At 53.7% G+C, this 60671-nt stretch overlaps 1 protein-coding gene across 1 annotated transcript; it reads right to left on the bottom strand.

The window, feature by feature from the left end:
• Positions 1-21839: 21839 nt before the first annotated feature.
• On the bottom strand, positions 21840-50570 carry IGFN1 (immunoglobulin like and fibronectin type III domain containing 1). Its single transcript, XM_071207302.1, is given in 25 exon segments — positions 21840-22341; positions 23176-23502; positions 24281-24580; positions 25672-25867; positions 27264-27352; positions 28255-28557; positions 30604-30732; positions 31817-31990; positions 32490-32534; positions 32537-32768; positions 33306-33595; positions 33970-34111; positions 34824-34948; positions 35432-35560; positions 39878-39916; positions 40641-40913; positions 42030-42198; positions 43689-43802; positions 44814-45099; positions 45802-45847; positions 46106-46150; positions 47547-47646; positions 48546-48685; positions 49920-50042; positions 50564-50570. Coding segments are annotated over 25 exon segments (3837 nt in total). The 3' UTR covers positions 21840-22327.
• Between the last annotated feature and the right edge of the window lie 10101 nt (positions 50571-60671).

The raw sequence follows: 60671 nt of genomic DNA, 5'->3' as shown, positions 1-60671 counted from the left end.
ACCCAAGAACCTCACTGGGGCCAGCTGCGGCTACTGCGGGTGGGGTCCTGGGCCCCGCACGCCCAATTCTTTCTAAATGGCTCCACTTTTACCTATTTTATGTATTAGCATTCCAAATACCAAATTTTGTTTGAAATAAAATTTTCGATGCCCCCAAAGTTTGAAAAGTCACGACTTTAACGTCCTCATTTTATAGTTTGGAGAAATGGTGGCCCAAGATTACAGAGCAAATGAGGGGCAGAGCCTAGAACTGGATCCCAAGCAGTTAGCCCTACAACTGGGCGAGCTTCAACCCTGGAGCAGGAGGCCGCCAATAGGGGGGTCAGAGCCCCACAGCCCCTCCCAGGGCCAGAGTGGACTGGCCATACGGGACAGTTTACACTGAAGCCTCAGCTGTCAACACCCCAGGCCTGGGGCTCCCCACCTGCCAAATGCAGTGAGCCCAGAGGGGCACCCACAGGGAGCTCGGAGGTAGGGATGCACAGAGACGAGGGGAGTGGACTCAGCCTGGACCCCAAGAACGCCATGGGGCTACCCTAGCCCATGAACGTCTCTGCACGCAAGCCTAGGCACCCAGACACCCACCCTACCAGGGAGCGAGTGGGAGAGATCCCTGTGGAGAGGAAAGGCGATTCCACCAGAAGAAGCAGGGAGGACATTCCATGCACCTGTCACATGCCAGGTGCTGGAGGGATGAGAAGGGGACCACGACCCAGGCCCACCCACAGGTTAACAGCCACAGGGTGCTGGGAATGTGCCAGATCTTGATTTGCACACATTTATCAAAACTCATCACAAGGCTGTGCCTTTACATCAAAACCACAACGAGATGTCACTTCACACCCACTAGAAGGGCTAATATTTTAAAAATGGAAATTAAGTTTGGCAAGGATGCAGAGAAGTAGGATACTTAGTACATTGTTGGTGGGAAGGTAAAATGGTGCAGCTGCTGTGGAAAACAGTTTGGTCGTTTCCTTAAAAAGTTAAACTTATGGGTGCAGATGTAGCGTAGTGGTTGAGCACCTGCTTCCCATGTACAAGGTCCCAAGTCCAATCCCCAGTGGCTCAAAAAAAAAAAAAGTGAAAATTAGAGTCACCATCTGACCTGGAAATTCCACTTTTTTTTTCTTTTTAGGTCCTGGGGCTGGAGATGGAACCCAGAACCTTGTATGTGGGAAGCTGGCACTCAACCACTGAGTCAAATCAGCTCCCACCACTTCTAGGTATATCCCAAAGGAACTGAAAGCGGGGACTTGGGCACATATTTATACACCAACGCTCACAGCAGCATTACTCACAGGAGCAAAGGTGGAAGCAACCCAGGGTGGATGAATGGATAAACCAAATGTGCTACACGCATACAACGCAATATTGTTCAGCAGGAAAAAGGTGCTGATAGATGCTGCTACATGGGTGAGCCTTGAGACCTCACGGAGTGATATAAGCCAGACAAAAGGGCCGATATCGTATGATCTCACTTACATGAAATAACCAAAAGACGTAAATTCATACACGGACAGTAGATCCCAGAGTACCAGGGGTGGGTGAAGGGTAGGGAGAGGGAACAGGGAGCTAAGATTTAATGGGCACCGTCTGTTTGGGATGATGAAAAGTTTTGGTAATGGATGGTGGTGAGGGTAGCACAACACGGTAAATATCATTAACGCCGTTGAATCGTGAGTTTGAAGAAGGTTCAGGTGGGAATGCCATGTTGTATTATTTTACCACAGTGAAAAAAAAAAGGCTGTTCATTTTGCTTTGTGTAAAATACACCTCAATGACTGCAAAATCATCAGGAAACAGGCCTGGAGGGAGGGCAGCTGTGAACTGGGACGACAGGCAGAGCCCCCTTTAGGGGGACGTGAAGGCAGCATGGAGACGGGCGTGGCTCCTTGTTCGAGAGGCATGGGAGCCAGGAGACGTGTCCTCCGCCCAGCGGCTGAACGCACCCTTCGGCGTGTCCATGTTCCTAGCAGAACCTGGCCCCAGTCCAAGGCCACCCGGACCCGCACCTCCCCACGAGCCGACTCTTGTGCCCCTGCCTGGGTCCTCAGCCTCACCCTTGGTTTTTGGTGTGGACGGAGGAGAATTTGCCCCCAAGTTACAGGACGAGGGCCGTGTCCGCCTGTGGCTGCGCCTTCCCGCTCCACTGACTGGTCTGCCTTCTCCAGGGGGCCGCGGTCGGCTGGGGCAGGGAGGGGCGGGCTCGGCCTGCGGAGAGGGGCTCTGGGAGAGCACACCCCGGGCTGCAGCCGCCCCGGCTGACAGCTGACGGCTGACGGGGGTGTGGGACCCGTGGCTCCTGGCTTGGGAAGCGGGTGCAAGCACCGACAGCTCCCCGCGCAGCTGAGGCCGGGCAGGCGCTGCTGCCGGGGCACCAGCAGGGCCTCTCGGGGCTCTGCACTGGTGCCCACCAGCTGGCCTCCCCTAGGCCCGGGAGCGGGGCGAGCCCCATGGCGCGCCTTACAAGCACCGGCGGCACTTTTCCAGGGCCCTGAAACCTGGGCCTGGCCTCCTGGCAGGGAGAAGACAGCCTTCCCTGGCTCCAGAGCAGGAGAACCCCTGGGTGACAGCACCCGAGGAGAGGAGTGGACCCACTAGCAGCAGCCCCAGGAGGCAACAAAACCACACCCCTCTTACCTGTGACAGGGGAGAGCCCCCCACCCCACTCCCTAACCAACCATGACAGACCCCTGCCTTCTGCCAAGCTGTCCTGTGACACTAACAAGATCAGCCTCCCCAGCTTCAGGAGAGCGGCGAGCGTTATCAACCTGCTCGGTAAAGCCCACCAGAGAAGGAAGAGTGGCCCAAGGACGCTCAGCCGGCTGAGCTGGCGCCAGCCCCGGCTCAAGGTGCTGCTTGGGGAGTTTTGGCAGTGCCTGTGATCCTGCCAGGATTAGCCCAAGATGGACCAACTCCCTGATGATTAAATTTTTTTGAATTGCTCTCAAGGAGTTTGGGAAAGCAGTAAGCCCACAAACCACAGCGACAGAGCAGCACACCAGGAAGCAGGGCCGTCTCAGTCCTGTCGAGCCGCGCCGCCACCCACGCGCTGCATCCCCACCTCTTCCAGGTCAGCAAATGCTTCCCCTCCCCTGCACCTCCCCCACAGAACCAAGCCCACCCTGTCTCAAGGTTGTACACACGCTTATTCATTCCAGCTTTTGGACCAAGAACGAGGTTAACATCAGGGGTGGGACAGGACGGCTCAGCGGGGGGCGCTCGGGGCCAGCAGGAGGCTCCTGACATCTGCTGACCTGTGATGAGAGCTGCCCCTCGGCCAGGAGCCAGAGCTAGCCTTGTGTGCAGGTCCACGGCCCGAGGCGGGGGTTCAGGGGTGGGGAGGGGGCTGGTCTCCCCCACAGCTCAGCCCTGAGACCCCAGTACCGGAGAAAAGACCCCTGGCTGTGGGGGGTTGGGGAGCTGGGGTGAAGGGGACAGGGGAGGCAAGACTGGTTTCCTGGGTGGGAGGGAGATGTCTACACCGGCTAGGGGGTACAGAACTGTCAGGGGGGCAGGCTGCAGGCCGGCAGAGTTCACCCTGGCTCTCGGGATCTGGGGGTTTCTCTGGACAGGGAAAGGCAACTCCCTCCCAGGAGGGGCTGCAGCCAGCAGGTCTCAGCCCGGCGGGGGGGGGGGGGGGGGGGGCGCTGGGAAGCTCCCGAGCAGGGCAGAGCCCTCCCCAAGGGCTGACGTCCGTGTGCAGGCAGCTGCCACGGGCCGCTCCAGCCGCTGATGCTGCAGGAAATTGCTGAGGAGCCGATCCCTCCCCCTTCCCTTGGGGGCCCCCTCCCTGAGCCTGTGTCCCACATCACAGGCACCTCACCCAGGACATCACGTCCTCAGGAGTAGGACAGAGCTGTCAGCAGCTGAGGCCGCGCCCCTGGGCTGTGCCTCCTCCCTCCGCCCAGCCCCTCCAGCACCCCGACTGCAGCGGGCAAGGATGGAGAGGAAGGGCCCCGCTCAGGCTTCCAGGGAGGACGTCTTGCCCAGCGCCAGCTCCGGAACTGAGCCCCTGGTGAGGCCTGGCCTCGGTTCCCTCTGCCTCCAGCCCTGTCCACTGCTTCTTGGCCACAGCCACCCCCATCCCCTGATGGGACACTGTGCAGTCCTAAGGGAGCGCCATGAGCTGTCGTGTCCTCCGCCCGCTCCTTGACCATCAGGGGGATGCCTGCTTTGGGCCAGGGAAGAAGAGGGCAGGGTCTGATATAAGGCCCTGGCAGGGCTCAGGGCAAGTTAGGGGCCCCGCCCCGGCGCCACCCCCTTCCCCCTCAGTGTCCAGCTAGGAGGAGGCCAGGCTTCCCGCGCAGGATTCAGGAGGGAAGGGGCTGGAGAGAGGGGCTGCTACGAAGGGGTAAGAAGGCCAGCGCGGGCCCCGGGACAGCAGAGAAGGCACCTGCCAGGTCCGACCAGTTCTGCTCTCCCCACCCAGGGCCCACCCTGCTCTGTCCTCTCTCACATGCCACCTAGGACACCCAGACCTTGAGGGCCCTGCCCTGTTACCTGTCCCCAACCACACACCCCCTGGTCTCCACTCGGAAGTCCCTCTCAGGGATGCCCAGCTCTCCAGAAGACCCCAGGCTGAGGGCCTGGCCAGCCTGAGGACCCCAGAGGGCAGGGTGGGCAGGCGCTGGGGACCCACGGCTCTCCCCAGAGGGAGCTGGGAGAGGGGCAGAGGGGAAGGGAGAAACTGCCGGTGCTGTAGCCTGCCTCCAGGACCACCTGGCCTCCCACCTCGCCTGCTCCCCCACCCCCAGGCTGTCCTCAGGTCTCACAAGCAGCTCCCTCTAGTTCCCCACCTGCCTCCTCCTGCACCCTGGGCTCCTCCAGCCGCGCTGCAAAGCCTGTGGCGCTACCTGGTGGTCACGTCTGGGATAGTAGCAGGACGGACCCTCTTCAGTCCACTCCCTCCTCCCAGTTGTGCTGTGCTCAGGGGCTCCTGGCCCTGACACTGCTGGATGCCACCGCCCCTGCTGCCTCCCACCTGCTCCAGCCACAGCCCCAACACCTGCAGCCGGTCCTCAGTGGTGTCTGAGCCCTGGGCATACTGGCCTCCACCTGGGGCATGAGAGATTTAGAAATAACAGCCGTGCCTGATGCAGAGGTAACATTTAATCCTCACAACAATGCTGAGAGAAGGTTCTATTGTCATCTCCATTTTGCGGATGAGGACCTGGGTTCACGGAACTACAGTAACTTGCCCAAGGCCACATGGCTGGTAAGTTATCCACACCTTCCAGAAAGCCCAGAGCTTCTCCACTGGGCAGAGAGCCTGAGGGAGCACCCATGGAGCCCCCAGACCCCATCTCAGCACAGAAGAAGCCCCTGGAGACCGGGAGTTTGGTTTTAAGCCCAGCTCTGCCACCCGCGTGCTGTGTGGACTTTGGGCGAGGCCCTTTCCCTGTCTGGGCCTTTACCGCCTCCAGGGGTGTCGCAACCTCAAGAGTGCTCTGAGCTCAAAGGGCTGGGGGCCAGGCTGCTCTCCCGGGCTGGCCCAGTGGCGGCACGCCTCCCTGGGGGTCCACAGAAATGCATCAATGAGTCCCTGGGATTCTGACAGGCAGTGATTGAATGGGGCGCTCAGACGCTAGGTCACTTCTTTACCCCAACTTCCCCCAGCCAGGAAGCACTTGCAGCAATTTCCTTAGAGCCCCTGGCCTCCCCTCCTCGCCTGACCTTCCAGCCCTTCCCTCACGTCCCCCGAGGCAGGCGCAGGCTCGCACCACCCCGGGCTTCTTACTGGGGATTAGGAGGTGTTGTCCTCGGTCGCCGGGACTTTGCATGGGCTGTCCCTTCCCTGGGAATGTCCTTCCCTCACCTCTGCCTGGAAAGCTCCTCACCCTTCATTCTCAGTCCAGACCAGCTGGGGTCCCCGTGCTTTACACCCCAGCAGCACCCAGCACCTCAGGAACAGGACTGCTCAACGGGTACAGGGGTCTTCTAGGAGCTGAGAGGCAGGAGGCTGGCTGTCACTGCTGCATCCAGTGCCTGGTGCTGCACGGGACACGTGGTAGACTCTTAAACCTTAAGAACGTCTGTTTATGGGCCAGCATGACCATCATTGCCTCCTGATGTTTACTCAGGAGCAAAGCACTTGGCCTCATGTTTGCTTTTATCCATTTTCCTGTCTCCTGCACCTCCCTTCCACCCAAGAACAAGAGTTAAGCATGCCCACAACAGAGGTTGGGGAGGGACTGCTGCTGGGGTGGGGGTTCCTCAAAGCTTGACTCCAGCCTGACCTGCTGGCTACCAGGAGTCCTGGTCGTGGCTATCCTGGGGAGATGCCCGCATTCCCCTCCCCTGGGCAGGAGAGCACAAGCCTGGGGAGACCTACGCATACAAAGGTGGGAGGTAGGGAAGCCACCATGGCCAGAGAGCAGCAGCCCAAGGAGGGGACCCTTGGGGTCTTCTAATCCAGCCTGTTCACATAAGGAGAAGTAAACTGAGGCTCAGAAAGAGGAGGGGACTTGCCCAAGGTCTCGGAGAGCTGAGATCAGAGGCCAGGTCTCTTAAAGCAGGGCTCTTCCAACGCCTGCGGTACTGGATGCTGCAGAATGAGTCTCCATGGAGACGAGAGCACCTAATCTGGGGACTCCCAGCACAGTCAGCCCCTTTCAGACCCAGGCCTGTTGGCTGGGAGGTGCAGTGGGGAGAGGGGGGCTGTCAGAGGACTGACTGGGGCACTCCCCGACACAGCAGCAGGGTCCCCTGTGGGCTCTGTTCTCCCAGGCCACCTGAGTGCACCGTGGGGGATCTAGACCCCAAGCAAGCTGGCAGCAGAGCATTTATTATTGCTATTATTAACAGCCTAATGTCAGTATACTAACCTCACTTGAGCACACGCTACGTGCTAAACACTTCCAGGCACATTTCCTCAATTAATCCCGACAACCCTGAAACCTAGGCTTTGCTACCCTCACTTGATAGAAGAGGAAAAGCAAGCTTGGAGAGGTGGTGGGTGGTAAGTGATGGGCGCGCGCTCCTGGAGCCCCTCCCTGCAGCCCCTTAAGAGCTCTCTCTCTGCCTGGCTGCGCACCTCCCAGCCCTGCTCCACATCGGAGCCGCTCTCCCTGTCCGGGTCGGGAGGTTGCAGACGGCGGTCAGAGAGGTCTCCAGGTTGGCGGCCTGGCTGCCCAGGTCTGCGCTCTGCTGCCGGAGGCTCCCAGGGCGTGGCGTCTGCTGCTCCTGGGCCTGCAGCCCTCTCGGCAGGAGCCCGGGGCTGGAGGGGCAGGCGGCAGAGGACTCCAAGAGCCGGGCTCGCCCTCCTGGGCTGGGTGGCAGTACCGGAAGTGGGGCCTGGGTTGGGAGTCTGGGCCTCACTCTGCCTTTTCTGGGACTGCTTGCCCCCAAGTCTGCCAGAGGCTACAGTACTCACCTACAAACGGTACCAAACTGCCCACGTGGTGGTGAGGATCAACTGGTGAGATCTGAGGCTGGGAAGGGCCTCTCTCTCTTCTCCCAAATGTGTCTCGTAAAGGGGCCTGAAATTCACCGTTGTGGTGGGCAGTCCTCCCATGGCCCTCTCGGCACGGCTCTCCACGCAGCCTCTCCCAGCCAAACCCCACTCTCCCACTCCTCCATGCCCACCTCTGCGGAGCCCCCAAAACTAACCCACTGGGTTCCTCTGGGGTCCCTGCTCTGCTCCCTCCCCTGCCCCCTTTGCTCCTCCTGCTTTCCAGGCCACATGGAGACCAGACCCCCTGAAGGAGGCCACCCACCCAGCCCCTTCCCACATGTGACCTCACATGACCTCTCAGAGCATCCGGCTCTGCGGACCCGCCCTCCTTCCCACACTCTACTGGTTTCCTCCAACCTCTCTGACCACTCTCTTTTTTTTTTTAAAGATATATTTATTTATTTATCCCCGCCCCCCCCCCCCATTGTCTGTTCTCTGTGTCTATTTGTTGCGTCTTCTTTGTTCACTTCTGCATTTCTTTTTGTTGTGTCAGCTCACCGTGTGTGCGGCATCATTCTTGGGCAGGCCACACTATTTTATTCACGCTGGACGGCTCTCCTTCCGGGGTGCACTCCTTGCGCGTGGGGCTCCCCTATGCGGGGGACACCCCTGTGTGGCACGGCACTCCTTGCGTGCATCAGCACTGTGCATGGGTCAGCTCCACACGGGTCAAGGAGGCCCGGGGTTTGAACCGCAGACCTTCCATGTGGTAGACGGACACCCTAACCACTGGGCCAAGTCCACCGCCCTGGCCACTCTTTCTTAACGAAAGAGATGGTGATGTCTCCCAAATGGGCACCTCCTGGCCTGCTGCACCACTCGACTCCCTGCCAGGTCACTTGGATGCTCCAGATATCCCAACACAGGGAGTCTAAGATGATCCCCACCTCGCCCCAGAGAGTGGCACCCCTACCTGCCCAGGTGCCAGAGATTTAGGTGTCAGCCTTAACTCCTCCCGGCTCATTCTCAGCTGATATCCAATCATGTAGACCCATCAACTTTATCTCCCAAATACGTTCACTTCTCCCTAGCTCCTCTACCCTGGAACTTTGCCTTTATGATTTGCTACTTGCTAATCTGTCCTCTGGGATTCTGCTCAGGTGTCCTCCTTCCTTCCTCATTTCCCCTAAACTGGGAAAGGTGCTTGACCTATGCAATCGCATGGCACCCCATGTTTATCTCTAAGCTAGCATTGACCCAATTATAATGCAGCTGCCTGGGCCACTGTCAATGCCCCTGAAGGACAGGAGCTACTTCGGGGCATGGACCATGTCTTGTTCTCTTAGCACCTGGGTGGTGTGTACCATGCTGTAAGCACTTGGTAACTATTGGGTAAGAGAATCCAGGAATTAATGAGGAAAATACTTGGGAAACCCTGAGGCTTCAGGGCCAGGAAAACATCCACGAGGCTAGAGGTGAGCCAGACCATGAGGTCTCCCCTGCCCCATCAGGGCCCCCTCCCTGGGGCCTGTTGCCATAAGCTGGCATCAACAGGGCAACCGAGGAGTCCAGAGGGAAGCCAGTTAGACCATCGCCAGGTATGAGGCCTGCTCCAAGTGTGCTCACGCTACTAACAGCGCGAAGCAGGCAAGGTGGGAGTACATCCCACGTGAGGAAAGCCCAAGAGCCAGCGAGGTCAGGCAGCGGAGGTGTGGCAGCCTCCTGACCCTCCGCGCAGCCTCACCAGATGTCCTGCAGCTGCTGCATCGTGAGGCCGCCACTGGTCAGCTCCGCCACACTCCCCTTCACCTCTGCCCGCTCCTGCTGGCTCTGGTCCAGCTGTAGCTGCAGAGCCAGGGACAGCTGGCCCAGGGTCTTCTCCACCTCCCAGGTGGGCTGGATGACGACCCCAGCCTCTGCTCCAGCCTCCCGTGGCCTCCTGTCTCCTCTCCCCAGGGGCTGGAGCAGCCCCAAGGTCTTTCGGAGCCTGGTGGCCAGGAACTCAACGAAGCGCTCCAGATGGGAGCCCGATGCCTGGGTCCAGTCCAGCCCCCCGCTGAGCAGCCTCAGGGGACCCTCCTCCAAGCAGGCCGGCCTCGCCCGCAGCACCACCAGCTGGCCCGGCAGCTCCGCCTCGACCCAGAGCACCCGGGCCAGTCGCTCCAGGGGCACTTTGGCCAGCCTTTGAGCGGCCACCCTCGAGGCTTCTTGGACCTTCAGCCCCAACTGGGCCTGTGCTGCCCGAAGCTCGGCCAGCTCTTCCTCCAGAGCAGAGGCTCTGCGATCTAACAGGGCAGGGGTCACTTCACTATTTGAGGGATGACCTGTTCCAATGCTGCCTCTAACCGTCTACAGTTAGAGCAGCCACGCAGAGCTCCTTCTCTGCCCCAGCCCCTATGGCAGGCATTTTGTGCACTTTAATTCTAACAACTCTTTGGAAAAGGAGTTTGTGGTTTTGTGCCCATTTTACTGATAAGAAAGCCAAGGTTTAGAGACATTAGGGAACTTGCCCAACATCAGACAGCTGGTGCGTTTGAGCTGTAAGACTCTAAAGTCTAAGACTTACTTTACCACCCTATTCATTATTTATCAAATATTTGAGTGTCTCTTGTATACCAGGCACCATTTTAGGGGATAGAGCAATGAACAAAACAGACAAACACAAAAAACAGATACAAGGCAAACCAGTAAAATAAATGGCAAATAGTGGTAAGTGCTTCGGAGAAAGATAAAGCAAGGGAAATGGACAGATCGCTAGGGGTGGGGACGTTGTCATTCTAAGTGAGGTGGCCAGGAAAGGTCTCACAAAGTGGTGTTTGAGCACCAGCCTGAAGGAGGTGCAGGAGGGAGCCATGCAGGCATCTGGAGTAAAAGGCTACAGGTGTGGGGTGGGGCGGGAGAGCAGCAAGGACTCCAGTGTGTCTGCAGCAAAGGGAGCGAGGACCAGTCGCTGAGCTCCAGGAGGTAACGGAGGGCCTGAAGCTGCCTCCCTCAGATAGCGCTGCTGGTGGAATAACTGAGCATGATGAAAGGACGGCGATGCTCTGGAATCCCCAGGGGAGATTTAACCAACATTCTGCATCCACCGAATCACGGCAAGTGCTGAGCAGCAGGTGAGGCAGGGATCGCCCAATTTCACAGTAGGAGGAAACAGTTGAAACAATTTGTTCACAATCATTTGGTGAGTTAATGGTAGGACAAAGGCAAAAACTCAACCTTTTTCTCTGAGGACTGGGTTCCCTTCTATTTCTGGACCCCTCAGTCCATCTCCAACCCATGAAATCTCCTGCCTCCATGGAGCAACTTGACCTGAGCAAACAGTGAACTCCCCTATGATCTTTTGTCTGTTTTGGGTCTTTTTTGGAGGGGGAAGGCAGAGGCAGAGATGGAGCCTGATGGCGTCTTGCTTGCACTTGGGCAGGGGTATAAGCTAGTCCACACCCAGCAGCTCTGTCCTCACTCATCAGTGCTCTTTGGGCAAAAGCCCAACAGAGAAATGTCAGCGGATCCCAGGAAACGGCGCCACAGCCAAGTGCCAGGACAGCAAGCAGGGGGGCAGGTGGGGGTGGGAAGCCCCTCTAGGCACAGGGGAGCTCAGTACCTAAAGGAGAGGGCTCGGCCCGTGGAGGACAGGGGCCCAGAACTCATGACCGTCAGAGCCCACCTGTCACTGGGGCTGCAGGGTCTCCGAGCCAACCAGCGTCTTCCTCGGATGTCAGGGCAGTCTGGACTGAGGAAAGGAGAGTTACCAGTGGGGTCCCAGTTGCCTTTCCTCCTGGCATCCGGAGGGGATTTGCCAGAACCTTCAGAAGGTCCAAGGCCCAGGTTCTAGGCACAGCTCTGCCATTCAATCAGCTGTGTGGCTGGGGCTAGGCCCCTTCCCTCTGGGGGCTTCATTCCCTACCTTGTGAGATCAGAGTGGAATACTACGCGGCTATAAGAAGAAATGATGTCAGCGTGCAGATGACAGCATGGATGAACCTAGAGGATATTACATGGAATGAAATAAGCGAGACCCAAAAGGACAAATATTGTATGGGCTCACTAATATGAACTGGCTACGAGGAGTAAACTCTAGAGTATAGGTTACTAGGAAATAGAACATGAGTTGAGAATGGGAGCTGAAGCTTAATATATATAGCATCATTAATAAGGTTAAATGTGGGAAACGGACTTTGGCCCAGTGGTTAGGGCGTCCGTCTACCATATGGGAGGTCCGCGGTTCAAACCCCGGGCCTCCTTGACCCGTGTGGAGCTGGCCATGCGCAGTGCTGATGCGCGCAAGGAGTGCCGCGCCACGCAAGGGTGTCCCCCGCGTGGGGGAGCCCCACGCGCAAGGAGTGCGCCCGTGAGGAGAGCTGCCCAGCGTGAAAAGAAAGAGCAGCCTGCCCAGGAATGGCGCCGCCCACACTTCCCATTTCCCGAGCCGCTGACGACAACAGAAGCGGACAAAGAAACAAGACGCAGCAAATAGACACCGAGAACAGACAACCAGGGGAGGGGGGAAATTAAATAAATAAATAAATCTTTTTAAAAAAAATAAAAAAAAATAAGGTTAAATGTGAAAGTGTGGAAATTAATAGAGTAACACATTATAGAGAGTATAATACTGCTGATTTATAAATGTGATTGGGGCTGAAAGGGGAAGTCTGTGGATGTAAATGTCAATTGAAAGGAACTAGGGAAATGGATGTGGCTTAAGCCATTGAGCTCCCGCCTACCACATGGAGTCCCGGGTTCGGTTCCCAATGCCTCCTGGAGAAGACAAGCAATACAGCAAGCTCGTGCAACAAGCTGATGCAACAAGATGGTGCAACAAGGAGACACAAAGGAAAGACAATGAGACAGAACGAAGCAGGGAGCTGAGGTGTCTCAAATGATTGAGTGCCTCTCTCCCACATGGGAGGTCCTAGGTTCGGTTCCTGGTGCCTCCTAAAAAGACAGATAGACAGAGGGCACACAGTTAATGGACACAGAGAGCAGACAGCAAGCAAAAAACAAAGAAGGGGGGTGGAATAAATAACTAAAAATAAATCTTAAAAAAAAGGAAACTAGAGAACATTCTAGGGAATGTGTAACAGTGATTTCTGTGGTGGATGAAAATTGCGGTTCATAGTATATATATGACTGTTCTTCCTCTATAAATTGCTAATAATATGGTGATAAATGGGAAAATTACAACTAATGTAACTTATGGATGATAGTTAACAGTAATGCAGCAATATTTTACAGCAATGGCAAGAAGATATTTCAATCCTAAGGGACAACAAAAGGGGGTAAAGGATTTTTCTTTTTGGAGTAATGAACACATTCTAAAATTAACTGAGGGAATGATAGCACAATTCTGTGATGAAAATGAGAGCCACTGTGTTTACACTTTGAAAGAACTGTGCAAAGCATGGGACCATATATCACAGGAAATCCAGTGGTGGACGATGGATCGTGGTTAACAGGACAAGTATGAGAACATTCTCTCATAAATGATAACAAATACATAATATTAATAATTGGATGTTTGGTGCCCCACCTCCTGCCCGTGGGCCCCTAAGTGAGACTGCACATTAACTTCTGTAAGGACAGGAGGGATACTGGGAAATGTGAACCACGAGGAAATCAGTGAGTGACGAGGAGAATACGTAAATGCCTTTGTAAACGCCCCCCTCAAAAATGGGTGAATTGGGGGAACATACTCCATATGTAAGCTATATGAACTGTAGTTAGTAGTAATATTTTGAGGAAGCTCTTTCATGGTTTGTAAGAAATGTTTCACAACAATCCAAGGTGTTGGTGGTGGGGAGATGTATGGGAGCCTTGTATGACATGCATGTTTTGTAAATTCACAGATTTTACCATACACTTATTGTTTATGTATGTTCATGTATGAATGATAAACTTCAATTTTAAAAAAGCTGTGGTTTTTTTTTTAAGCCACAGAATGTGGTTCGTTTACTTTTAGGACACTACCAGCTGGCCGCCCTCCCCCCAGTTTTTGGAATAAGAAAATCAACATTAATCCCTTCCCCACACTCAGCTGTTATAATTCTAAGCGCCAGCATTTCTCTCCCTAAGCCAGCATTTCTCTCCCAGGGGCTGTCGAGGTGGTGGCCCAGCCTGACACCCCCTCGCAAGGATGGTAATAGAGAAGAGGAAGGAGCGGAGGGCCTGGGAGAGAGGAAAATGGGGGTGGGGGCGAAGCAGGACCCGGGGTGGGGTGGGCACCTCCCGCCTTCCGCTCGCCCACGCGCCCTGGGCAGCGGCTGCACAGCCCCCGAGCTCGGCCAGGCCGTCCTGAAGCCCCTGCACCGTGGCCGCCAGCGTCCGCTGCCACTCCAGCGGGCCCGCGAGCAGCCAGCCCCGCGGCCCACGCCGCCCGCAGCAGCAGGAGCGCGCCCAGCAGCAGCCGCCCCGGCGCCCGGCCTCCCGGGGGAGCGCGTGCGACTGCCGTCCGCCGGCTCCTGGCGGCCCCCACGGCGCCGCGCCGCCGTGCCCGCGCGCACGAGGCCGGGCCACCGCCACCATCCCCCGGGGGCCGAGGGCGGCGCCCCGCCGAGCTCCAGGAGCCCGCCGCGGACCGGGCGTGGGGCACCCGGGCTCCGCGGGAGCTGGCTGCGTCACATGCGAGGCCTCCGGGAAGGAGGGGCGAAGGTCGTCAGAGAAACCGGCTCCTGCTTGGCTGCCGAGGGGCTCCCTCCGCCAACAGGAAGCAAGGGAGGGAAGTGGCGCTTCCTCTGGGCAGGTGGGGCGAGGGCTGCGGGCGCGCAGGGCGGGGAGTGGCGACACCTGGGCTGGGGCGCAACTGCCCGCCGGGGCCAGGGCTCGCGGCACATCGCGGGAACAAGGCTGTCATTATTTCGTTTCACTTTTCCTTTACTGTCTCACCACAATAGATGGTCCTAGGGAAACGGACTTGGCGTCCATCTACCACATGGGAGGTCCGCGGTTCAAACCCTGGGTCTCCTTGACCGGTGTGGAGCTGGCCCATGCGCAGTGCTGGTGCGCGCAGGGAGTGCCGCACCACGCAGGGGTGTCCCCCGTGAAGGGGAGCCCCACGCGGAGTGCGCCCGTAAGGAGAGCCGCCCAGCGCAAAAGAAAGTGCAGCCTGCCCAGGAATGGCGCTGCACACACTTCCCGTGCAGCTGACGACAACAGAAGCTGACAAAGAAACAAGACGCTGCAAAAAGACAGAAAACAGACAACCGGGGGAGGGGAGGGGAATTAAATAAATAAAAATAAATCTTTAAAAAAAAAATAGATGGTCCTCAACAATTCTATAGTATCTATTATAACTCAGTGTGGGTGCAGGACCTTTTCCCTATTCAGTGTCATTGCACTTGGAAATTTAGGCACAAGTAAAGGTAATATAATTTAGTTCGAAAGGTAGGCATGTGAAACCACTTATCACCCACCTTAAAATTAAGAACAGAGAGCATACTCAGTTGAATAAACCAGTGATGTTTGTAACATAAACTAATGCGTTAAACAGCACACATTGGACTACTGGTATACCAAAAGCAGTTACGATGAGTCAGGAGAGGTAAGACAAGAAGGTAGAGGTTAAAAGAGAGATTTAATTCAGTTAAAATGATGTCGTGCAGTAGTTTTAAGCTTTTACTTATTTTTTATTGTTAAGTATACATAGAGGAATGTATAAAATGTTGTGGGGTTTTTTTGGCTTAAAGAATGGCAATGAAGTAAATTCCATGTGGCCACTATCTAAATTAAGAAACAGATCATAGTCAAATCCCTTAAAAGCTTCTCTTTAGTCTCTCCCCGACGTCACCCCTTTCTTTCCCTCAGGAGTAGCTGCTCTCCCTGACACTTGTGTTAATCACCCCCTTGTGTTCTTTCCAGTTGTACCATGTATTTATTTATTCTTAACACAGTGATGAGTTTTGCAAAGGTTTGACCTTTATATGAAAAAGGAATCATACTTCATGTAGATTATGTAACTTGCTTCTTTCACTCACTGTTTTTGAGATACGTCCATGTTGATGGGTGAGTGGATGTTCATTCCTTTTCAAAGCTTATTCTATTTCATTGTATAGTTCTATCCATTCTACTGTTGTTGGCTATTGGATTGTTTCCAGTTTGTGGCAATTTAGGAATAGCCACAATGCTCCTATGAGTATTTATTTACATGGAGGCATATACACAAAAATGTCTTATCTAGACCATCTACAAGAGGAGTGCATTTGCTGGGGCAAAGATTATAACTCTATTGTTCAACTTCATCAGAAATGCCAGACTGTTTTCCCAATTTACACCCTTAGCAGTGGGCGAGAGTTCCCATTCACAGCCTCACTAACACCTGTAACAGACTTATTTTTGCCAGTCTGATAGAAGTGAAATGTTGTACATTGTGGCTGTAATTTGCACTTCTAGGGTTACAAATAAGGTAAAACATCTTTTTCAGATATTTATGAGCCAATATTTGTATTGTCTTTCCTTTGAAATGTCTGTTCATGTCGTTTTTTTCTCTTGTGATGTTTATCTTTTTTCTTACTAATTTAAAGGGTTCATTATAGACACTAATTATGGACACTAATTCTACGGCAGATATTTGTGGGACATATCTTTCTGCCAATCTGTAGCTTATCTTTTCACATTCTTTAATGTGTCTTTTTTCTTTTAAGATTTATTTTATTTATTTTTCCTCCACCCCTCATTGTTTGTACTTGCTGTCTGTTCTGTGTTCATCTTCTTTTTAGGAGGCACTGAGAACTGACCCCGGGACCTCCCATGTGGGAGGGAGGCACCCAAACACTTGAGTCGCCTCTGCTCCCTGCTTGTTATGGCTCTCATTGTGTTTCCTCACTGTGTCTCTCCATTGTGCCAGCTCACCACGCCATCTGGCCATCTTGCTGTCTTGCTCCTCCTTAGGAGGCACTGGGAACTGAACCTGGGACCTCCTATGTGGTACATGGGCACCCAGCTGCTTGAGCCACATCCGCTTCCGTTTTCTGCATCTTTTGATGAAAACATGCCTAATTTTAAGAGAGCTAAATTTTGGTGTTTTGTTTAAGAAATCCACCCCTACCTCAAAGTAATACAGATATTTTCCTATAGCATTTTCTGGGACTTACGGTTTTGCCACTTATGTATAAATTTTTATATACCTAGTGTTCTGAACCCCTACCTCATATCATACTCAAAAATGAACACCAGTTTTATAAAAATACATATATACATTATCCTAGAACAATTTTTTAAATACTTCATCCATTCCCATTGATCTCTAATACCCACTATGCCTTAAATCAAGTTTCCAAATAAGCATGGGTCTATTCTTTTCTCCTATTCTGTATGTCTATTCATACACAATACCACACTGTTTTAGTTACAATAGAAATAATAAGTCTTTACATCTGATAGGACAAGTGTTCTCATTTTGTTTTTCTTCTTCGGTATACTTGAATATTTTTGACTCTTTATCCACATAATTTTAGAATCACTTTGTCAATTTGAATGAAAAGCCCCATTGAGATTTTTATTCAAAGTGTATTGAATGTATAGATGATCTGGGAGGAACTGACATCTTTGTAATATTGTCTTCCTATTGATGAACATAATATATCCATTCTGTATGCCTTTTAAAATTTATTTCAATGTTTTATAATTTTCTTCATGTGAGTCGCCTGCAACCCTCTGTGATGGCTCCCTCGTTTGTTTGTGCATTGTTTTGGGGTTTTTAGGCTTTGTGGTTTTTTTTGTTTTTTGTTTTTTGCTCATTGTTTGTTTTTTCTTTAAGAGGCACCAGGAACCAAACCCAGGACCTCCCGTGTGAGAGGCAGGCACTCAACTGCTTGTGAGTTTTATACATATTTTGTTAGATCTGTTCCTATATATTCCATATATGTGTTGCTATCCTAACTGGTATCTTTTTAAAGTTATATTTTCTAATTGACTGTCACTGTTTATAAAAATACAAATAATTTTCATATATTGGTTATTTTATCCAGAACACTTGTTAAAGTCCTTTAATTTGCATAATTTATATGTAGATTAGTTTGCATTTTCTATATAGGCAATCATATCATCGGCAAGTAATGCCAGCTTTGTTTCTTTCTTTCCAGTCCTTATAACTTTGTTTATTTTTCTTGCCCCGGAGGGAATTTCAGTACAATGGTAACTGTAAATTATGTCAGTGGGCATTTTGCTTGTTCCTGACTTTAAAGAGAATGCCTTCAACATTTCAACTTTAATTATGTTTACTGTAGATCTTTGTAGGCACCATCCTAAAGTTAAGGACATTTCCTTCTTTTCCCACTTTGCTAAGAGTTGTTTTGTTTTTTGAACTCACTAATATACTACTAGCAAATGTGTATTATCATATGCAAGGATTGTTCCAGGTGTTTTACATATATAAATTTTTTAAATCATTTCGACACATCAGTGAAGAAGGTACTATTAAGATGTTCATCTGTATAAAGGAACTGGAAGTTCAGAGAGATTAAGTAACTTGCTGCAGGTTGCTTCAGTGCTATCTATAGTCAGCATTCAAAACCAGGCGGTCTGGCTTATAAACAATACTCTCTACTACCTCTCATTGGATGGTGAATTTTATTGAGTATTTTATCTGCATCTATTGAGATGATTGTATGGTTTTTCTCCTTTAATTTATCATTTACATTAATCATTTTTCTAATATTAATCCAATATTGCAACTCTGGTATAATCCTATCTTGGTCATGATGCATGAACATTTTTCCTCCTTGCTAATATTTGTTAAGGATTTCATCTGTATATTAGTCAGTTAAATAGGCCTGTAATTTTCTTCTTTCATATGATTCTGGTATCATGATTAGGCTAACTGCATTTAATAAGTTGGGGAGTGTCCCTTCTTTTTCTATTCTGGAGAAGTTTGTAAAGATTGTAAATGTTTCTCAAACATTTGGAAAAGCCTTTCACCTAACAGACTTCTTGGCCGTGTTTTCTTTGTGGGAAAATGTTTACCTACCAATTGAATTTCTTTAGAGATATTGGATTATTAATGATGTTGGATTATTCAGGTTTCCTATTTCTTCTTGAATCTGTTTTGGGAAATTATTTTTTCTAGGAATTCATCCATTCCAATGAAATTTTCCATGCATTAACCTATGGTTTAAAAGAGTATCCTTTGTCTCTGCTGAATCTGTAATTATGACCTCTCTTTCATTCCTAATAATGTTGATTTTGCTATGTCTCTTTCTTCCTCGGGATTTGTCAATATAATTAGTCATTTCAAAATGGCAATTTTTGAATTTGCTTATTCTCCCTATTATGTTTTTTAATTCATTAAGCTGCTCTTATCTGCATTTTCTAATTTCTTTAAATTTATTCTTTTTTTTTTCATTTTTAAAGCTTAGTTGCTATATTAGAGTAGGCTAACTGCTATAATAACCTCCAAACTTAGTAACCTTACACAATTAAGGTTTATTTCTCACATCGCAGACCAGTATGGACTGGCATGGAGGACCTAGCTCCATGGGAAATCATTCAGGAACTTCAGCTCTTTCATCAAGCGGCTCCATCATACACGAGAGCTGCAGAGTCCTACAAAGGAATCTTTATTTTCTCCTGGTGGATGAAGGAAGAGAGAGTGGATGTTTGCACGGGTAGTTTTAGGAGTCAGACCTGGAAGTGATACACATGAATCCTGCCTGTATCCATTGGCCAGAACGCAGCTATTTGTTCATAGCTAAGTGTGGGAAATTGGCTTTGATATGGAACCCTATTTTATTAAGTTTGTGCCATTTCTCCTTTCCAGAGTAAGCATGTAAGTTATAATTTTTTCTTCTACAATTGATTAACTGGGTCTAATAAATTTTGATATGTCATGTTTGTATTATATATAGTAGCAGTATTTTCTTAGTTCTAAATATTTTCTTCTTCTCCATTGTGATTTATTTTTTTGAATCATTGCTTAAAGTTGTGTTTTGGGAGGAAGGGAGAGTATGGGAGTGTACTTTAACATTTCTACATTTATGGTCTTCTTTTTTAACCAGCTTTTATTAATGATTTCCAACTTAATTGTACTGTGGTCAGACAATATGATCTACATGATACCAATCATTTGAAATTTGTTCAGGTCAAGCTAACTTTCTGGTAATTTTCATAAATTTTCCATGTGCACTTCAAAAGAATGGTATTCTCCAATTATTGGTCACATGGTCTATGGGTGCCCTTTAGCTGCAACTTGTTAACTGTGCTGTTTGCATCTTCTATGTCCTTATTACAAATGAGGAATCGGGCTTAGGGTAAAGAACTTGGAGCTCACACAGCTGACTAGCAGGACTAGTCCTCAAATCTTTAAATTCATATTCAGAGTCAATATCCTTGACTAGCAAGGGTTTTTGTTTTTGTTTTTTTTTTTTTTTTTGGCTTTGTGTGGAAAAGCATGAACTTGCCCATGACTGGCTCTTCCCCTTCATACTCTACCCCAGTTATAGAAGTATGCTAGCCCCCTCCCAGGGACACAGCTTCTCCTTGCCCTGGGATGTTGGCACTCTGCTCTCCACCATCACAAGACACCACTGCTTGCCACTGTCCTAGGCCTCTGCTTGTCCCAGGCGCCTCCAGTGGCAGGAACCCTGGCTACACAGTGGTTGGCACTGGCACCCAGAACACACACACAGCCCTGAACACGTGCTCCAGGATGGCATCCTTCGGCATGAGACCTCAGGGCAGTGGCAGCTCACAGGCCACCCTGAGCTGTCCACACTAAACCACTTGCCAGTGCTCGAGTCCTGTCTCTGCTCTCCTGACTCCATGCCTTCTCTCACAGTGTCCTCCCTCCTCCATATATCCTCCTCCATCTCTGCCTGTCCAGTTCCTACTTATTGTTAAGGATGTTACTGCCTCTGGGAAATCCTCCGTAATGCTCTCGGCATGCAGCATCTCTCCCTCCTTTGAACTCTACGACACTTCTTGGTGCGTTTCTAAGAGTAGGTATCACTTTCTACCTTGGATTATGGTTCCTTGGTACTCCCTTCCAGAAGGTAGGACCCATATCTGAGTCACCTTCTTCTCTTCCTCCACAGCACCTGTTCAAGGCCCGTCCAATGAATCAATAATCTCATGAAGCTACCATGAGGTATAGTCTTTCGTTCTTGTATCTCCTTAGGAGCTCAGCCACCCCCACCCCACCCTTAGGGAGACAGAAAAGACTCTCCTCCTTGCTGTGGAGCCCCTACTCAAGGGTACTGAGTCACTACCTCTGGGCAACCCCCCCCTTCTCCCCATGGCTGACACCACCGTCTATAGCTCCTCCTCCTGGATCCTGGGAACCTGAGTATTTCCTGAGAGCCTGAGGTCCAGGGGGCACGCATGGCATGGGGGTGAGGGAGGGTGAGAGCTTAGGGGCGGTGGAGGTTTGGGGTGTGTAGCAGTTTGATATAAGTGAATGAATTCCAAAAAGAAATACGAATTATGCTTGTAATCTGATCTGGGCATGACTGAGTTATGATTAGGGTGTTGTGTCCCCACTCCTTGGTGGGTGGGAACTCACAGATAAAAGGCATGGCAAAGGACAGAGTTGGGGATTTTCTGATGTTAGAGTTCGATGCTGAAGACTCAGGAAGTCAGCACCCAGAGGAAAGAGAAGCCAGCACCAGGAAGGAAGGAGCCTTGAACCCAGAGAAAAGCAAGCCCAGGAACATAGGAACCCAGGAAGCCTGAGCCCTCGTAGACGTCGGCAGCCATCTTGCTCCAAATAGACTTTGGTGAGGGAAGTAACTTATGCTTTATGGCCTGGTTTCTCTAAGCTGCTACCCCAAATAAATACCCTTTATAAAAACCAACCGGTTTCTGGTATTTTGCATCAGCACCCCTTTGGCTGACCAATATAGAGTGGGAGGCAGGTTACACAGAGGCTCTTCCCAGGCAAAGGAGGCATCCTCCCGTGACATGGGATAGTGGGGGCTATGAGAATGTGAGGAGGGGCCCCTCCGGGCCTCAAGGGAGAGTCAGATCCTCCTGTGCTCGGTGGTCCCTCTCCCACCCCTTCTGACGGGCCCATGGAGCAGATCCTGGAATAGGATTTTCCTAAACGCAAACCCTCTCTGGTCCTGGGAGATGACGGGCGCATGGGAGCTGCTGGCCGCCTGGCCTGTGTTCCCCACACACGACATCCAGGAGGCCTCTCCCCTGCTGCTCACGGGGTTTTCGCCAGAGCAGTGTAGGAGGCCGGGCCACGAGTGAGGGGAGCCTCTCCCTGGCAGCACGTCCAGCCTTCCTTGCTCTTCTTACCCTCGCCATCAGCTGCACAGGCCTGCACTCCAGGAGAGGAGTCTGATTCCGACTCAGGTCCTCCCTGGAGCCAGAGCCCGTCCATCCCAACTGCAGCCTGGGAGAAAGGCTGTGCATTGGGACTCTTTCCTCCAACACATCAATTGCAAATTAATTTGCAAATGATTTGCCTGTATAAATCTGTTTTAATGAAGAAAAATACAGAGGGTACCCCCAGCCCCCAAACACACAGCCTTGAGGTCCCAGGCCTCACCCAGGCCCTCCTCGTCCCTCACTTTTCCCTCCGTGTGGTCACAGCTGGCCCAGATGTTCCCTCCCTCCCTCCAGGGCACCCTGACTCGGGAACCAAGGAGTGTGCCTGCATCCTGCAGACAGGTTCCCCCTGGGTCTCCTAAGTGGGGAAGAAGGAAACCCAGATGGTGGGGGTGCTCAGTGTCATCCCATCACCTGGTGCCTTAGCATGGGGTCAGGAGGCTGAATCCCCCCCTTTCCTTTTCTTCCCAAGGACTCCGCGTCCTCCTGCCCGATTCTTCCCGCAGGCCCTCACTCCCATCTCCATGGGGCTGTGGGCACTGCCGGTGGCCTCCAGGCCCTCGGGGTTCACTCCCCAGGCCGGTATCAGTGTCAATGTCAAGGGTGAAGCTTCTGTCAGTCATCCGTCCTGTGGCTGTGGGGCTGGGCAGGGCCACCCAGAGTGCCGCGGGGCTAGGAGCTGGATTCTGCAAGACAGAAAGCGCCAGGATTGCCAAGCTAGTCTGAAGGGGCCGCGGCGCCTCCCACACCTGATTAAGGGGTGGCTGCAGCGCAGCAGGGAGGCAGGCCTTGGGTTCTGCTGTTAGGATGTGTGGGGTCAAATCCAGAGCCGCAGCGTCTGTCCCCGGCCCCTCTGGTCATCGTGACCACCTTGCACTAAGTGCACGCACAAGTTGGGGTGCTTTGAGAGTGGCTTCCTGGGTGTCACGGCTTAAATGCCCCAGAGAGAAGAGTTGTTGCACAAATGCCAATTCTGAATAATGAGACATGTTTAGAGGTTCCTTTTGACTACTTTTTGCTATGCTATTCAAAATATAAAATGCTTAAAGTACTATAGAGGAAATACTATATTCTTATCCACATATATTATCTGCTTTACTGAAAAGGAGACTACCAATGAGACAAACGCAGAGCTTTTAGGTGCTAAGTGTTCACATCTGGGCATATGTAGGAAGGAGCAGTACAGCGAAGCCTCTTAGTATCTCACCTTGCAATGGTTGCAAGGCCGCCCTGGGAAGCGGAGGTGGGTGGTGTGGGGCTCCTTTAGCCAAGGGTTGCTTATCGCTGACCTAGTGCCACTACCTCATCTTACAGATGGGCAAATCCAGTCTCAGGAGGGCCAGCGAGGGCGGGATAGAGAGCAGGGCTCACGTAGCGCAGGCCGAGAAGTCTGGTCTGCTGACCCGCAGCCCTCCTCTGCCGCAGCCCAGTGGCTCCAGAGGGGGACCGTGAAGGCGGGCGGTGGCTGCCCCTCGGGCCCTCCTTCCCCCGCCAGCCCGCCCACTGCCAGGCCCCCTCACCTAAGACGATGAGGGCGGCCGTGCTGACAGCCCGGCCCAGCGCGTTCTCAGCCACGGCCTGGTACTCCCCGCCGTCGCCAGGGGAGACGCTGGGGATGACGAGGGAGCACACGCCCAGCACGTCGGTGCTGTAGACCGCAGGGCTTCCTTCCAGGCTGCGGCCGTCCTTGAACCAGCTGACGCGCGGCCGGGGCGAGCCGCGCACGGCGCAGCTCATGCAGCACTGGCAGCCGCGCGGCAGCAGGTGGGGCCGCAGGCCCACCAGGAAGCGCGGCTTCTGGCTCAGGTCGGGCTCCCGGGAGCGCGCAACCTTCACTGGAAACCTGTCTGCGGTGGAAAGTGTGGGTGAGGCGGGTCCAAAACTGGGGAAGGCCTCGCCAAAGCAAGGTGGAAGGAGAAAGTATGAGGAGAAGGAACTACGGCGCTACCTCGGGAAGGCGGTCATCTGGCTGACCTACATGTCACCTGCAAATTTGGCTTCCAAGACTTGACTCTCTTTTTATCTTTTCTTAAAATACCTTCTAAAAAAATCACAACTAATCTGCCTTAACTGTGGACAACTTAGAACATAGAGAGAATCAAAAGAAGAAAGGATATTGAGAAAAGTGATAAAATTATGGAGTTATTCTTCAGAAAGGTTTAAAATGGAGTCAGGAGGCCTTGGTCTTGTCATTTAACCAATCTGTGCTCATCGTTTATGTATCTTTCTGAGCACTGGAGAAACAACAGAGTTTGTTTTTAGGATTAAATGTGATAAATGTGCCTGGAAAGAATTTTTTAGAGTAATGCTTCCATAATTTGTTAATCTGCCTTTTCACTGTTTTTTTTTTTTTTTTTGAAGTTGAAATAAAGTTTACTTTAAAAAAATAATAATAAAATGGGGTCAGGCAGCCATTCAGGAAATTATGCCCTGCTCTTATGCATCGCTCAGCCAGATAACACAAACTGCCAAGATTTGCAAAAAACAAAAGCAGTCATATTTCTGAGGCTATCTGGATGCCATGAAACAAGATAAAGAAATGGGTAAAGTGTCTACCGTGAAGGACATTTGAAAGGCCCCCGCTCCTGGCTGCGCCCCTCTGCCCAGGCGCCGGGGACCACTCACCTCGCTGTCGGGGGATGCACCAGGGCTGGCTGGTGTCCGAGGGCTCGCTGGCCCCAAACTCGTTCTTGGCCACCACCCGGAAGTGGTACTCGTGGCCCGGGAGGACGCCCAGGAGGGTGAAGCGGTGGGTGTGGATGCGGTCGGCTGCCTCCCGCCAGGAGCCATGCGCCGAGGAGCACGTCAGCACCGCGTAGTGCAGCGGGACGCCCCGGGCCTCGTCCGGAGAGGGCTCCCACTCGGCGGTGACCGTCCCCGGCACGTTCTCCCGCAGGCGGATGGGCCCTGGCGCCTGCGGGCACGCTGCAGGAGAGCCCGCGTTCAGAGGGGCACCCAGCTAGGCGCCTGGAAACACCCCGACCTTCTCCCGCGGCCTCCCCCAGTCCCCCAAAGTCTTCTAGGGGTCGTCAGGGAAAACTGGTAGCTGGAGCCAGGGCTCCACAGGTATCTCTAGGGGGGTGGGAAATGTCTCCAAAACTAATTGAAGTTCACTTCGTTTTTTAAACTAAAATGATATAGGATACAGAGAGTTGTTTTTGGAGAGGTTTCACAAAACCAGGTTACAGAGCCCCCATTATCAGTCTGTTTCATCATGCCCAAATATCCAGAACTTCTTGAAGAGGAGGCTGTGTGGGCATCACAGCTGAGGCAAACTTTCTCTTGAACCAGGACCACAGACAACTTCCCAGGGGCCTTTGGAGTGAGACCTGCGCTCATTGACTTAAAGAATAACTGAGGGGCAGTGGACTTGGCCCAGTGGTTAGGGCGTCCGTCTACCACATGGGAGGTCCGCAGTTCAAACCCCGGGGCCTCCTTGACCCTTGTGCAGCTGGCCCATGCACAGTGCTGATGCGCGCAAGGAGTGCCCTGCCACGCAGGGGTGACCCCCCGTAGGGGAGCCCCACGCACAAGGAGTGAGCCCTGTAAGGAGAGCTGCCCAGTGCGAAAGAAAGTGCAGCCTGCCCAGGAATGGCGCCGCACACACGGAGAGCTGACACAACAAGATGACGCAACAAAAAGAAACACAGATTCCCGTGCCGCTGACAACAACAGAAGCGGACAAAGAAGAACACACAGCAAATAGACTCAGAGAACAGACAACTGGGGTGGGGGGGAAGAGGAGAGAAATAAATAAATAAATAAATCTTTAAGGAAAAAAAAAGAATAACTGAGGTCAGGTGAGGCGGTGTGGCTTAACAACTGCCCCTTTGTTCCTGCGGCAGAAGAACGATGAAACCCCCCAGGGACCCTCCCTTCCTGCACCCGGGGAGGGTTGCTGGAGTGGTCCCAGGCCTGGTGGTACAGCCGAGACCTATGCCCGGCCAGGCGGGAAGCCCCAGGGTTTGGCGAGGGGCCAGGCCATTGTCGGGAGCCCCAGCCCATGCCTGCCTCACCTGCCACCTTCACCAGGAAGCTGTGGGTAGCCTCCTTTCCCTGCAGGCTCCTCAGCGTCACGGCATAGCGGCCGCTGTCCGAGAGGCTAGCTGCAGGAATCAGAAGCTGGGTGAGGCCCTCCGTGGCGGTCGTCACACTCCCTCTGGGCAAGGGTAAGCCGTCCTTCATCCAGGTGACCTCAGGCATGGGGGCAGCCTGGGAAAAGGGAGGAGGGCAAAGTTGAGGAGCACAAGTTTTGTGGAAGCGACGATATTTAAACTGGGTCTCAGGGCTGGGGGGAAGAACATTCTGGGAGGAGAAATCAGTCTGAGCAAAAACAGAGCAGGGCAAGTGCCCGTATCGGGAAAGGCTGGTATAGAGGTGGGGATGGAGTGTGGGGATGGCAGGTGGGTGCTGGGGGTGGGATGGGAGATGAAGCTAGGAGGGGGAGGGGGCACAAAAATATAGAGTGCCCTCAAGGGCACACCCTCGCAGGCATCTGGGCTTTATTTTGTGAGCAATGAGCTGCTGTTGTAATATTCCGAGTATTTTGAGGTCTGGATTCAAATGGGGGTAGATGAGAGTAAGGAGGAGGGGACCGCAGAGCCCAGGATGACATGGACGATGACTGGGGGATCCCAGCAAGGCCTAGAAGAGTGGTGACCCTGACAGGGCAGGGAGGCCAGTCCAGCTGCCTGAGGTCCCTGCCGCCAGCTCCCACGTGAACCTTAGCAGTTCATGATAGTCTTCTGGGAGGTGAGGATGAGGATAATACATGGAGAGCACAGAGCACAGGGCCTAGGACACAGGTATATTAAATATTTCATAATTATCCTTTTTATTATTATGGTCTCATGGTTAAGAACATGTAATTTAGAGTTAGGAAGATTTGGGTTTGTATCTGGTTCTGCAATCTATGAGCTTCCCATATAGATGATGATGATGATAATTTTAATAATAATAGGTAACTTAAATCTGGTGTGTGCTGTATGCCACAATTGTTCATGTGCTTCCCATGTATTAATTCCTTGAATCTTCAGAAAAGCCCTTTCAGAGAAGTTACTCTTATTATCCTCATCTGACAGATGAGAGGAGACTGAGACACAGAAGATATTTGTCCAAAGTCAAACAGCTTGTAGGGCGATGAGGCCAGAATTTGAACCCAGGTAATCTGCTTTTAACCACCACACTGTACAGCTTTACTATACAGAGACTCAGGTGGTGTTGGCTGAGGATCATCCTGAGTCAAATGAAGGTTATGTCCTTGCACAAAATACGTTCTGAAGTCAAAGGGGGATTACCTACGCTGCAGGCCCCCTGAATTCTCAGACTCAGGAGAGGTGGAGAAAAGTGGCCGTGCTAGTTTGGAGGTGCAGTCCCAGAAGCTACCACTAGAGGGATTTGTAGACCCTGTGCAGAATGGCTCCCAGGGGCCCAGGTGAGAGCTGTGCCTTCAGGCCCCGCTCTCCTCGCGTCTCCTAATTTCCAGCACAAGCCCCGGCCACTGACGAGGGGCAGAAAGTGAACAGGAAGAGAAGGAGAACCTCAGGGCTGAGTCTGTCTCCCTTGGCCTTTCTGGGCCCCCTCCCCACATCCCCACAGTTACACTCACCTCGAAGGAGACGGGCACACGAACCGTGGCCCCAGCCTTGACCGTCAGCAAGTCCTTTTGGCTGGAGTCCATGAGGAACTTGGGACGGACTGGAACAGACAAGATGGCCCATCACCTCCCTCCGCGGCTGGGCCCCGGCCCCCGTCACCAGCTGGGCAGAGCTGGAGAGGGAAGGCTGCGCTAGTTTAGTTGATAAGGAGCCCCTGGGAAGAGAGACAGGAGGGGAATTGAGGGCGGAAGCTGTAGGAGGTGACGGGGACACGTTAGGAGAGGGGTGGAGGCTGGGAACAGGAGGCTGTCAGGGAGAGGGCTGGAGGAGGCAGGACGGAGGAAGCCAGGGAAAAACAAATCAAACGTCTTGATTTTACAGGTGAGGAACCTGCTCTGAGATAGGAATTGACTTGGCTGAATTTACACTGTGTTAGGGGCAAAACCAGGATGAGATTTTAGAGCTCTGGACAGTGTGCTTTTCACGGTACAGGGCCCCCTTGTCGTCAGCTGTATTGCTCAGTGTCAGCTTGGGTCAAAGACAAGCCAGCCGCCTGTGGCTAGTAAAGAAGGAAGGGAGGTGCTAGCCCACCCTTCGAGAGCTGGGAGCGTGCTGCGTGTTTGGTTCTGCACAGGAACCGCGTGAGCTGAGCAGCACTTGTCCTTCTTAGGCCACGCTTAGAAAGCAGTACAGAATCTGGAGAGAGCATTGACTTTGGAGTCAGATACTTTTGACTCCAAATACCTTTGACCCTGGTTTCCTCCTCTGTCAACTGGGGATAAAAATATTAGCCTCATAGGATTGTCCTGAGTTGTAAATGAGAGTGCGTTTTTAAAAATGCCTACCTAGCCCAGAGCCTAGTGCATAGTAGGTGCTTCATAAATGTCCCTTTACTTAACTAGAGAGGGGGATCCTGGGTCAGCAGGTGCATGATCCTGCTCAGAGGGCCCTCTCCGGAAGGGCTTGCAGGACCCAGGGCTACGGGAAGGAAACTGCACTCACTGGAAATGGGCACGGCTTGGACTAAGGCGTCCAGGGCAGTGGGCTGGCTGTGGCCCGCGTCATTAACAGCTGTCACCCGCACGAAGTAGCCCTCTCGGGGCCGAAGCCCCTTGGTTGTGTAGGTGGTGGCTGCCACAGTGCCCACATGGCATGGACTCCCCTGGAGACTGTCTGAGCCACGCAGCTCCACCACATATCCCTGGGCTTCGTCCCCATCCTGGGCATCTGGCCGGGCCCAGCTCAGGGTGAGGCTGGTGGGTGATTTGTCTATCACTTGGAGATCCCGCACGGGCCCAGGGCATCCTGGCCGGGCGACATGGAAATGTCAGGAATAAAATCACCCCCTCCTGAGGGAGACTACTCAGCATGGATATTCATCAGCCTTCCTTGTGGGAGACTGGGAATTTCTTTTGCTTAGGAATTCTGCCTATAGACATTCCTGAAGCACATGCCTGGAATGGAATCCCTACTCTCTCCTGTAGTCTGCCTCAGTTATGCACCACAGATCCCAGGTCACCTCCTCCAGGAAGCCTCCCCTGACTCTTCTACTCACTCACCAAATGATCTGCCAAAATGATCTGATCTCACCCTTTCCCTCTAACTATCCTTTCATAATTCCTGAAAATTGGTATTTCAGTTGACCACCTCTCAGACTCCATGATCCCTAAGGTAGAATTCTATATCTTTTTATTCTCAACTCTAAGCCTCTTGTCAAGACTCTGCCTTTTGGGCATTCGGTCTGAAATGTTCTTCTTCTTCACTTGTTAAATGGACACAGTAGTACTACAGGGAATGTGGGAGTGGGGAACAAGCAAAGGCATGATGCATATGAAAGGACGTTGGGCTCTGGTTCTCAAACCTGGGAGTTTGAGAATCACCTGGGAGCTTTAAAACATTCTCGTGGCTAGCTCCCCCATGACCACCCCCTGAGATTCTGGCTTATTTGTTCTCTGGTACAGCCTAGGCATCAGGAATTTTAGGAGTTGCGTAGGTGTTTCTAAATATGCAGTGAAGTTCAAGAACCAGTGGTCCAGGGAAAATTTTAAAGTTTTCAAATTTTAATCTGTATACAAATCACTTGGGAATTTTGTTTTAAATATAGATTCTGACTCAGTAGGTCTAAGGTGGGGCCTGAGAGGCTGCGTTTCTAACAAGCTACCAGGTGAGGCTGCTGGTCCATGGACCAGACTTAGTAGCAAGGACCAAGGAAATGTAATGATGGGGGTGGCTACTGTTTGGCACCGCTTATCCCACCCATCTCCCCATTCCCCATCACTGATGAAGAGGGTCATTATCATAGGAGAGGCTTGGTCCACTTGCAAGGAATACGATGCAGGGATCAGCCTTCCTCCTTCGTCCCTCCATTCCATGCTCCATCCCTTGATAGGACTAAAACTTAGATGCCATTTGAACGATTGTTCTTATAGAATGTTGCGTTTGTGTTGGAGTCATCCAAATACCCTCAACACTTATGGTTGCGCCAGGTCCTGTGGGGGTACAAAAGTGTTCTCGAGGGATTAGTCACCTGGCCAGTCCAGCAAACACCAGAAAAGTGCTGCTACCTGGATGACTGGTTATTGGCAAAGTCAGTAGGGAACGAGGACTATAGAGCATCGTGTTCCAAGGTGTGTGCCTGGCAATGCTAGCCTGAAGTTCTGAATAGGTGTGTTATAGAAATGGTATTGTTTACCCAAGTTTGGGAAATCTAGATCAAACAAAGTTAGACTGGTTTCTTTCCTGTGGGACTTGTAAATATCATAAGTGACATGTCACACACATCTTTGATCACAGGCCAGTTGTTGATGTTCTCAGAGTGTCTATTTGCTCCTCTCTGTGCCCTAATGTTTCCATGACCACCAATAGGGAAATGCTGTCTCACAATGTAAGTTTCTCGAGGGCAGAGACCAAGATTTATTCACCTCGTTCCTGGAACAATGGTGGCCACCAAGTAGGTGCTGAGCACATGTTTGTTGGAAAGAGCATTGATGGCTGAGGTTCCCCTCTGACTCACCAGGAATGAGAACTCCTCACTGGGATGAGTGGTGATTATCAGGCTGGGCCACTGGCCTGCCTGGGCACTGATCTGCCCGGAGGCAGGAGAGTGAGTGAAAGATCCTGGGAGAGTCACTCCCCATTGCCGGGCCTCAGCCTGTCTGCTCTCATTTTAGGGGCTCGTGCCCCTCCCTGGCCCCTAGGATACACCAGCCCCAGCCGCCTTTTGGTGTGTATCTTCTGGCCCTCCCCAACCATTTCCTTAGGGGCTGTCCCTGACCTGCGGCTCCCTGTCCTGTCCCACCAGCTTCAGAGCTACCCCATGCTCACTGCCCCCTGGGTTGGTGCTCCACTCACTTGTGGGATCCCGAGCAAAAGTGACATCCGACGGGGGCCCAGGCTCTCCGGGGCCTGAGGGAGCCACAGCCGTGATCCGGAACTCATACTGACAGCCCTGCCGCACGTCCACCACGGTCCACCTCCTCTCTGTCAACGGCACACCCCACGTCAGCCCGACCCCGCTGGGACCGGGGGCCGGGGAGACAGCTGCATAGCCTCTGAGCTCTGGAGAAGACGCAGCGTGAGCCCAACACATCCCTCCCGCCATCCAGCCAACCGGGTGTGACCCAGTTCTCTCCACGGGGGAAAGCCTCCCTGGTCGACATCAGGGGCCCCGGATGCCTGTCTGGCTCAGCCACTAACTTGCTGGGCAGCCTTGGGGAAAATAAACAAAAACAATAAAAAACCCTTAACCCCTCGGATCCTCTCTGCCTCACAAAATTGTCATCTTTGAATAAAATAGAACCACAAAATAGTGAAGTTGGGAGGATCCTGGTATCTCCTGAGTTCTCATCTCATCTTGGAGAGATGAGGAGCCTGGGTCCTGAGAGGGTCTCCCCCTGCCAGTTCTCCTGACAATTTTTCCATTTCCCTTCTCTCTGCACACCTTAGCTTCCATAGCATGCATGTAGTTGGAAAATACTCCAAAGAGCATAAAGCACCACAGAAATGCCAAGGGTTGACATCTGCCCACTTGGACTTTCCTGGTTTTTCTCATCTCAGAAAGCAGTTTCTTAGGGAACTATTTGGTGGGTCAGGGGACACTTTATTTTATGGATGAGAAAACTGAGATCTAGACAGGAGTGAGCTGCCCCAAGTCAAGGCCAGAAGTAGAGGGGGCTCTGGCTAACAGTTCCATCTCTAGCTTCCAGCCTACTGTTTCTTCCATTAAAATGAGGTTTCTCAACCTCAGCAAACGTTGACGTTTTGGCCAGATTGTTCTTTGTTGGGAGGGGGCGGGCTGGGGCATGCTGACCTGTGTATTGTAGGCACACCTGTGTTTAGTGTCATCCTAGGCCTTTTCACACTAGAAGCCAGTAGCACACATACAAACCCGAATTGTGATGACCAAAAAATGTCACCAGACATTGCCAAACGTCTCCTAGGGGCACGATCATCCCAGGCGAGGCCCACTGCGTTAAACCAATCTGATGCTAAGGCACCCAGAGCCAGGAGGGGGCTAAGCAGCTGTCAGGGGCCCAGTGAGGAGCGCCCTTTCAGGCCTGCGCACCGGGCATGGGCTGGTCGTTCACGGCGGTCCAGGTGTTGCTCCCCTTCTTGCGCTTCTCAATCAGGTAGCCCAGGAGGCGGGCACTGCCCAGGCCCCGAGGCGCCGTCCACGTCAGCGTGATGCCCCGGCTGGAGGCCGACAGGATGGCTGGGGTGGACGGCGGCCCCGGGAGAGCTGCGGGCAGAGCAGGGGCTGGTCAGCCAGAGGCGGAGGAGAGGGCGGCCCTGCGGGGACAGGGAGCGGCCGGGGGCGGGGCTCACTGTCCTCTCCTGGGGAGTGGGGCCTGAGCCAGCCTGCTCTGAGACACTGTTCTGGTGCTCGGGGGTGGGAACGACGGGAACAGAGACGACGCTGTGGCCTGGGAGTCTCGAGCCAGCCCTGGGCCCCTCAGCCTCCTGATAGGATGCGCAGTCTGGGGGTATCTGACGGAGGAGGACGCCAGTCCCTGCCCAGTGCCCGGAGAGAGTGGGTTCTGCTTGCTCATCCCCACTGCTGGGAGAAGACCCCATTAATCTTGCTTCCTGTACTGGCTGCCACAACCCAAGTGAAGCCGAGCCTCCGTACTGCTCTCCGTACTGCTCTCGCAGGGCCACCGGCCGGAGCCGCTCAGCTTCTGGGGCACGGTGTTGATCCCAGGGGCGTTCCCCACCCCAGCCCCAGCCTGTCCTCTCACCCTCAGGAGCCACCAGCACCTCCTCGGACTCCAGGGCCTTCCCACCCCCTCGGAGGTCACAGCCCGCACGCGGAAGGTGTACTTCCTGCCCTGCTCTGCGCGGCCGGCCGTGAAGGCGATGACGTCCGCAGGGGGCTCGCCCACCTGCAGCCAAGCACTGTGGCCGGCCTGCCGCCTCTCCACCATGTGGCGCCCCATGACCCGGCCCCCGTCGTCCCTCGGGGGCCGCCAGCAGAGGCAGACCCCAGCCCCGTGGCAATCCTGCACCTCCAGAGGGCCCTGGGGGGCTTATCTGGGGACCCACCGAGAGAAGCAGGAAGAGAAGGGAGTCAGAGAAACTGGAGGGCGAGCCTTGCCACCTTTCCCCCCGCACCAGCAGAGATGCCTGCGACAGGGACGACTGCCTGGAGAGCTGGGGGTGCTGCCCAAGGGCCTGCGCAGTTTCCTGAGACAGCCTGGCTCCCCGGGGTGCGACACAGAAGGCACTCCCCGAGCGCAGGCTGGTACCTGCAGCCTCCCTGCCTTCTGCACAGCGGCATTCCTCCCTGGCCGGCACCCCAGCAGCGGGCCGCCCACCCACCCCAGCTCCTTCCCTGTGCCTCTCTGGGTCAGTTCCCAGAAGCACAACCAGCTCCTCCCAGGGGAGCACAGCCCTTTACTTTTCTCAACTTCATCGTAACCAGTCGGAGGAAGGGAAGGTTTGGCGCTTAAGTGGCATGCAACTGGGGACCAGAGCTGACGCCACACCCTGGGCCCACCCTGCTGGCTGCGAGGACCCGGGACCCCGGGGACCCGGGCAGGGCTGGCACCTCTGACTTGCAGGGTGAGCTCGGCCTGCACAGAGCCTCCCTCGCTCCGCAGCGTCACACTGTACTGGCCACAGTCCTTCCTGCCGGCGCTGGGGAGGTGCAGCCGCGTGAAGCCGGCCCCCAGGGCCACCTGGGCCCCCCCGCCGCCGCCCGCCATCTCGGCGCCGTCCTTCCTCCAGGCAGCTTGAACTGGGAGGCGGCTCTCAAAGGGCATCGCTCCTGTCCCTGGCTTCCCGGCCTTGACCACCGGTGGCTCTCTCAGTTTCTCTGTCACATCTGGAGCGATGGTGGGGGCATCTAGAGAGAAAACAGAGCGCAGGTATCCAAGAAGATCCAGGCACTGGACACCCGGGGAGCGGGGAAAGAAGGATGCAGAGAAGGAAGGTTGGGGAAAGAGCAGGGAGCCCCCACCACTCTCTCTGGAGGACCAACAAGGGGAATGGTCTTCATCCACAGCAGGAGAAACCAGGGCTAGACCCCACCAAGGACTTCCTTGGCAATTAGGTGCTAGAATAGGGAGAGCACGGGCTGGCTTTTTCTCAATCGAAGAGATTCTTCTCAGACTGAGGTAAGATTAGACACCGGTTGCAGACTAGCCACAAAATTCAGGTTCTTGGAAGCGGAGCATGTCACCTGGTGAGAGGGGGCTGCCGGGCACGGCGGGGCCTCACCCTGGACAGTCAGGGTGGCCTCGCTCTGCTGGTTGCCGGCCACGAAGGTGTACCTCCCAGCCTGGGGCCCCCGCACACGGGAGAGGAGGAGTCTGCGCACGAGACCGTCCCGCTGGAAGACGACGCCATCCTGGGCGGTAAGCTAGAGACAAGCGCCACATCAGGGGAGCGGCCCCACTCCCAGCTCAGCTCCCGCGGGCCTGGCCGCGGGCAGGTGCCCCCGCTGGGACCGTGATAACGGCTGCATGAGTGGGATGCTTACCCCGCGCCTGGCCTGTGCTGACGCGCCCCCTGGGTGGCGGCCACCCGGCCAGGTAGGCACTATGATTAGCCCCATTTTACAGGTGGAGACACCAGAATGGTCAGCACCTTGCCCGAGGTCACACGACTGTAAGTGGCAGAGCAAGGGTCTGCAGCCAGGTGTGGCCGATGCCAGGGCCTTGCTGTGAGCCACTGTCATGTACTTCCTCCCAGACCGAGGGCTGTAACGGGACGGAGGGAACCTTCTGAGACAGGAGAGAGCCCACCTGGTTAGGATGCGCAGAGGGGCCTGGAGAGCTGGGCAGACTCCAACAGGTGGCAGTCCAGGAAGGCATAGGATGGTGGGAGGAGAGCCAGGGGTGTGTGGAAGGAGGAGGGGAGAGGGTCCCATCCCCCTAAGAGCCAGTTCTGTTTTAAACCCAACAGGTTTGCTGGCTATTTAAATTTCTTTTTTGGGGGGGCGGGGGGGGGCGTGCATTGGTAAAATGAAGACTGAGAGATATTTCCTGCCAAGCTTCTATTTGCTCTGCTCTGCCCCTGAGCCCCCACCCACTGATCGAAAAAGAGGTGTGTGTGTGGTGGGGGGACGGTACCTTGACTCCATCCTTAAACCAGGCACCAGGTCCCAGGTCACTGGCGAGGGTGCAGGAGAGGACGGCGGCCTCCCCCTCCTGTGCTTTCACGTCAGCCAGGCCCTGGGAGAAGGGGCCCGTGGGGCCTGGATAGACAAAGAAGGGGGCTGGGGGGTGCTGGCGACCTGGGGATTCCCCCAAGGGCCCACCCCCTCCCCCCAGGCCACGGCCTGCCCTGCACCCTGGGAGACCATGACAGCTCCGACCAGGCTGGTGCAGATCTGGGGTGAGGGGAGATGAAGCAGTGAGGACTTTGGGGGCCCTACTCATATAAATGGGAGGTCTGGGTAACCTCAGAGGGTTAGGCCAACAGCTCTGGTGCTTTGAACTTAGATTTTCAAGGCAGATACCCAGAGACCCCTGAGCCTCATGCAGCCTGAACCCCATCTGCACAAGAGAAAGAGGCTGCATCCTAAATTCAAAAGAAATCCTGAAAAGGGGGGGGGGGGGCGCTGGCAGGGACAAACTCGGGCTGGAGGCAGAATTGGGACCAACCCAGGCCTCCCAGCGTCCAGGGAGCTCCCCCTTAGGCCGACCCCCTGGAGCCAGCCCAGCTGAGAAATACCCACCTCGGGCCTCCTTGGAGAAATCACCAGGGCTGGGCTTGTCTCTGGATCTGGGACTTCGGGGGGCATCCCTCCCCTCGCCACAGACGCCCCACCTTCTGTCCTTGCCCCGTCTCCTGCTGCCAGGGTGATCTGGGGGCTCCCGCCTCCAGTCTTCCCCAAGGGTTTCCCCCAGGCACCCTCTATTCTCAGCCCCTGGCAGTCGCCCCACACCTCTGGCCTCGTCTGCACCCCATCTCTTTGCTCCTCCGCCCTCAGCTCCTGACTGTGTTGGAGACCTGCTCCTGAGCAGGCCAGGGCTCCTGTCTGAGCCACTAGACTCTTCCGCTCCCTGGCCCTCACCCTCCAGGGCCCCAGAGCCTTGGGCCTCGACCTTGTCTTCCAGGTCCCCCAGGACCCTCCTGCTTCCCCGTCCTAGAGGAGACCCGAGGCCCTGAATCTCCCCTCTTCTGTCCCCAGAGTCTCTTCTGCCAAAGGCACTGTCTGAGTCATGCCAGCCTCCCTGTGGCCCTGACTCCCCAGGTTTTAGGGTGAGGCCGTTCCCCTGCTCAGTGGAATCCCCCTCACCCAGGACACCTGAGCCCTCTCGCCCACCCAAGGTTCCCCTTCTGGGACCTGAGCCTCTGCTCATTAGGGACCAAGGGCCTGGACCCTCACCAGCCTCTCCTTGGCCTGAGGCATGCCCCCTGCCCCTGGAGCCCCCTTGCCTTTCATGGCTCTCACTTCCATCTTTCTCCTGCAGAGAACTGGAAGCCCTGGAGCTTAGGAGTTGGCACCCAGCACCTATGCTACCTTGGCCCAGTCCCTCGTCTTCGCAGCTTGGGGCCCAAGCATTGTCCACCCCCTGCCCATCAACAAGCCCTAAAGCTGATTTGCCCCTTCCGCTGGGCATGGCACTGCCGTGCAGAGCCTGGCCCACCCCTGCTGAGTCCCCCGATCCTGCCACCATCCTTCTGCCCCCCTGCAGCGAGTCTCCACCTCCCCGAGGTGCCAGTGGCCCCTGGCCAGCCGCCCCACCCCTGCCTGCTGTCCCCAGGCCCGCTCTCCAGAAGTCTCCTTCATGCCCAGACTCCCCGGCAGCTGTCTCTGCCCAGGTCTCCCCCTCCACTGCCCCCCTACCAGCAAGAAGCCCAGGAGTCCCCATTACTCCTGCTTGGTGTGCAGACCCACCCTCCCCCCTGGGAGCCTCTCCACCCCTAGGAAGCCCTGGGATCCCAAAAACATCTTGCCACTCGCTGGCTCCTGATTTTCCCTTGGAGTCAACAGCTCCCAAGGCCTTGCGACTCCCTGAGATTCCACAGGCCCCAATCTCACTGCTGGAGCCCTGACCATCTGAAAGAGCCTCTGGCCCTCCCTGTGTCCCTGGCACCCCTGGACCCCTGGGGCTGTCCCTGTGTGCTGTCCCATCTGCAGTCCCCAGCATTCCAGCCATCCCAGAGCCCCCCAGAGCACTTGCCCCCTTCACAAGCCCTATCCCCTTACCCCTCTCTGGACCATCCCTGGAGCTTGCACCATCACAAGACCCCTCTGATACCACCCAATATCCTGGCCCAGGCCCACCCTGATAGCCCACTCCAGCCAATGAGCCTGTAACTCCACACCTACCGGAACCATCTCTAGAGCCTATCTCTGGCCCTGATCTCATTTCTGCGGATCCTCCTGAGCCTTCCCTGTGAGCTCCCTCCCGCCCTGGCTCTATTCCCCCTGTCCTCTCCAAGCTTACCTCATTCCCTGATGAAATGCCCCCAGAAGCCCCCAAATCATCCCCATAAAGTCCCTTGTCCCCTAACGGAATCCTCCTCAAACCCCTTAAAGCATTCTTAAAATCGTCTTTGCCCCCTGACCCAATTTTCCCAGGTCCCCCAAAATCATTCTTATAATCTGCCTTGTTCCCTGAACCCATTCTCTCAGGATCCCCCAAATCTTCCCCATGACCAGCCTCACCCACTGACCCCTTTTGCCCAGGACCCCCAGCACCATTCCTATAGCCTGCCTCACCCCCTGGCCCCACTCCCCCAGGCCTGAGACCCCTTAGCCCTCCTCCATAAGCTGCGCTGCCTCCGATTCCCGGAGGTCCCTGGCGTCCTGCTCCGTCCCCACCGCCCAGCATGTGGCTAGACCCGTAAGCCTGCTGGCCCTCAGAACCAGCCTGGCCAGGAAGCACTAACGCTGCGGGGCAACTGGTACCATCCCCAGAACCAATTCCAGCTGCAGGCGCCCCAGTGCCTGGGCCCCTGAGCCCATCCCCATCACCTACTTGCCCCCCTTCCCCCAGAGACCCTGGCTCCATGGCTCCTGGACCCCCAAAACCATCTCCATAGCCTCCTTCTCCAAAGGACCCCAGAGCCCCTGAGACCCTGAAGCTCCCGTAATCTCCAGTCTGACCCCGAGTCCTTCCTTTTCCAGAGCCCCTTGGTTCTGCACCCACATGTCCCTCCCCAGCAGTTTCCACCGTCTCAGAGGCCCGGAGGCCACCCCTCCCTGCAGAACCCCCTCTCCCAGGTCCCCCGAGGCCGTCACCTAAGCAATGCCCTGCCCCGGGGCTCGTCTCCCCCTGGCCTCCCCAAGCATCCCAATTCCCTGCTCTATCCTCGGGCCCTCCACCAGGGCCGTTTGAGCCATTCGTGAAAGCAGCCCCTCTCCCAGGCCTCCTTCTCCCAGGACTGTGGCCATCTCTGTTTCCAGAACACATTCCCCCAGGAGCCCGCGAGCCAGGCCTGTAACTACCTCCTTCCTCAGATCCTATCCCAGACACTGTTTCTTCTGGCATCCCTGAGCCCTTGCTATAACCAGCTTCATTTTCTGGACATTTTCCCCAAGAAAACCCTGAGCCAATGCCATCACTAGATGCCACTCTCCCTGGACCTCCTAAACCATCCTTTGAACCCATTCCTCCTCTGGGCCCATCTTCTCGGGAGCCCCATGAGCCTTCCCAGAAATCTACCTGAGGCCCTATTGCCCCTGAACTAAGTCTTAGTCTATCAGTGCCTCCTGGTGTCCCCCAAGGTCCCTGAACACCCAGAGCTGGAGACCCAATTAGCTTATGGCTTCTGGAATCCATCTGCCAACTAGACTCCATCGACCCGGCCACCTGGGAACTGGCCATATCCCCTTTCTCTCCACTCGACCCCAGCACTCCAGGCTCACGTTGGGCCCCAGATTTACCGAGGCTAGACCACGTGTCATCCCAAAGATATGTACTCCCAGAACCCCCTTCTCCCTTCTGTACTGCTCTCCCAGCCTGGGAAGGCTGGAGGCTCTTGGAGCCATCCCCTTCCCCATCCAAGACCCCAGCTATCTCCTGGCCATCCCTGCAGCTCAAGCCCCTTCTGCTGAGGTCCTGTGGGCCCCCTTCCCAGTGCCTGCCTCCTGGGCCTCCAGAGCCTGTTTTGTAGCCCTTTTCCCCAACCATTGGCACCTCTGGACCCCCATCATCTGCCTTCCACAGTGAACCCTCAGCTTTGGCCTCAGCACTCCTGTTCCCCAGAAGGAACTTTCTGCCACCAGATACTGATGTTTCCTGAAAATTCTTGCCTCCAAATGACTGCCCTAGAGACTCCCGTGACCCCAAGGGTACCTCTGCTTTCCCATAGTCAGCATCTCTACCTCCCTGGGAGCTCCGGGTCCCTGGGCCCATGCCTGCCTCAGAGCTAGACTCTCTTTCTCCGGAAGACTCCAGGGCCCCAGGAATTCCTGCCCCACTGCTGTCTCCAGCTCCGCCCGGGCCGGTCCCACTACCCCACACTGCCCTTGCCACTCCTTTTTTCCTTTCCCTACTCAGACCCTCCCTTTCCTCCACCTCATCCAGATTAGCCCTCTGTGAAGTCTTCTCCATCACCTCTCCTTTGGGCCAAGTTCCCACACGACCAGCCTGGGATCCCAGCAGGGCCCTCTTTCCAGATCCCACCTGAGCATCCCAGAGTTGCTCCTGACTATGCCTGCCCATTTGAGCTCCATCATCCTCTCTGTGCTCTCTTCCTTCCAAGCTGCCACCCTGTGCTCCAACCTGGGCATGCCTGGACCCTGCGTCCCTGCCTCCTGCTGTCCCGCAGCATCTGTCCTCACTACTGTCTCTGCCATGATCGGCCACAAAGCCGGGTCCTGATTCGGGGCCCTCTCCCTGTAGACGGGGCCTCCCTTGAAGGCTTCCACCCCAGCTTCCCTCTCTGGGGAGCTCATCTTCCCCAGGCAGAGTGACTCTGCCTTTCTCTACTTCAGGAAAGCCTTCGCTCACCTGCCTGGGACCCCAACCCTCGTTCCCCATCAAGACAGAGCCATGCCCACCACAGCCCCCTTGGTCTGGCCCAGCTGTGAGCTGGAGCCCAGAAGCCAGCCCTGCCCCATCGAGGGAGCCACCAACAGGGTCCGGCTCTCTGGATTTCCCTCCCTTGCCACGGATCCTGGAGTCTTCTGCTTCGGAGGCCTGGGCTCCTTGTACCTGCAGCTGGCGGTCATCACCTGTGGTCAGAAGGCCTTTATCCTTCCCAGCTTTGGTGAGGTGGTGTTTATGTGAGAGGTCAGTGCCCCACAGAGAGAGAAAAGAACAAAATCCCTGTTACATGGGGCCAAGGCACTGCCTGGCCCCAACTGCTTTGCCTGGACCTAGTTTCCCTAGCAGAGAAGGAAGCTGGGATGCACCAGCGGATTAATGGGTAAATCTCATCACCACCTCCCCCAGCCCTGCACCCGCAGGCCACCCTGCCTTGCAATCTGGTTCATGAGGATGTTGGAGGAAATCCATTAGTCAAAATCATTTGCTTATCACACTGCCATGAGCAGCTGTGTGGTTTAAAGGTCTACTTGTCCTACTGCCTGTCTTACAAATGTACAGTTTCCTGGGATCATCCTGAACCCAAATCCCAATCCTGAGGGCAGCTTAAGGGTGTTCTCTGGTCTAGCCCAGGGGCTTCTCATCCGTACTGAACCCGGGCCACTGTCCCAAGCCTTGTCCAGGACCCTAGGGCCATCTTGGAATTCTGAGAGCCTGGAAGGAACAGATGCAGCCAGGAGGATTGGGTTGGCTGTGACGGGCACTGGCAGTGGACCTCAGATAGATCCGCAGAGCCCTCTTGCTCACTGAGAATGAGAAAATCATTCAAAAGCAAATGACTGAATAAAGGAAGACCCAGCTCCCTGGGCCTCCTCGTGCCCTTCCTGGCCCTGAGTCTTGCCTTGGTTGAGGCAGGGAAAGCATAAGGTGTAAGCCACTCACCTTCAACCACCAGCCAGGCGCTGGAGGCATGGAGCCCGGTGCCCAGAGAATAGAGGCCCATGTCTGAGACACGGGCCCCCCTCACCACCAGCCGGTGGGTCAGCCCGTCAGGAGACACAAACACTTCATATTTGTCACTAGGCCGGATGGCCCGGTGCTGGAAGTGCCAGGTGGCGCTGGGACAGGGGCTGGAGAGAGTACACTCAAAGACGGCGTCGCCCTGCTCCTCGCAGTGGGTCTCGGCCAGGGGAACCACCACCCTGGAGGGGATGGCTGCCGGGAAAGCAGGAATGGGGGTGAGCATGGCAGCATGGCCTGGAGTAGAGTGACTGGGAGCTCCGGGACCTCGGATCGACCAGCCCAGCCTGGGTGGGTCACCCTCTTACTGTGATGCTAAATCCTTCCCATTCTATGAGGGCCTGTTTTTAGTAGTTGCCAGGCTATGCTCAGGAAGGCTATTTTCAGCTCTGGAATTCTTTAATTCTAAATCCAAGAGCCATATCTGGGGGGCAAGGTGGGTGCATGAAGGAAACCGATATGCTGAATACCAGTGCTTTATATGCCTCATCTTACTCATCCGTATGACAATGCTGGGTGGGTGTTAGCATTTCCTCCTTATAGATGAGGAAACTGAGGCTCAGAAAGGTTCAATGACTTGCCCCAGTCGTCCGCAGCTAAGAGGTGGCCCAGCCGGGACTCAAACCCGGGTCCGACTGACTCTCAAGGCATATTCCTTTTCCCATACCGTGTAATTTCCAGGGTCTTCAAAGCTCCACCACAGGCACCCCAGACCAGTGGGAGACGTCAGCCCTTCTCTCTTCCTCAGCCTTGACTCTGCCCTGTCCTTTGTGTATATCTGTCCCAAGTGTCTTCCACCTAGGCCTCTCCTCCCAGGAGGCCCCTGGCGCTGTCCAGCGTCCCGGGAGCCCTGCGTACACATGGCCCCGTGGGCATGGGACAGAGTTGGATGAGGAGAAAGGGCATGAGAGGAGATTCTTGCTGGGGAGCTGTGGGAGATGAGGACTATGCAGCAGAAAGGAGCGAGATGATGGCTCGAGGCTGTGAAAGTACTTTGGATCTGGTCTGAACACGTTCAGGAGCTACAGAAGGTCAGTGACTAGGAGCATGACTTGTATTTCTTGTCTGTGACTGCTGCTCCACAGAGCTCAGCTCAGCACCAGAAAAGACAAACTTCTGAGCAAGACTTTTGGAAAACAGAGGTCATCATAGCTTAAGCATCTGGGTGTGCCTCCCTCTCCTCCTCTGGACTTTGCTGTCCCTGACGTGAGGGCCATGCCACATTTATCTTCCCCCCAGTCGTGGGACCGACATGGGCCCTGCTCCTGACAGATCTCCCCTTCTCAAACTTCCACGGTCAAGACCACTCACCGCCGACCTCCAGTTCCGTGGAGAAGACTTCAGCGTCTTCCACCTTGACCTGGTAAAGACCAGCGTCCTCAGGCCGCAGGTCCTGAATCTGGAAGTGGTAGCGCTTTCCCAGCCGCCGCAGACAGTGTTTCGTCTGGTCGTCTAGGCCGTAGGGGACCATCTCGCCATCCTGAGGAACAGGAGGGAGGGAGTGGTCTCAGGGGCTCAGCGGGCCCCCAGCCCCTCCTGCCCACTCCCACCACAGCCACAAGCAGCCGCTTCTCCCACAGGCCCAGGCACCAGACAACACATGCCGGGAGAGCCAGGCCTGGAAGACACAGGAGAAGCGAGTCTGAGGAGGGGAATAAACGCTCTAGGAATTTCCATGACTCTTGCCTTGGAATAAATAATCTTCAAGTTTTATGCAAAGAGACCCCTGAGATTGCTGAGCTCGAGGCCCAGGCAACCAGGGCCTGCAAGGTGAGCAGGCCAGGCAGGGAGGCAGCAGCCACGGTGCAGGGGCCCCGACCCACTCATTCTCCAAGTCGCCAAGGGGGACTTCCTGCCATCCCATCCCACCATCCCCACAACGAGGAAGGAAATTCTCCAAGAGCACATGTCTGCAAAACCCGGTAATATCCACATGGCCACTTTAGCTAGCTAGATGTGCTACTTGCTTATGTCCTAGCTAGATGTGCTACTTGCTGAATATTAACAGTAGTGTTTATCAAGTGCTCAGTATGTGCCAGGAACTATTTTAGGTACTTAGGACAAACTGGTGAATGAACGAAGGTAAAATTCTATGGGGGAAACAGACAAAAAACATGATAAATAAGTAGGTAAAACAATGCTTGTACGAAAGCAATAGAACTAATGAAAAGAGCAAAGGGAGAGGAGAGTAAAGGGTTTGGGAGTGATGGGTGAAGCTGAGGAAGAGGGCAGTTTGAAACAGGGAGGTCAGGGGAAGCCTCAGGGCCAGTGATAGAATTAGCCAGGTGGATACCAGGGATGAGCCTGCCAAGCAGAGGGAAGAGATAGAGCAAATGGACAGAGACAAGGCCAGGGTAGAGGAGTGGACTAACAAGGGGGAGAATAGCAGGAGGGGTCACAGATGGAAGGAGAGGGGCAAATCATGCCTGATCACATCTAATCTCAATAAGCCATGAGATGGGCCCTATATTACCCTCACTTGACAAATGAGGAAACTGAGGCACAGGAAAGATGAGTATCTTGTCCAAAGTCACATAGCTAGTCTGTGACAGAGCTGGGGTGAGTTTAATTATAGAATGAATATTATGGTTTGCTACCTCCTGCCCCATACCCAGGTGACGGGTAATTATTCCTGGGGCCCGGGAAGGGTTGTGTCAAGTCTCTAGAGAGACTGCTGTAGTAAAGGGATGCACCTACTCAGAACCTGCCTTTCACCCCTGTGCCCTGGCATTAGACACAGTGTACAAAGTCATAGGCTGCAGAGTCTGGTTACTCAATGAAAGGTAAGGGGTATTTCTGTCTGCACTACAGATTGACCTGGCTCCAACCATGAACTCCATGGGATGAGGGGCTCCCCACCATGCTCCGGTTGTTCCCATGGGGGAGGCATGGGACTCATGGTTCCTCTCCCCAAGACCTGCAGCATCCCTGCAAGAACCAGACCCTCCCCAATGCCACCCCCAGCCTGACCTTGTACAAGTAAATCTTGCTCTCAGGGTCCTTGAGATCCAGCTCCAGGTCAAACACTGCAACCCCCTCTTTGGTGACCTTGATGTGTCTCAAGTTGGAGATGGTGTTGACATACTAGAGGGAAGACACACCCACCAGGGAGCTCTCTGAGCTTGCTCTGCAGGGAACTCCAAACCCTTGTAGACTCTGGTGTCATCCAAGTCCTACCGTAGCCCAGTTGAGCCCTCACTTGCCCATTTGACACGTGCAGAGCTTTAGCTCCATGGGGAAAGAGATTCTCCAAGGTCAGAAAAGAGATCAGGAAGGCAACTAAGAAAGGAACCCAAGTGCCCTGTGCTCTGCAAACATGGTAGGGTTTTCTCATTCACCTGTTCTATCATCTGATACATATTTATTGAGCATTACTGTGTGCAAAGCTCTGGGCTGGTGTGTGTTAAAGCAGAGCAGGGAGCTTGGAGGCAAGAAAGCTGAGACTTCTAAATGGAAGGTTTGATAAACCCCTTGCAAGTGGATTAAATGCTCTTTTCAGGATAATGAAAACTAATTGTTTTCCATTCCCAGAAGAAAATTAGACTTATAGGCTAGGCACAGAAAATAACTTCCTCTACAGTTTATAAGATGCTGGAATAAGAGTACTACTGGAAACTGAAATTCTCTTCACTGGTAGAAATAAGATTCAGTGTCTGGTGACATGATGATGAAAATAATGGTGATGATGACGATGATAGCTTACATTCACTCTTCTTAAGTGTCAGGCACTAGACTAAGTGCTACATGTATGGTTTCTCATTCATCGTCTCAACCCCATGAGGTAGGTACATCTATAATTCCCATTATTTAAAAATATATTTTTTATTTATTTTTAAAAGATACATAGATTACATAAAATGTTACATTAAAAAATATAGGGAATTCCCATATTCCCCACTCCCCACCTCTATAATCCCCATTTTACAAATGAGGAAACTAAGGCACAGACGCCCTAACTTTTCCAAAGTCCCAAAGTTGAGTAAGTTGCAGAGCCTGGTGTCAAAGCCAGGGTGCCTGGCTCAGGTGCCTGGATCCTTAGCCAGATGCCACGTGGTGGAGCTGGGACTTGGGGGATAGGTGTGGGCAAGCCCCTACACCATGCTTGGTTTCCCAAGTCCTGACTCCAAGCTCACCTCCAATTATGAAGCCCCAGAAAGGCACCTGTGCTCCCAGTGTGTGGGACCGGGGCAGGGACAGGGGTACCTGAGCCATTTTGTCCTCCCGCTCCTTCTGCATCTGCTGCAGCTTGCGCAGCATTCCCCGGTAGTCGACGATGCCGTACTTCCTGCAGATCTGTTCGTAGTCCTTCCGGTCCACTGTCATCAGCAGCTGCCACACTTGTTCAGGGTCCACCTTTTTCGTGGGAGCTGGGGGCGGGGCCCTGGAGAGCAGGGAGGACAGGTCAGAGGTCAGGGGAGCCCTAGGCACAGGCCACCTGGCCTGGTGTTCCCAGGGCTGGGGAAGCTGTCAGAGCTGTGCTTTTGAGGAGGAAATGGACATAGGTACTGGGAAGTCTGGAACTGACCCCTGTTGGGACTGGCAGGATCCAGAGATGGGCCTCATCTCATGACCCCAGATTTCACCAGAGAAAGTGTGCTCCCAGCTGCTTGTATTAACATATTTCTAAGCAGAATGTCTTTGGAAGGAAAATGTGTTCTGCTGTGTTTTTAAAAAAAAAAAGTTTAAAGATCACTGTTCTGGGGAGTGGATGCAGCTCAGGGGTTGAGTGCTTCCTTCCCACATACAAGGTCCTGGGATCAATCCCTGGTACCTCGAAAAACAAAACAAAACCAAGAAAGCACTGTTCTAGTGGAGTGCCCATTTTACCAATGAGTAAATCAAGGCCCAAGAAGAGAGATGATTGGCTCAAGAACATAGAGCTTTAGAGTGGGAGAGGTGTTTCCAGAATTTCCAATTCCACACAATTAATATTTCCATCCCACCACCTGCTATTGGCAGTCTAGCTTCCCTGGATGTGTTGGAGGACAAGGGCTGGGGACTGTACCCTGCTTGCTTATGGAAATGGCAGAAGACAGGTGTCATGGGGACCCCTAAAGTCCCCCATGCACAGACCCAGACCCACCTCTTTTTCAGCACATTCCGGAAGTCCATCAGCTCCTTCCTGAGGTCTGGAAAGGAGTAAGAATGAGGTCGCAGGCCCAAGAGGGAGAGCTGAGACCCTAACGCAGGGCCTTTCTATAGCAAGAGGCTTGGGGAGGGGATGGACGAAGGACCCGTGGCCCACAGCTGACCACAAAGCTTTTGCAACGGACTCTCTCACGGATGCAGACTCACGAGGTGTCAGCGGCCAGACCAGGTGGGGAGCAACAGGCAAGAAGTGACCCCTGCCCCAAAGTTCCCAAGAGACCACTGATAAATCTACTTACCCTCCTGGGGTTCCTTGTGCCTTTTCTGACTCTTCCGAAAGCCAACTGGACCATCCGGGGAGGAGAGAAGGGAGTTGGTGTGGACAGGCAGGGAGAGAGGCAAGACACAGATGGTCTTCCTGCCCTCCCCGTTCTCCCCCAAGGTGTGGCGACGTCCCAGCAGGAGGGGCAGAGCAGGGCAGAAGGTCTGTCCACGAGCTCTGATACTGCAGAGACTTCATATGACCCAAGTGGGACTGACCTGGAAACCATCTCACACGGAAAAGGCACACTCAAACGTCTCCAGGGTCCAGGAAGGTGACCTAAACCAGTGCCATGGGCCCTGGCAACCACTGCAGAGCGAACAGCATCTAACCGGGCCAGCTGGCCTTTGCGCCACCTGAGAGTTGTCCTTTCGGGGTGTAGGCCCAATATTGCCATATATGTCAGACGCCGCTGCAGCCATGAATAATCTTCTTCTTTGTCTCCTTCCACTAGAGAGGCTGGAAAAGCTAAACACTTGCCTTCCCAGCAAACTTTGCAACTGGGAGTGGTCACGTGACACTGTTCTGACCCAATGAGACGTAAGCAGAAGTCTCTCAGGAGTTTCTGAAAAAGCTTTTGTGGTCTTGATAAGAGGGGCATAACTGGGGCTTGTTTCTCCTTCGTCCTGACTTGAATGTGGATTAAGTTTGGATGGCAGCAGCCATCTTAGGACCATGAGGCAGTAAACCTACCTGCTAAGGATGGCAGGGCAGGGGGACACAGCTTGACTCTTTTATGGCAGTGCTGAGCTGTGGTGTGAACCTTGGACTCCCCATCCTAGAACTTCTTATTATGTGAAGTAATTAAATGTCTTTATTTCTTGGATTTCTCTTAGTAGGGTTTTTTGCTACTTGTAGGCAAAAACATAACCAATTGTGGGATTAGCTCTGCTTTTCCAAGAGACATCTATCTTCCAATCATTACATATTGATGATTAATTTAAAAATTTTCAGACACTGTGCAAACCAAACAAGATACATCTTAGAGACATTGGACCGTGTATTACCGGTTTGCCACCTCTGATACAGGCCTGTACAGAACATTCTTTGTACAGTGGAGAATCTGAGGCCCCGAGAGGAAAATGAAGCCCACTGAATGAATTAGCAAAACATCCAGAACTTACATTACAAACCAACTTCCAGGTCCTGACATTCTCCTGGGCCAAGAGAATATCATTCAAAGTTTCTTCAATGGGGCGTTTGCCGAGTTTTTTCTCGAATGTGGGTTTAGTGTGTAGGGAAATGAAGCGAGGCCTCTGATGCCAGGTGGGGCAGCAGCAGCAGCCCGGGGCCTCCCCCACCCCCGCGCCCCCCACCCGAGCCCCAGAGCCACGTGCCCTCTGGTCCCTCTGAGGGGTCTCCGGGGAGAAAGCAGGCTGGTGCCCCGGCACCCGTTCAGCTGTCTGAGGCGGGCCCACCTTCGATGACGGTGAGCCTCACGGAGCACACGGCCTCTCCGTACGTGTTCACGGCTGTGCAGCGGTACAGGTCCGTGTCCTCGCCCGTCAGCTTGTTGATCTAGAGAGAGCGCGAGGGCAGGGGAATGGGGCCGGCACTTCCCCTTCCTCCATTTACTAGATGTGACGATGCACTGGGGGTGCAAAGATGACTAAGGCATGCCCTTGACCTCATGGGGCTCATGGTGTTTATCAGGAAAGACAGACTAGGAAACAAAACCCTGCGTCAGGGCAGAGGGCGGATGCACAAACCCTCGGCCACCAGGAGCCATGGGGTGTGGTAGAACGAGCTTGCTCTTTGGAGTCAGGTGGCTGGGACTGAAGACCGCCTGGCCTGGATGATTCCTGCCCCATGGGACCTCGGGCAGTTTCTTAACCTCTCTGCAGCAAAGCATCTTTTCTTGCAAGATGGGCATAAAGTAAAATTATAAAGTAGGGAGTAGCCAGGATTCATTCGGGCCAAATACTTAGCCTAGGGCCTGGCACACAGTAGGCAGTCAACAATTGGCTGCTATAACATTGCTAATATTAGCCAACACGGACTGAGGGCTCGCGTAGGCCAGGCACGGGCTAGACGTTTACCTACGCTGCTAGTCCTCGTAACAACCCCATCAAGCGGGGACTATTATGACCCCATTTTACAGATGAAGTAACCAAGAAACTTGCCAAGGCCACAAAACTTGTGGGTGGTGAAGCTGGCCCAGAGTCCAGGCCGTCTGACTCCAAGTTGTGCCCTTACGCTGCAGGCTCCGCTGCCTCCCAGGCTGTCAGCAGAGGCGCCTGCGAGCCTGCCACATCCCCTCCTGGGCCAGGCCGCCTTGAGCCACAGGCTGGACTGAGTGGACCGAACCTCAGCTAGGAAAGTCTCTTGCTCCTCTGCGGATTGGAGGCTGCCCAGGAGAACGTCACGGGTCAGGAAGGGGGGGTGGTCCCTGATCGGGGGACCAGCTGGGCTCTTACCTGCAGTACGTGCTCGTTGCTGCCGGGACCAGAGGACATCTGGTACTTGCTGGGGTCGCTGAGGTGGCCTCTGGTGCACTGCCAATGCACCTCCGGCCTGGGCTCGCCGCAGACCACGGCGCGGAAGGTGGCGTTTCTCCCTGCGACAGGAGGGGGGTTGACAGATTGGGGGAGGGTGTGACAGTATACTTCACTTAGGGTTGACGGGTGTGTAACCAAACTGCCCGTGCCACCCTACTCATTCCCTAAAGGGGGCCAGCCTTGGTCCCCTTGACTCAAGGACTCTATTAAAATGACAGGCAGAAGCAGCACTGGCCAGGCCCCAAGAAAACACCCTCTCCTGGCTTCTGTCTAGCAGAAGCCCGGGCTCCTTGAGGGAAAATGCAGCTGGACTGCCCTTGCTGGAAGGAAAGGAAGTGGGGCTGGGGGTGAGGAGGGCTTTGGGGAGTGGGGGACAAAGGAGTGTAAAAGCCTCTCTGCAAGACTGGTTGGGGGTGAGCTTCTGTGGGCTCCATGTCCACTCTCTAGGGGGAGGTCTGGCTGTTTGGTGCCCAAAGGAGCTGGTCCTGAGACATGGATTTCCAGGCTCAGACCAGCATCCAAGCTCCACGCTCGGTCTGGAAGTCTCAGACCTGCTCGCCCTCCAGGAGCCAGACTCCCACCTGCCGCGTCTCAGAAGGAAGCAGGGGAGAACGAAGACCCAAGAACCTCTCCTATGACAAGAAACTAAATTTCTTATGACTTTGTTGAGTAGGAATTAGAATCAGGTTTAATTTGATTTAGAAAAATAAAGTACCATTTTTCTTCTAACAAAATGTTGTGGACTAAAATTCATCGCAGGGACTTTTGCTGCAGCAAGATCACAACTTCCCACCCTTTCCCACCCAAAACTTTGTTCCTAACACTTTTCAGGGCACTTTCCCCACATGGCCCTGGGGACTGGCTGAGGCCTGGGCTTGCTGGAGGCACGGGCTGGGAAGGCTCCATGTGAACTCAGTTTTAACAGTGCCTCTCCACAGCAGCTGCCCCGAGGCAGGGACTAGGGAGAGGGGCTAGTAAACACCACAACCTCTCCCCATTTCCAAGTTCAGTATTGCGCCATCCTTGTCCCCCAAATATTTCTTGCATCAGCATAAGACAGCATCTCTTCCCTGCTCTTACCCACTCTGCTCCCCAGGCCCTTTGCTCCTTCTGGGCATCCAGGCAGGCAGGCACCCCCCAAGTTTGGCAGGGTTCTGGGAGATGTGGTACCACCAGGAGATGGACTTAGGGACTGGGAGGCAAGCCTAGCAAGGGGGGGTCCAGGCCCTCCTCCCATGCGTGCTGGGAGGTGGAGGCAGGACCCTCTCCTCTCAGCAGCTGCCCAGGCCTCACCTTCCTGCAGAGCCAAGGTGATGGGCTTCTGCTCAAAGTCCGGAGCACTGCACCCTTCAGGGATCTCCTCCGCCAGCTGTCGGAGGCTCACCCCAGGGAGGGAGGACTTCTTGAGGGGTTTCCCTGGAGAAGACGGGAGAGGGAGATGTGTCCTCACCTTCTCCTTCCTGAGTGGTCCTTCAGCAGCGTGGAGAACCTTCCCATTCACCCACAGAGCAGAGATGCCTCCTCCCTTCTCCTACTGGTGGGCAGAACTGTCTCTCTGAGCCCCTGCCAGTGAATGGTGCTTTCTAATTTCCCAGTGGGGCTCTGGGATGACCCTCCAGCAGTATGGATGGAGCCCCTGGGAAGGGGGCAGGAGGCGCCGTGACAGGAACCCGAGAGTGTCACTGGGCAAAAGCTGGAGATGGGAGAATGAGAAGGGGCCCACGTCCTGTAGCAACGGCCCACCTCAGGGGCTCAGCACGCTTTACTTATGAAGAGAAACCAAAGCCCAAAGCTGAAACTAAAAAAGCAAACAGCCAGGAGAGTTCTCAAAGAAGTTTGGCCACTACTTCTTCTCTCCTCTTCACTCCGGTGAGGCGCACCAGTGAGGGGCTGGGGTGAAGGCTGGGGAAGGGAGAGGAGGTTGGTTCTTCTCTCACCCTCCATAGTTCCTGCTCCTCCTTGGCCACTCCGAAGGTGGAGGTTGATTTCCTGAGAAGAGAAGACGGAATTGCTTAGAAGAGGTCCTGGCTGGTCTCCCCCCTCCTACCCCATCAGAGCATCAAACAGTATCTGGGAAAGAACCCGAAAAGAGCTGTTGCCCCTGAGAGCTGAAGGCCTCATCTAACCCCAGCCGATGATACTTGATTAATTCCCTGCAATGCCCTGGCCCCAGGGGCCAAGGAAAGGTAGGATGGTGCCCAACTGGCATCTCTCCCAGGTAAAGGAAACCGTGGGTTGAGCCCTGGCCTCCTGGTGGAGCTCCCGCCTGTGACCACTCAGAGGGGCTACATCAGCTTCGCAAGCCTCGAGAAACCTCTCGCGAAACTCGAGAACTCAGGGCCTTCAGGGTTCTTCCAGCGTTCAACGGCCTTCGGAATGTGAATTCTCTAGGGGTATTCTCTGACCTCCAGCTCCTCCTCTACTCTGATACTTTCCTGGCAGGGCCCAGTAGTCCTCCGCCTCCCACCCTCAACCAGTCTGGAATCCTTGTGATCACGGGGTCTGCAGGGAGAGTGCCCTGACTTGGCTGTCCTTAGTGCAGCCCAGGGGGATCCCCATAAATCCGCCTGCTCCTGCCTGAAGGGGGTGAACTGTAGTGTCAGGTGAGCAAGTGTTTTCCAGCCGCTCCCTATCACCACGCACTATCTCCCCCAGATTTTCTCTCGATTAGATCCATCTGTTAGGGATGATGGGATGCACAACCCAGGGGACGGCGGGGGTTGGCTCTGGGAAGGGATCTCTTGTTAAGAGCAGTGAATGGGGGTGGGGGCTTTTGAAAGACCCCTCCAGCAATCCCACCTCTCGTGGGGCTGGCCTGTGGCCAAGCGGCGCCTTCTTGGCGATTCCATTCCCTGCCCAATATCATCACCAACATAGAACCACCCGTGACAGAGCAAATTCCTCCCTCCACCTGACATTCCATTTCACAACTGCCCACTCACTGGCAGTTCTGGTCCCAAGTGTCCCCTCTGTGGCCCTGGCACTGCCCCCCAGCCTGCTGGAATGCCACTGGGTGCCAACCGCGTTCTGGAGCGGCCACAGGCGCACTGCCGCTGTGTGCAGGGAGTCACGAGGGAGGGTGAGGGAGGCAGACGACCCAGCTCGTTGTGGCTAAGGGTGAGAGCGAGTGCTGCGGGGGGCCTCAGTCCCACCTCTCCCCAGTTTGACCTGTCTAGTAGAGAGTGAGGGAGTTGGCACCCGTGCAGGACCCCACACTGTAGATGGAGTAGTTTGAATGCAACACAGCTATCTTTGTCATCATCTTCATCACCAACTCTACCACCAATTGGTAGTCAATTGCTCGGCTATTTTTCACCAATGAAGAAATGTAAAGATAACAGGAACCAGTAGAGAAGGGAGAGAGAAGCAGAAGCCCTGTGGGAACTCGGGGGCGGCCTGATACTAAGCCGTCTGACCCTCAGGATCTCCCTTCTCTTCAGGAATAAGCCAGATTTGGTACAGGGTCGATGACAAATGAAGAAGAGACCTGCTTGGCTGGGGATTGGAGGGCTGTTGTCACGACTGGAGGGGAAGGGAAGGAAATGAATTCTGTTCAGTCCCACATCAAGAAGGACCCTAATTCTTTTCAGCACCAAACATCAGCTAGGGTCCTCGCGTCAGTCTGTCCCAGCGAGACTCTCCTCACTGGGCCCCAGAGCAGTGGCTTGCTGGCCTCCCTCCGGGACCCCCCAGCCCTCCACACTCTGCCCCGACACTTTCTTCCATCCTGCAGATCCAGCTTCCTGTGACCTCCAATTTCTCAACCAATACGAGTTGAGGCAAGGAGAATCAAACCGGCTTCTCTCAACTGCTTTAACCATTTTCTTAATCAGGATGTTATAACAAGTCCCAGCCCTGGGGTCCTTATTCAGGATAGGCTGGGGGGGGACAGTGCCTGGGCCATAGAGGGGACACTTGGGACCAGAACTGCCAAAAAGAGAGGGGAGATTTTTAATCTGGTCATGATTGCACACTCTAAACCAAGCAGTGTCAGGAAAATCAGATCCAGGGCAGAACCACCCCGACGGGACTCAAGGAAATTCTCTCCTCCCCGTATCCCCGAGTTGTCCAGAGGGGACGTATGTGCCCCTAAAGAGTGATCAGCTGCGGGGGGATGTGTCCCGGCCTCGCCTCATGCCCCCTGCTTGCCCCTTCATGGGTAGAAAAGTCAGAAAGCAGGTCAGTGACTCCGTTTCTGCTCTGGCCCTCCCCTGTCTGGGCAGCCAGATGTGCAGTGCCCACTTACCTGGGGGCACGGCTGGCCTCCTGCCCCCGTCAGCTCCCTCCTCCCTGCTCCAGCTGCTGCTCACTGCCAGGGGCTCTGAATCGACTGCTGGTGGACTGGTGGTGCGGGAGCAGATGTAGGTCAGGGCAGGCTGCTCCGGCTCCCTCAGCCCCTCCCACTCCCTGCACCTCCCTTCCTTCTCCAGTCCAGCCTCGGCAGGGCAGGCCCCCCAGGGATGGTGCCCTAGCCTCAGAGGGGTCAGAGATGAAACAGTCCTATGACATCAGCTCATTCAAATCCTCATTATGCAGAGCTCTTAACCAGATCGGCTTAATGTAAGTTTGTTCGTGTTGTCTTATTTATGTAACCCCCTTTGGGGGGCGGTTCATTACCCAAAGCATCAACTCTTCAGCCAGCTGATCCTTTGGGACTCTTGACACTCTAAGTCACACAGGCACAGGCTGCCACTGCCCTCTTGGGAATCACAACCAAAAGTGGCACCAAATAGGCAACAAACTCCAGGAACAAGTCACACCCCCAGACAGGGACACATGGTTCCTGAGGATCCACCATGGGGTGCACTCTGCTGAGGGGGGTAGGAAAGGGAGAGAGACTCTGGGTACTATACAGCCAGGGAGCCTTCTAGGAAGAAGTGAGATTTTCAGTTCTCTAAGGAATCGAGGGGTGACCTGAGTAGCTAGGCTGGGGGCTGCAGTGGCAGGGCAGATGGCCAGGTTTTTCAGGAAACAGGATGGAAAGTGGAGCTGGGGCTAGGATGCTCGTAACAGATTCTCATAAGGAAAGTGGAAGGAGGAGAAGCCCTGAAGGAGATACAGCAACCAGGTCTATCTTGGAAATGCCTTAAGGAGAATGCACTCAAGGATTCAGTTGAAATGGAAGGGAAAGGAGGCTACTGTTTGCTTCCAGGGGAGAGCATGAATATTTGCCTGTGCTCACTAGCACACTGCCCTTTCCACAGGCACTCCCTATGCCTATGCCCTGAGAGGCGGGTGTTTGACCTTTCACTTGCACTCAGATGTGTGTGTGTGCACATTTTATGTGTCCCCTGTGTGTTTTTAACTCTCGATATCAGGGACTGGTCTTTCATTTATTCATTTATGTTGAGCACCACCCCTGGTCGTGCCCTGGTGTGGCACTGGGTGAGGTCCTGAGGATACAAAGGGGAGCAAACGTACAGAGCCCGCCCCTCCTAAAGCAGACAGATGTTAAGTCATCACAGGAATAACTGTCCCATTACAAACTGCACGGTGTGCCCTAAAGCAGCTGATAGAGAGCCAGGGGAGCTGGAATTTGGAGAGCTGGAGGAAGAGCTGCAGGTGGCTGAGGCTGGACAGATAGGCTTTGGAAGCCATTTAAGAATTCCCATCTTTATCCTAAGGGCTGTAGAGGTTTGTTTGTGGTGTGGAGGAGGGGAGTGTGACAGCTCCTACTTGCATCTTGAAAAACTCACTCTGGCTGCTGATTGAAGAAACAAGAGGCAGGAATCCAACTGCCAGGGGGGTGGTCCTACAACCTCAAGGTGTTCTTTCTTTTGGTGGGTTCCAGAGGCCTCCTGAGCAGTAGCTACATCGACCTGGGAGAGGAAAGGGGAGGCCATAGCTTGGCCCCATGCAGAACTCTTCAAGCATGGCACCTGCTTCTATTGGCTCTCCCAGGCCGCTGGTAGGTTTCTTCCCTGAGCCCTGGGGATGGTCATCAGACCCTGCTACCTGACCCCCATTTCCTCTAAGAGCAGCTCACTTTAGGGGTCCCTTCTTCTCTGCACTGAATCCCTCCCATCGTAATAAGATGGAAATTTTGGGATGCCAAGGAATGATTTTCACCCATTTTTTAAATCCCCAGTCAAATGCAATGCACAATAATATTGTTATGCCAAGTATAGTTTGGCCATCTACATGCAGGTGAGCATCTTCAGTTGCATGAAAGATGCTGGGCCACACACTGGCACTGCTCTTTGACATTGTCAGTTGCTGAGAAAGGGAGTGGAAAGGGAGTTGCCCAGCCCCTCCTGGTAATTTCCCAGCTACTCTTCAAGCCATCCGATGACATGTTTTACTTTCCAATTGTCTCTCTCAGTGCCCAGATTTCCCCCAGTGGTGAAATCACAGCATATCTCCTGTGTCATTACTTTATTACACCTCTTGATAAACTTTTTTTTTTTGCAAGGGAGGGTGGTGCTAAAGGAACAAGTCCCCACATTTATTGATTAGGGGAATATTCATGTCAAAAGAACTCCACGCAAGGGAATTACACATTCTTCCTCAGTGTAGAGATGCACAGCCTTAGGTCTGGGTAGAGAAAGGCTCACCATGTATTAAAACTTCTGTTTCCACAGAGGGAAGTGCAGTCCATAGCTGGTGCCAAGAGGCTCAGGCTCCATAAAGGGACGCCTCTTGGAGCCCTCTTGCTTTTCCTGAGATCCTGTCCAACTTGAACATTCTGAAATTATTGTGCCTTCCTGTGAGTGTGCTCCACGGGCAAGCCCTATGGCTCAAAAAGCAGAATAATCTCATATGGAGAGTCTGAATTCTTTCACAGCAGTCATTGCCTCTATGTCTTGGTGGAAAAATGGCTTTGTCCCAGCTGGCTGAACCACTGAGAATGCTCTCCATGTGACAGTGTCCTTTCTCACCCCCACTGAGGGCCAGCTAGATGGGTTGGGAAGGTATAGTTCCAACCAAAGACATACACACACAGAATGTCACAGACAGAGCTGGAGCTCCCCTCGTAAGCACACGTGCTGCCTTGTGGGGATGGCTCTAAGTATTCAAGCATTTGTGCTCATTTCTGGGCTAGGCTGTGGGACTTCATTCCAACCAGTCTTGACCTAGCAAGGTGGAGCTGTGAGGGCTGGTGGGGGCAGGCAGCACCCTTCCCTGGCCCCTGTCGGGCTGCCCTCTGGTCTGGCCCTCTTCTCTGGGACCACCCACTCTGGCCACCACAGCTGCAGGCCCACCCAGGGGCTCTGCCGGCCCCTTCCAGCCCAGCCCACGGTCAGCCTCAGTTCAGGTCTTTCCCACTCCACCTGCAGTGTGATGAGTCCCTTGTGGCCTCGTAGGAGCCACCCCTTGGAGACCCCGAGGACAATTTCACTTTCATCAACAGAACAACGTGAGCCAGGAACCAACCCCCTAAAATGAAACGGTCTAGCCTAGCAGGTCAGCTGGCCAGAGGGCTGTAGAAAGGGTCCTTTGGAGGCCCCAGGAGGAGAGGCTGAGGAGGAAACTCTGCTCAGTTTCCAGCGGAGGGTTAGGCCACAACAGGCAGCTGTCCATTGGGGCAATATAGGAACTCACAGAACATCAGAGCTGGAGGGGACCTTTGAGGACATCTGACAACAATGATAGAATTATGATTAACAACTCCAGCACCGGACTCATAGCACTTGTTACCTACCAGACATTCTTCCAAGTCTTTAGATATATCAACTCATTTAATCTTCACAACAAATCGTAAGGTAGAATCTCTTACTAACCCCATTTTACAGAAGGGGAAACTGAGGTAGAGATCACTTAACCACCCAAGGTCCCACGCTAGGGAGTGGCCATGCCAGGATGCGGGTCAAGGCCATCTAACACCAAGTCTGCTCACCTCCCTGCTAGCGTTCTGTGGCTCCAGTCCAGAGATGAGCGGCCTGGAGAGCCGCAGAGGCCTGCCAAAGGCACACGGGCTGCAGCAAACATAGTTCCAGGAAGCTGCTCCCTTGAAGTCTCAGCAGGTGAGGAGGAGAGGTGTAAACACTCCTGCTAAATGAGGTGCAGACCCACTCTGAATTCTAAGGTTGCTTTTTTTTTTTTAGCACTCTTAGAAATTTTTATTTATTAATTTATATCACCATCCAGAGGTATCAAAATATAAACTGACATTGAACAAACAAACACAAAACAATTACAACACATTAATAGGAACATACAGTTTACAATTGACTCATAATTCTTACTTTCTTACTTTTTTGGTATAGCTGTTTTTAAGTTCTCCATCATAGCACATCTTAGATTTTACTGTTTTTAAGATTTTTTCTGGAATCCATGTTGCCTATAACATGCAAGCTTGTGCTAAGGTTGCCTTTTCACAAAGTCGGCCATTTAATGGAATCTATTACCAGATAATCACAGCAAATCAGGATTTAAAGGATGCAAGTCACTGTGACATTTATTACATGGGTGATTTCATTTAGTCCATGGGAAGTACCCAATGAAGTAGAAACTTCTAATCTCCATTTTACAGAGAAGGAAGCTGAGGCTAACAGCAGTTAAATAACATGCTAGGAAATGACTGAATAGCAGTATGAACTCGCCAGTCTGGTTCCTCTATATTTTTTTCCCAGACTAGATATTCAGCATTTACAAAGGTAGATATAATCAATGTTTTGCAGCTCTCATGGCTTTATTCTTTTGGTCATGAACCTCATCCTCAAAAAGTCTACCAGAGCCTTTTAGAAATTGAGAAGGGCCCAGCCACTTCCAATTTTTGAGACTGTCAGTCTATTTATAAAAAAAAGGGTGGTGGTGGTGTAGAAATGACAAAACGGGGCTAAAAAGTGGTGGCATATTTTAAATATTTACATTTAACCACTTAGCATTTTTAATCCATAAACACAAAATACCATGCAATATAATCATGCAGTTCATAAGATTATCACAGGAGTTATAAAAATAGTTAATTCATGATTAACTATTAGTGTTCATGGGACTGAACACTATTCACGGTTAAACATGTTAAATGAGTAGCCTCTTCATTTTTCCCGACTGTGTTTTTCCCATGACCTCGTGAACAACTCATTGGAGATGATATTGGGGCCCTCCAAGGAGCCCCCTCCTCCCGCCCACGGCAGGCTCTGCCTGGGGTTCCGAGGACAGAAGCTGTCCTGGGCTCTGCCGCGTGCCTGTCTCTCAGCCCAGCGGCCCCAGCTCGCACCGTCCTTGGAATCTCACACCCTCAAGGCAGCCAGGGCATCCTGAGAGCCATGCGCTGCTGCTTCTCCGGGGGCACCAGGCCTCACAGCGAGGGGCTTTATGCTGGCCAAAGATGGGGACGGTGGGACTGGAGACCCACCTGTTCCCTCCCCCAGAATCGTCCCTCAGCTCTCAGCCAAATCACCGCCCAGAGCAACTCGGAGAACCCAAGGCTGAAACCCTCTTCTCAGGAGGAGGAAACCAAGCCCAGAAGGAGCTGGGAAACCTGGGTGAGCAGAGCAGTCAGGCAGCTCGGAGGCCATGCACCCCGAGCTGGGAGAACTCTGGGGGACCCTGTGGCAGACCGGGGCGGGGAAGCCGGGAACCCTGAGACCTGGAACTGCCCCCTGGGAGCCCCTCCAGGCCGCCTGGTTCAGACCCGGGTGTTAGAAACAGACTCGGTCAAGGCTGGACTTGGAGGGACTCTTTCTTCCAGTCTGAGGAGGCCGCTGCCCCGCTGGGGCCAGGAGCCTGCGGGAGCTAAACTCAGCCTAAGCCCTCCCACCAGCCACCACCTCTGCCGCCTCACTCCCAGCTCGCGCTCTCCCGCCCGGCCGCGCTGACCTCTCGGCCCCACTTCATCCTCCCCCTGCCTGGAATGCTGACTCTCCAGCCCCCCTGCGGCCCCCATATTGAGGGCATTGCCCCGTGACGTGCACCTCGGCCTGTATGCCTCGGGCCTGTCTTGGGGCTTGCCTGGTCCCCCTCCACATCCAGGGAATGCCCCAAGGGCAGGAAACTGTGCCTCTCCTTCCTTTATGGCAGGGGTTCCTAACAAGGGGTCCGTGAGCTTGAAGAGAAATTCAAAACACACGGGGATGTGTTGGTGCAGGTGTGATAGAGTTATTAAATAATACACAGGATAGCGTGGACTTAGTAAGGGGTCCGCGGTTTTAACCTGGCTGGCAAAGGATTCCATGGAACAAAAAAGGCTAAGAACCCTGCTTGACACCTTTCCCCACCCCTCTGCTCCCCAGGACAGCGCTCTGCGCACAGGGCGGCTTTATCACAGAGCAGTCCTTCCTGAGCACAGAGCCTCGGGGTCTGGGAGAAGGCCAGAAGCTGTACCTGCCTTGTCCCTTCCCCACCCTGCAAGGAAAGCTTCCCTCTAAGCCAAAAAGAGTCCAGACTAAAGTTAGCAGAGCCTAAAGAGGGACATATAAGCAGGTCAAATTCCTTGATAGGGTAGGAAAGAGCTCTTCACCAACCAGCCCACCCCTCCTACCTGCTTCATACCCAAGGTCATAAAGTGCCTTTTTGTACCTTGCAATGTAATTTGCTGTGTATCTTGGTCAGGAAGAGGACCCACGAGAGCTTTTAAGGCAGAAAATAACTGTGTTTTAGAAAGAGCCCTTGGGTATAACATTGGTTGGATTGGAGAGGAAAAAGCATGAGGCCAGGACCTGTCTCCACCATTAGACTGGCATTCCCTGGGGTTAGGGACTGTGTCTTCCTCATCAGACTAGGGGCCCCTGGCAGAAGAGGCAGGGACTCCCAACCCCTGTGCCTAAGCCTGGATACATGCCCAGGGAAGCTCGATGTCAGGTACCTGAGGAGGAAATTGGGGCCCTAATGGGGCCTGGCTTGCCCCTGGTAATGCCCACTCCACTGGCCAGCCAAGACCAGGACCCTGAAGATGCGACCCTGTGACACAATCCTTCTGCCTCCAGCTCCGAGGGCAGCATGGCTCCTTCCCTGGGATCAGCTGTCCTCCCTCTGGCACCAACTTCCCAAATTCCCAGCAGCTTGGCCACGTGCAGCTTGTGGTAAAGATCAGGCTGAAACTCCATCCCTAACCAGTGACTTGGCCCTGGGACAACACACCAGAGTGGGGCACTGCAGGCAGGACCAGGCTGCGGGCTGGGCAGGGAGCTAGGCTGGGGCTAGGGAAGGAGGCTGGCAGGCTCTTGCCCACAAAACCCCAGAGACAAGACTCCATGCTGGGGGCTGGAGGGGAGACAGCTCCTGCCCTCAGGGGGGCTCCTCCCCTGATGGAGAAGACAGCCCCTGCCTTCTATGTCTGATGGGGAGACACAATCTCTACTGTCAGGTCACCCACAAATGGCGTCTGTCATTGCTGTGGTTGTTTCTGGCAGCCAGTTCTCTGACATTCAGTCGTGGAAATGAATCTACAACGGAAGACTGTGCAAGGCACTTGCTGTTATTTTCTCAATTAATTTTACTGTTTCCATTGCAGATGATAGTGAGCTACTTGCACAATACTGTCGCCTCTGCCTAGCTAACTCCTTGTCACTTGGCTCAAATGCCACCTTCTGTGATTATCCAGTACAAAGTAGCATTCTCCAGCTCTCCCCTCACTGGCACACCACTCGCTGCTATTGAAATCACCTTTTACCCAGGTACTTGTTTATTGCTTCTCTCCTCACTTTAAGATGTAAACCCTATGAGAGAAGGGACTTTGTCTTGTTTGCTGAATTAAGAACAATGCTTGGTAGTCCTTTATTTAATGAGTGGGACCAAAGAATGTATCTAACTCCAATATGGTGGAGGGGGGAGAAGAGATTTTAAGTCTGCGCATTTGGGAGTTGTGTCTGTAAATGACTAAAAGAGAGGGTAGAAGTTGCCTATTACTGCTCTGTGTAATAAAACTGCAAAAGAGAAGAGGGTGAGGTTCTGAATAGCAGGGAATGAGAAGATGTGGGGTGGGCATGGGACTCCCTGGAAATTGCACAGTGATTGTAGGATGAAGTTAGAAGGTGATGATGGTAAGAGTCTTAAAGTTAAGGGCTGAGATTTGAAGTAAGGACGCAGAATTCATTGACCCACCCTTGCTACAGACTCTATTATATTACCAAACAGTTATACAGTCACCAAGTGGCTTAC

Source organism: Dasypus novemcinctus, chromosome 13, assembly GCF_030445035.2.
Source record: "Dasypus novemcinctus isolate mDasNov1 chromosome 13, mDasNov1.1.hap2, whole genome shotgun sequence".
Lineage (NCBI taxonomy): Eukaryota > Metazoa > Chordata > Mammalia > Cingulata > Dasypodidae > Dasypus > Dasypus novemcinctus.
This window is presented reverse-complemented; position numbering and strand designations above follow the sequence as displayed.